The sequence below is a fragment of the Salmo salar genome, chromosome ssa18 (genome assembly GCF_905237065.1).
Source record: "Salmo salar chromosome ssa18, Ssal_v3.1, whole genome shotgun sequence".
In the NCBI taxonomy this organism is placed as follows: Eukaryota; Metazoa; Chordata; class Actinopteri; order Salmoniformes; family Salmonidae; genus Salmo; species Salmo salar.
In genome coordinates this window covers 74,286,356-74,358,444 of record NC_059459.1, presented here as the reverse complement: position 1 = coordinate 74,358,444, position 72,089 = coordinate 74,286,356, and the positions used below count along the sequence as shown (strand labels likewise).

The 72,089-nt window shown below is 42.7% G+C and overlaps 2 protein-coding genes across 4 annotated transcripts; both read right to left on the bottom strand.

Annotated features, from left to right (window-relative positions):
- Positions 1-4,501: 4,501 nt before the first annotated feature.
- LOC106577884 (cilia- and flagella-associated protein 251) lies at positions 4,502-13,732 on the bottom strand. 3 transcript variants are annotated; one of them, XM_014156313.2, is made up of 8 exons: positions 13,235-13,732; positions 12,605-12,692; positions 10,604-10,923; positions 9,686-9,825; positions 6,861-6,954; positions 6,567-6,722; positions 5,335-5,452; positions 4,502-5,122 (listed from the first exon to the last, which is right to left on the bottom strand). In XM_014156313.2, the coding sequence occupies exons 3-8, from the start codon at positions 10,868-10,870 to the stop codon at positions 5,022-5,024; spliced, it is 876 nt and encodes a 291-aa protein (XP_014011788.1). In that variant the 5' UTR covers positions 10,871-10,923; positions 12,605-12,692; positions 13,235-13,732; the 3' UTR covers positions 4,502-5,021. The 3 variants fall into 3 exon arrangements, with proteins under 3 accessions (XP_014011788.1, XP_014011789.1, XP_014011787.1); XM_014156314.2 differs by lacking the exon at positions 12,605-12,692 and having other exon boundaries at positions 10,604-10,901; XM_014156312.2 differs by lacking the exon at positions 12,605-12,692 and having other exon boundaries at positions 13,235-13,730.
- An 11,522-nt stretch (positions 13,733-25,254) lies between these two features.
- On the bottom strand, positions 25,255-52,639 carry LOC106577883 (acetylcholinesterase). The gene is made up of 11 exons (XM_014156310.2): positions 52,290-52,639; positions 40,093-40,510; positions 39,636-39,740; positions 39,153-39,366; positions 38,786-39,049; positions 37,878-38,060; positions 36,648-36,746; positions 36,054-36,249; positions 31,279-31,471; positions 30,761-30,939; positions 25,255-26,966 (listed from the first exon to the last, which is right to left on the bottom strand). Exons 2-11 carry the CDS (start codon positions 40,416-40,418, stop codon positions 26,845-26,847), a joined length of 1,881 nt encoding a protein of 626 aa, XP_014011785.1. The 5' UTR covers positions 40,419-40,510; positions 52,290-52,639; the 3' UTR covers positions 25,255-26,844.
- Between the last annotated feature and the right edge of the window lie 19,450 nt (positions 52,640-72,089).

Here is a 72,089-nt window from a genome sequence, read left to right as displayed (position 1 = left end):
TTTTTTCTTTAGTGTTTTGAGTTTAAATAAATATTCATCATGAGCAATCAACATGCTGCGCTTTGGTCCCCTCTCTACGACAGCCTGCAGTGACACTCCCCAGTCCGGAGCCTCCGGCGACGCTCCCCGGTCCGGAGCCTCCGGCGACGCTCCTCAGTCCGGAGCCTCCGGCGACGCTCCCCAGTCCGGAACCTCCTGAGACGCTCCCCAGCCCGGAACCTCCTGAGACGGCCTGCAGCCCGGAGCCTCCAGCGGCGGCCTGCAGCCCGGAGCCTCCAGCGACGATCTACAGTCCGGTTCCTTCGACGACGATCCACGGTCCGGTGGTACTAAAGCAGAGGGATCAGCGGGTGGAGCGGGGGTTACGCCCCGAACTGGAGCCGCCTCCTCTGCTGGAGGATAAGGTTATGTGGACTGCACTAGAGCCGCCATAGACAGGAGTTACCCACCCTACCCTCCCTTTTTTGTTTTTTTAGTGGCATTCGGAGTCTGCACCTTTGGGGGGGGATACTGTCACGTCCTGACCATAGTAAGATGTTATTTTCTATGGTAGAGTAGGTCAGGGCGTGACAGGGGGTGTTTTGTGTTTTTCTGTGTTTTGTATATCTATGTTTAGTTTCTAGTTTTTCTATTTCTATGTTGTTTTTTTGGGGATGATCTCCAATTAGAGGCAGCTGGTCCTTGTTGTCTCTAATTGGAGATCATACTTAAGTAGTTTTTTTTTTCCACCTGTGTTTGTGGGTAGTTGTCTTGTTTAGTTTATGTACCTGACAGAACTGTGCGCTTTCGTTTTCTCGTTATTTTTTTCTTTAGTGTTTTGAGTTTAAATAAATATTCACCATGAGCAATCAACATGCTGCGCTTTGGTCCCCTCTCTACGACAACCGTTACAGTGTGTGTGTCACGTCGGGACGCTGGTTGCCATAGAAAAGCATGGCACAGAGAGTGTGGCAAAAAATGTAACTGTAATAAATGTTTAAATGTAACTGTAATAAATGTTTAAATGTATACATGTAACTGTAATGAATGTATACATGTAACTGTAATAAATGTATACATGTAACCGCAATACATGTTTAAATGTAACTGCAATACATGTTTAAATGTAACTGCAATACATGTTTAAATGTAACCGCAATAAATGTTTAAATGTAACTGTAATAAATGTAACTGTAATAAATGTTTAAATGTAACTGTAATAAATGTATAAATGTAACTGCAATACATGTTTAAATGTAACTGCAACTGTCACGTCCTGACCATAGTAAGATGTTATTTTCTATGGTAGAGTAGGTCAGGGCGTGACAGGGGTTGTTTTGTGTTTTTCTATCTTTTGTATTTCTATGTTTAAGTTCTAGGTTTCTATTTCTATGTATTTTGGGGGGGGATGATCTCCAATTGGAGGCAGCTGGTCCTCGTTGTCTCTAATCGGAGATCATACTTAAGTATTTTTTTTTCCCCCACCTGTGTTTGTGGGCAGTTATTTTCTGTTTAGTCTCTGTACCTGACAGAACTGTGTGCTGTCGTTTTCCTCTTTGTTATTTTGCTTCAGTATTTTGAGTTATAATAAATTATCATCATGAGCACTAAACACGCTGCTCTTTGGTCCCCTCTCTACGACAGCAATACATGTTTAAATGTAACTGTAACAAATGTTTAAATGTATACATGTAACTTTAAATGTAACTGTAATAAATGTTTAAATGTATACATGTAACTTTAAATGTAACTGTAATAAATGTTTAAATGTAACTGTAATAAATGTTTAAATGTAACTTTAATAAATGTAACTTTAATAAATGTATAAATGTAACTGTAATAAATGTAACTGTAATAAATGTACATGTTTAAATGTAACTGAAAAATGTTTAAATGTAACTGTAATAAATGTATAAATGTAACTGTAATACATTTATACATGTAACTGTAATAAATGTTTAAATGTAATAAATGTTTAAATGTAACTGTAAAATGTATAAATGTAACTGTAATAAATGTTTAAATGTAACAAATGTTTAAATGTAACTGTAATAAATGTACACATGTAACCGTAAACAAAACATAAATTCCAAAATCTCTTTAATTGGTTAACGTAGTGGGCGACTTAAGGATTTACCTGTTAATGCGATATTCTCTTCTGTGCAAAGCTCCCTCTATCAGTGTTTTCCATGTCAGAAAAACAGAGAAAATGAAACCCCCAATTTGATATGTTCAAGAAACCAAGGAGGGAACAAGTGAATATATATATATGGACAAAATGACCAATGAAGAAACTCCTTGAAAAGTCTCTCTCTTTCTACTTTTCTCTTTTTTGATATGAGTCGCCTTCAGTTGTTCAGTCTCTACCTCCCTTTTTCGGTCTACCTGTTTTTGGCTCCTCTACCTCATCCCTTTCTTTGTGTCTCTGGCTCTGTGACACAGTCCCTCCCTCCCCCCTCTCTCTCATCCTGTCCCTCTATCACTCTCTCCCTCCCTCCCTCCCTCCCTCCCTCCCTCCCCCCTCTCTCTCATCCTGTCCCTCCCTCCCTCCCTCCCTCCCCCTTCCTCCTATTTTGCTGATCTAGACATTTGGTTAAGGCAAACTGTGACCAGGGCAATGTATACAATTTACATCCGTGCTAAATACATTACGCAAATAACTACTTACTTAATTAATCTATAGATACAGCTACATGCAAAATAGCACTAGCACACCTACATATGTATCATTGACAAACTGTTTATTCAATACAAAATGATTGTAGAATAGAATGTCAAAAGGAAGTGACATCAAACTCACTCCTGTGATGACGTGTAAATGCATGTAAACCAGCACACAATCCCAACGCTCCCTGTGTGTGTGTGTGTATATGTGTTTGTATGTGTGTGTGTGTGCATATCTTTGCATGTGTGTGTATATCTATGAATGCATGTGTATATCTATCTATGTGTGTGTATGTGTGTTTGTGTATATCTATCTGTGTGTGTGTGTGTTTGTGTATATCTGTGTGTGTTTGTGTGTATATCTAATGTGTGTGTGTGTGTGTATATATCTATGTGAGTGTGTGTGTGTATATCTATGTGTGTGTGTGTGTGTGTGTATATCTATGTGAGTGTGTGTGTATATCTATGTGAGTGTGTGTGTGTGTTTATCTGTGTGTTACTCCCTCACAGAACTGTATTATGACAACAGTCCCAAACAGGAACCTTGCTCAGGGACCTTGTCGGTCGGCTGATCGGTAGACGTTGTGTTCATTATAACCACCATGTACACAGGCTGATATAATACTCCTTTCAATAGCCCCAAGTCATTGAGTTGAGCTGTGCTCACGCTACTTTGTTCTCCTGTTTGGTTTTAGTAATGTCCCTTTCTGTGACTGACTCCTTTGACGATCATCATACATTAAAACATTCAGGAGACAGAACTGAAGACAATGACATGTTTACCGACAACATTCATCTAAACAAACAATTAAAGGTGTCCAAACAACAAGAATAAAAACAATCGGTAACACTTTGTTTGACCTCTACGTCATAACACTCATTATTATTATTTTATTTAACCAGGCAGGTCAGTTAATAACAAACTGTTATTTACAATGACGGCCTAGGAACAGTGGGTTAACTGCCTTGTTCAGCAGCAGAATGAGAGGTTTTTACCTTGTCAGCTCGGGGATTTGGCCTAGCAACACTAACCACTAGTCTACCTGCCACCCCTACACTCTAACCACTAGACTACCTGTCACCCCTACACTCTAACCACTAGAGTACCTGTCACCCCTACACTCTAACCACTAGTCTACCTGCCGCCCCTACACTCTAACCACTAGTCTACCTGTCGCCCCTACACTCTAACCACTAGTCTACCTGTCACCCCTACACTCTAACCACTAGTCTACCTGTCACCCCTACACTCTAACCACTAGGGTACCTGTCACCCCTACACTCTAACCACTAGGGTACCTGTCACCCCTACACTCTAACCACTAGGGTACCTGTCACCCCTACACTCTAACCACTAGTCTACCTGCCGCCCCTACACTCTAACCACTAGTCTACCTGTCACCCCTACACTCTAACCACTAGGCTACCTGTCACCCCTACACTCTAACCACTAGGGTACCTGTCACCCCTACACTCTAACCACTAGTCTACCTGCCGCCCCTACACTCTAACCACTAGTCTACCTGCCACCCCTACACTCTAACCACTAGTCTACCTGTCGCCCCTACACTCTAACCACCAGTCTACCTGTCGCCCCTACACTCTAACCACTAGGCTACCTGCCGCCCCTACACTCTAACCACTAGGATACCTGCCACCCCTACACTCTAACCACTAGTCTACCTGCCGCCCCTACACTCTAACCACTAGGCTACCTGCCACCCCGGTAGCCTAGTGGTTAGATGATTATGATGCAATCAGAATCATTTTTATTTGATGTAATGTGACGCATAGTTCAAATAATGTGCTAGCAAACAACCATTACATTTCAACACTTGGATGACAATGACATAAGAGCTTGATCACTCCATTGGAAGCAATGGTAGTTTATTAATCCCTTATAATTTTCCAGTTATTTCCCCCTAAAACACTAAAACATTAACAGTCCAGACAGACACATTTGATTTCCCACAACAACAAAAAAACACAGAGGGCAAACAAAACTGGTTGACGTGATGTCATAATGAATGTAAAACTGGGTGTAATGACGTCATTTCAACCAGTTTTGCTCAATGGGTATAAAAAGAAAAACAAAACGCTGTGCAATTCAATTCAAAAGTCTTTAGGAGTGATGCAGTCTCTTCACAGTGATTTGACTCATCCTTTCGTTTGAAGAAGCGGTGTCTAATCCGTCATCGATTCATTGTGACATCACAGACACCAGGATTCTATTTTATGTGATGACGACTCACCATAGAATTAGAATGATTACAAGGATTCTATGGTGATGGGCCTCCTCATAGAGATAGAACCCTGGGGAGGAATTTCTAGTACAAAATCCACGGCACAAACTGTCCCCCGTCTTGCCTGGGACTGGGTCAGAGTGATGTCATATCCTGTACCTCCAGCAGCATGGCGTCCTGTTTCGTCCTCAGCTGGTCTCGAGCCTGGAGGTGAACCACCAGCTCAGTGCTCAGGTCTGATGACACACACACACACACACACACACACAAAACGTAAGGTCTAAGGCAGTGTTTTACAGATCATTTGACAAAGGTGAAATGAAGGTAAAATAATTAGGCTGGTATAACTTCTTCATGAAAAAGGTGAAATATACTGCATCTATCAAATATAATGCAGCCTATATCTAAAATCAAACTATATCCAGTGTATTAGCTGAGTGACCCTCACCTTGTATTGCCTTATTGAGAGTGTTTATGTGAGTGTTGAGATCTTTGAGACTGAAGGCCTGCAGGTCACTACGGTCTCGTTTTCTATTCTTCAACAGTGGATCACCACACGCTAGGCTCTGAGACACAGGGGACATGGTGAAGGGCAGAATAACTGGTTAGGCTCTGAGACACAGGGGACATGGTGAAGGGCAGAATAACTGGTTAGGCTCTGAGACACAGGGGACATGGTGAAGGGCAGAATAACTGGTTAGGCTCTGAGACACAGGGGACATGGTGAAGGGCAGAATAACTGGTTAGGCTCTGAGACACAGGGGACATGATGAAGGGCAGAATAACTGGTTAGGCTCTGAGACACAGGGGACATGGTGAAGGGCAGAATAACTGGTTAGGCTCTGAGACACAGGGGACATGGTGAAGGGCAGAATAACTGGTTAGGCTCTGAGACACAGGGGACATGATGAAGGGCAGAATAACTGGTTAGGCTCTGAGACACAGGGGACATGGTGAAGGGCAGAATAACTGGTTAGGCTCTGAGAGAAAGGGGACATGGTGAAGGGCAGAATAACTGGTTAGGCTCTGAGACACAGGGGACATGGTGAAGGGCAGAATAACTGGTTAGGCTCTGAGACACAGGGGACATGGTGAAGGGCAGAATAACTGGTTAGGCTCTGAGACACAGGGAACAGAGTGAAGGGCAGAAAAACTGGTTAAGCTCTGAGACAAAGGGGACATGGTGAAGGGCAGAATAACTGGTTAGGCTCTGAGACACAGGGGACATGATGAAGGGCAGAATAACTGGTTAGGCTCTGAGACACAGGGGACATGGTGAAGGGCAGAATAACTGGTTAGGCTCTGAGACACAGGGGACATGGTGAAGGGCAGAATAACTGGTTAGGCTCTGAGACACAGGGGACATGGTGAAGGGCAGAATAACTGGTTAGGCTCTGAGACACAGGGGACATGGTGAAGGGCAGAATAAGTGGTTAGGCTCTGAGACACAGGGGACGTGGTGAAGGGCAGAATAAATGGTTAGGCTCTGAGACACAGTGAAGGGCAGAATATAAGATAACTGAGGATAAAACCGAAGAACCAAACACTGTGGGCCTTGAGGACAGTATGATGATCAGCCCTTTGTCCCTCCTTCCTAACCCCTCGGGTAGATGTCAAGGGTTGTATCAGAAGGCAAGGGAAAGCAAGCGCCATATTGCTTAAACCTATACTCTCTCTCACCTCCTGTTTCTGCTCTGTTCTCAGCTTGTTTTTGAGTGCACTCAGCGCAGCCTTGAAGCCTGATGATTTGCTTTTGGCTGCAGCCGGGGACTGGGGCTGCTGGGACACCTGCACGTTGGAACCGTTGGAACCATTCTTTACCGCCATTTTGGGATTCTGGAGTGGCCAAAACAAAATGGTGACAGGGCTTTAAGATCGAGATCTGGAATAAAATAAAACTTTATTTTCTTTCTGATTGATATGAGTTGTAGCACTCTACCTACGACTGACCTTACCTTTTGAGTGTGTACTTACCTTTGTGCAAATCGTTACTGCAGAATCCTCCTCCTCTTCTTCGCTCCCGCTGTCATTGATGAAGCACAGCTGGAGGTTCATCTGATTTGAAAGACTGAGGAGGACGAACCATTTTTTTGGTGTTAGAATCATAAACAAATCCCACTTGTGTGATGAAACGGAGGGAGAAGTCTAGATGTAGTTTTAGTTTATTCATCGGTCTAGATGTCGTTTTAGTTTATTCATCGGTCTAGATGTCGTTTTAGTTTATTCATCGGTCTAGATGTCGTTTTAGTTTATTCATCGGTCTAGATGTCGTTTTAGTTTATTCATCGGTCTAGATGTCGTTTTAGTTTATTCATCGGTCTAGATGTCGTTTTAGTTTAGTAATCGGTCTAGATGTCGTTTTAGTTTAGTAATCTGTCTAGATGTCGTTTTAGTTTAGTAATCTGTCTAGATGTCGTTTTAGTTTAGTAATCTGTCTAGATGTCGTTTTAGTTTATTCATCGGTCTAGATGTTGTTTTAGTTTATTCATCGGTCTAGATGTCGTTTTAGTTTATTCATCGGTCTAGATGTCGTTTTAGTTTAGTAATCTGTCTAGATGTCGTTTTAGTTTATTCATCGGTCTAGATGTCGTTTTAGTTTATTCATCGGTCTAGATGTAGTTTGTCACGAATCCCCCTGGTACTGCTGCTCATTCTGTTCACCAGTTCTGGAGGTCTACGTCACCGGCTTTCTAGGCTTCACTGAACGGGATTCATTATCATCAACCCCGGACTGTCTTGTCTGATTACACACACATGGTTCCATTATCATCAACCCCAGACTGTCTTGTCTGATTACACACACCTGGTTCCATTATCATCAACCCCAGACTGTCTTGTCTGATAACATACACCTGGTTCCATTATCATCAACCCCAGACTGTCTTGTCTGATAACATACACCTGGTTCCATTATCATCAACCCCAGACTGTCTTGTCTGATAACGTACACCTGGTTCCATTATCATCAACCCCAGACTGTCTTGTCTGATAACGTACACCTGGTTCCATTATCATCAACCCCAGACTGTCTTGTCTGATAACATACACCTGGTTCCATTATCATCAACCCCAGACTGTCTTGTCTGATAACATACACCTGGTTCCATTATCATCAACCCCGGACTGTCTTGTCTGATAACGTACACCTGGTTCCATTATCATCAACCCCAGACTGTCTTGTCTGATAACATACACCTGGTTCCATTATCATCAACCCCGGACTGTCTTGTCTGATAACATACACCTGGTTCCATTATCATCAACCCCGGACTGTCTTGTCTGATAACGTACACCTTTGTCGGTTATTGTTCCCATGTCCATTGGTGGTGTGAGTACCTATGCGGTGGTGCAGCTGTTATGCTGCGTGCTATATATATATATAGTGTATACAGGTATCGTCCTGTGTCGTTCAACAAGGTTTATCCTCACTCTTTTGTTTGGGTACAGCCCAGTATTTTTGTATACGTGTTTGTTTTGGGTGTATTAAAAACCCTTATTGTGTATTCCTGCGCCTGTCGCCAAAATCCTTTATACCAGCGTGACATAGTTAATTCATCAGTCTAGATGTCGTTTTAGTTTATTCATCGGTCTAGATGTCGTTTTAGTTAATTCATCAGTCTAGATGTCGTTTTAGTTTATTCATCGGTCTAGATGTCGTTTTAGTTAATTCATCAGTCTAGATGTCGTTTAGTTTATTCATCGGTCTAGATGTCATTTTAGTTTATTCATCGGTCTAGATGTCGTTTTAGTTTATTCATCGGTCTAGATGTCGTTTTAGTTTATTCATCGGTCTAGATGTCGTTTTAGTTTATTCATCAGTCTAGATGTCGTTTTAGTTTATTCATCAGTCTAGATGTCGTTTTAGTTTATTCATCGGTCTAGATGTCGTTTTAGTTTAATCATCGGTCTAGATGTCGTTTTAGTTTATTCATCGGTCTAGATGTCGTTTTAGTTTATTCATCGGTCTAGATGTCGTTTTAGTTTATTCATCGGTCTAGATGTCGTTTTAGTTTATTCATCGGTCTAGATGTCGTTTTAGTTTATTCATCAGTCTAGATGTCGTTTTAGTTTATTCATCGGTCTAGATGTCGTTTTAGTTTATTCATCTGTCTAGATGTCGTTTTAGTTTATTCATCGGTCTAGATGTCGTTTTAGTTTATTCATCGGTCTAGATGTCGTTTTAGTTTATTCATCGGTCTAGATGTCGTTTTAGTTTAATCATCGGTCTAGATGTCGTTTTAGTTTAGTAATCGGTCTAGATGTCGTTTTAGTTTATTCATCGGTCTAGATGTCGTTTTAGTTTATTCATCGGTCTAGATGTCGTTTTAGTTTATTCATCGGTCTAGATGTCGTTTTAGTTTATTCATCTGTCTAGATGTCGTTTTAGTTTATTCATCGGTCTAGATGTCGTTTTAGTTTATTCATCGGTCTAGATGTCGTTTTAGTTTAGTAATCGGTCTAGATGTCGTTTTAGTTTATTCATCGGTCTAGATGTCGTTTTAGTTTATTCATCGGTCTAGATGTCGTTTTAGTTTAGTAATCGGTCTAGATGTCGTTTTAGTTTATTCATCGGTCTAGATGTCGTTTTAGTTTAGTAATCGGTCTAGATGTCGTTTTAGTTTATTCATCGGTCTAGATGTCGTTTTAGTTTATTCATTCAACCATTAAAAGAACTGTTCAAAGACATCATGTTTATCAATGCCAGGGTTGCTGCATTACTATCTGCCTGGCTACTGTACTTTTACTATAACATTTACCAACATAACATTCTGTTTCGTAGACAGCGCCATGCTTCGTACCGAGCGGTCAGGGCTGTCACGCGGCTATTGCAGTCCTCCGCCTCTCCTCCGTCCTCCCAGCTCTCTTTACTCTTCCCTCCATCTCTCTCTCCTGGCCGGCTCATGGACAGCATCTTCCCTCGTTCCAGGACACTGGAAGACTGGAGATGAATCAGATTTAGGAAGCGCAAGATATGGAGGGTATCCCTTGTATGTAAAACCTAACTTTAGTTACTAACTATTGTGTATGTAGTGTCTTTCAACAAGAGATGTAGTTTTTAAAATGTATTTAACTAGCCAAGTTAGTTAAGAACAAATTCTTATTTTCAATGAGAGCCTAGAAACAGTGGGTTAACTGCCTTGTTCAGGGGCAGAACGACAGATTTTTACCTTGTCAGCTCAGGGATTTGAATTTGCAACCTTTCAGTTACTAGTCCAACGCTCTAACCACTAGGCTACGCTGCCGCCCCAGTGTAGGGTTAAAATGCTGTTTCAGCACCTTTTTTATTTTGAGTGAGTGTTGAGCCACCTATTTTCTATTTCAGAAACACACTTTAAAAGTACTTTAGCCACTGTGACCAGCGTTTACCCATGTTATTTTATGTTGAACTACATCACTGCTTTCAATGCAAAACTAGCCACTGAACAAAGCACTTGACTTAAAGAAATTCCATTCATGGAAACATTTGTTTGTTTGTAACACAGCTTCACTGATACATATAGCACACTTCCCTCCAACAAACAGATCACAGGCCTAAACTGCATCACCTGTCCCCATCCATAAGTAACTGACAGTATTCAAACCCTGACCCTTGCCTTCTCCCACCTCATCCCCCTCTGCTCTCTATGTCCCCATCTCCTCTGCCTGTCCAAAAACACCTGCCCCCATCCATAAATAACAGACAGCATTCAACTGTAACCCCTGACACAAACACACACCTTTGTCTTCTCTCTCTTTTCCTCTTCCTGTTTCTCTAGCTCGGCGATGCGCAGGCTCAGTGCCTCCCAGTGCATTATGGGTAGGCCCATGTCATCCTCTCCGTACGAGCCCTCCTGCCACACCAACGCTGCTCCCTCTGCATCTTCATCCTCCTCCTCTTCATCATCTTCCTCTTCAGCCTCGTCGCTCTCTTTCTCCTCTTCCTCCGTCTCGTCGCTCTCTTTCTCCTCTCCCCGCTCCCTCTCTCTCTCCTTCACTCCCTCCATCTCGTGTCAGTAGGAGAGAGATTTCACACTGCTATGGGGAGAAGGGGGCGGTTCTGTTGGTATAACAGAAAGACTAAATAGTTGTTTATTAATACTTTATAAACAGGTTATAAACAAATATATGAACCTACTGTTTTAACAACTATATTACACTGCTTGGTGTTAGGCCTGCTACTTCAAAATGATGATATGCAAGGAAACAATTTGACTTTGAAGAAGCTATAAACATTATTCAAAGGAACATATTTTAGGATGACTTGAAGTTAGTGACAACAGAGGAGAGACTAAATACGTTTGTTTATAAAATATTTGATTGAACCTTTAACTAGGCAAGTCAGTTAATAACAAATTCTTATTACAATGACGGCCTACCCCGGCCAAATCCTAACCCGGACGATCGATGCTGGGCCAATTGTGCGCCGCCCTATGGGACTCCCAATCTGGGCTGGTTGTGATACAGCCTGGAATCGAACCAGGGTATGTAGTGACGCCTTGAGCACTGAGATGCAGTGCCTTAGACCGCTGCACCACTCGGGAGCCCATGGAAAATTGACATGGAACATACTGAATCCTTGGAAAACTAATATCAAGAGTTCCAATGTAATAATGATACTATGTTAACAGTGTCTATTATGTGGCAACAGCAGTGGTGTAAAGTACTTAAGTAAAAATACTTTAAAGTACTAAACACTAGCCTCAACGTCAATAGTGAAGAGGCGACTTCGGGATGCTAGCCTTCTAGGCAGAGTTGCAAAGAATAAGCCATATCTCAGACTGGCCAATAAAAAGAAAAGATTAAGATGGGCAAAAGAACACAGACACTGGACAGAGGAACTCTGCCTAGAAGGCCAGCATCCCGGAGTCGCGTCTGTTTCTCAAACTAGACACTCTAATGTACTTGTCCTCTTGCTCAGTTGCGCACCAGGGCCTCCCACTTCTCTTTCTATTCTGGTTAGAGCCAGTTTGCACTGTTCTGTGAAGGGAGTAGTACACAGCGTTGTACGAGATCTTCAGTTTCTTGGCAATTTCTTGCATGGAATAGCCTTCATTTCTCAGAACAAGAATAGACTGACAAGTTTCAGAAGAAAGTTCTTTGTTTCTGGCCATTTTGAGCCTGTAATCAAAACCACAAATTCTGATGCTCCAGATACTCAACTAGTCTAAAGAAGGTCAGTTTTATTGCATCTTTAATCAGCACAACAGTTTTCTGTTGTGCTAACATCATTGCCAAAGGGTTTTCTAATGATCAATTAGCCTTTTAAAATGATAAACTTGGGTTAGCTAACACAACGTGCCATTGGAACACAGGAGTGATGGTTGCTGATAATGGGCCTCTGTACGCCTATATAGATATAACTTTAAAAATCTGCCGTTTCCAGCTACAATAGTCATTTACAACATTAACAATGTCTACCATGTCTTTATGATCAATTTGATGTTATTTTAATGGACCAAAAATTAGCTTCTCTTTCAAAAACAAGGACATTTCTAAGTGACCCCAAACTTTTGAACGGTAGTGTATATATATATATATCACAGTGCATTCGGAAATTATTCAGACCCCTCGACTTTTTCCACATTTTGTTATGTTACAGCCTTATTCTAAAAATGTATTGAATTGTTCCCCACCTTATCAATCTACACACAATACCCCATAATGATGAAGCAAAAATAGGTTTTTATACATTTTAGCAAATTTATATAAAAAAACCCGGAAATATCACATTTACTCACTACTTTGTTGAAACATCTTTGGCAGCGATTACAGCCTCGGGTCTTCTTGGGTATGATGCTACAAGCCCACCCATGGCTATGCCCCTGCCTAGTCATGTCAAATCCGTAGATTAGGACCTAATGAATTCATTTCAATTGACTGATTTCCTTATATGAATTGTAAAGTCGTTAATTGTTGCATGTTGCGTTTATTTTTTTCAGTGTATACATGTATATGTATACAACGGACCCCGACATTGCTCGTCCTAATATTTCTTGATGCCATTCTTTTACTTTTAGATGTGTATTGTTAGATATTACTGCACTGTTGGAGCTAGGAACACAAGCATTTCGCTACACCCTGCAATGACATCTGCTAAATATGTGTATGTGACCAATAACATTTGATTTGAAGTGTGTACAGTGCAAGACTGCATAATCATATAATAAAATAAAATAAATAAAGTTATATAAAGGATAAAGTGTTTTCAGGACTGAAATACTAGAAAGGCGTGAGTGTTTAGGTCTTAGGGTAGCCTAAAGAAAACGAGAAGTGACACATGACACGTATCGATAGAAGTAGGACATAAGTATATTGTTTAGTTAGCTATTGGGTTACACAATCGATCATTGGCTATCAGAATCACTTACCAAATTCCCCCAGGAGTAGAAACGTCTTGCGCTGTCAAACCGGGGGAGACGATGATTGTGCCCACATAACTTTCTATCTCTTCTCTTGAGCAAAAAATCTTGCTAGTTTCCCTTTATTCTCCTTCCTTCTCTCCCTCCTTACTTTCCACCCTTATTTTTATTCCCCGGTTCCTTAATTCTGGATTTCTTTCTCACTTTAACCGGAGTAGGGCGTTGAACTGCAAGACTATCCAACGTGGCTATGATTGAAATGAACGTTTGTTACAAGTGGCGCAGTTACGTTAGAAACTTCCTAAAAGTTATAACGGTTTTTAGTAGCCGAGAAAATACACTGATTTGTGTGCCAAAACAATAATAACAAAAGCATAAACCTTCAGGAATTTCACGGCTTTTCGGTAAGGACACACAGGGAGCAAGAAAGATGAGGGGTGGAGAGAAATTACCGGCTGAAGAAGTAACGAAAAATGCTAGGTGTCCAATTTCACCGTTTTTAGTGGACTACTGACATTCAAATGATTGAAGAAAGTACATTTGATTGGGTGACTTTAAATTCTGATTGACAGGGAGATGACAGCAAGGAGAACACAGACAATTGTTAGTAAACTTTGTTTAGTAACTTCGTAGGCTATTCCCTTTGTACCATTAGTATTTGGGCAAGAAGTCACACGCCAGCAAATCCTTACAAATTGATAATATATGCACACTAATAATTCGATGTTGAAATGGTTATGGCCTATTCCAGGTTATTCAATAGGGTGTAAACACCTTACTCTGTTTATCTTAGTCGATGTAAGGTCAAAATACATCGATTTAATATATTATGAAAGTGAATAATTTTGCGATTCTAATGCAGTTTATTTTTTATGTAGAACTATTGTGATTGTCGCCACAATTTGAATTCTTCCACATAGGGCTGATTTATTTACATGTAATCTATTATCTATATTAATGATTTGGCTTAAATCCCTCTAAAACCAAGGGATTAGTTAAATGTCATTATGTCATCGTAGTGGAGATGATTTACGATGACTGGTGTGTGTGTGCGTGTGTGTGCGTGTTGTGACAAGACAGGAACACACATAGTGACGCCCAGTTTTAGGCCTTAAGAGTGGTTCCTCACGTAATCCTTTATTTCTGTGCTTACACTGCCTTCTTGTGGCCAGACCAAGACACTACAACCTCCTTTACGAAACATTCAAAATTGATAGATTGTAATTTATTAGAAACTGGAAGAGGTTAAATGTGTTAAAGATGTATTTTGTCTTGTACATGTACTTAGGATATACTGCAGTCAGAGGGGAAATGCATACTTATACAAGTGGCCTACAGTACAGTGCAGTCAGGCTCCCGAGTGGCGTAGTGGTCTAAGGCACTGCATCTCAGTGCAAGATGCGTCACTACAGTTCCTGGTTTGAATCCAGGCTGAATATCATCCAACCATGATTGGGAGTTCCATAGGGCGGTGCACAATTGACCCAGCGTCGCCGGGGTAGGCTGGTGTTGTAAGTAAGAATTTGTTCTTAACTGGCTTGCCTAGTTAAATAAAGTTTGAATAAAAAAAATAGCGCAGTTGTATGAAGCTTATGATTTTGGTAGACTCAGCAATACTTTTTATTTACATTTATTTAACCAGGCAAGTCAGTTAAGAACAAACTCTTATGTACAATGACAGCCTACCCCGGCCAAACCCTAACCCGGACCACGCTGGGCCAATTGTGCGTCACCCTATGGGACTCCCAATGGGACTCCCGGTTGTGATACAGCCTGTAGTGTCGACAGTCGGTCTGTAGTGACGCTTCTAGCACTGAGATGCAGTGCCTTAGACCGCTGCACCACTCGGGAGCCACAATTTGACATCATCTGCAGGCTGCCACGATTTGCTTTTTGCAAAAATTGACCTTCCACAGTAAAGATATACAGTATACTGGGTTGTATAGACTGTAGGCAATATGATTTCGGTTTTCAGTCTGTTGTGACATTTTCCTCACAAATTATCCGATGTAAATAGATGAAAGATTGAGAGAGAGAGAGGCTAAAATCAAATACAATTTTATTAGTCACATACACAAACTCAGCAAAAAAAGAAATTTCCTCTCACTGTCAACTGCGTTTATTTTCAGCTAACTTAACATGTAAATATTTGTATGAACATAACAAGATTCAACAACTGAGACATAAACTGAACAAGTTCCACAGACATGTGACTAACAGAAATTGAATAATGTGTCCCTGAACAAAGGGGGGGGGGGCAAAATCAAAAGTAACAGTCAGTATCTGGTGTGGCCACCAGCTGCATTAAGTACTGCAGTGCATCTCCTTCTCATGGATTGCACCAGATTTGCCAGTTCGTCCTGTGAGATGTTACCCCACTCTTCCACCATGGCACCTGCAAGTTCCCGGACATTCTGGGGGGAATGGCCCTAGCCTGCAATGACAACAAGCTCAGTCCGATGATGCTGTGACACACCGCCCCAGATCATGACGGACCCTCCACCTCCAAATTGATCCCGCTCCAGAGTACAGGTCTCGGTGTAACGCTCATTCCTTCGACGATAAATGCGAATCCAACCATCACCCCTGGTGAGACAAAACCGAGACTCGTCAGTGAAGAGCACTTTTTGCCAGTCCTGTCTGGTCCAGCGATGGTGGGTTTGTGCTCAACGTTGTTGCCGGTGATGTCTGGTGAGGCCCTGCCTTACAACAGGCCTACAAGCCCTCAGTCCAGCCTATCTCAGCCTATTGCGGACAGTCTGAGCAGGGGCGAAAATCTGATATCAATTTTGGGGCGGACAATTACATGAAATTTTCTCAAGAGCAATTCCTGAGGGGGACACCAAAAGTAGTGCTGTAACACATAGCCTACATTGTAATATGGTAAATGTATATTGAGGAACCAAAGAAATAAGGTGTTTGCCGTACTCCTAACTACCGGTACCCAAAACTACACAACTAATCACAACAGCAATACCATTGCCTTTAACAAATCTTAGTTCAGTCACCAGTTTAAGTTGAGAGTGGGGGTATCCATGGCATTTTCCAATTATGTTCCTATTTTACAAGTCAAAAAAATTGAGAACCTTTCATAATGTTGCCACACAAAGACTAAACAAACTTACCTGAGACTCCCTGTCTCTGCCAGTCTGTCCCTGCATATCTGTCCCCAACTCTGTGTCTGTGTGCCATCTGTTGCCTGCTCTGCCTAATGACATCATTGTGAAACATTTCCATTAGAATTTCATTTCTTTCTTATGAACATTTTATCAACTAGTCTTTGAGATATTAGGCTACTAGGGTTCTTACTATGCGTTTTGGTGTATTGAAAAATACTCTGATGTCCGTCTTTTATTTTTCTGCCATTTTTCTACCTGGCTGGCTGGCTGGCTACACACACCGTGTAGTGTGTAGGTTATTTACAGTAGGAGATGGGCTTCTATCATCTTCAATCATTCTATTTGGCTTCGATCTAAAAGGTAGCTAGCAAATGTGAAACGGATTAAAATGACAAGAGTTGACAGCTGTATGAGTTCACTATTTACACAACATATGCTGCAACCTTTTGTAATTTTAATAGTTTGTTTCATATTGGCTGGCTTCCAACAATAGCTGAATTTGCAAAGCTAGCGAGCACCAATTCAGTTTCAGTGGTGTTTGCTATAATCTTTGCTACCCGGGTTAAATAAAGGTGAAATAAAGTAAATAAATAAAAGTTCCCTTGCGACAATTTAGCTTTTGCAACGAGACCATTAAATATATTTAAGACAATGGTAGAAGAGTGTAGTTCTGTTCAGTTTGGATTTCAGTTTATCGGTAACCTTATCACAGGGACTTTGAAGCACTAACTTACATCATCTGCATGCTGATCTTGGAATAAATTGACGATAGCAAAGATTCCATCTTTGACGACGCCACATAAATGGAATAGGTACAAGCTAGCTTAATAGTTAATATTTGCGCGCTAGCTCTGCATATTCAGCTAGTGTGTGTGCGCGATTGACTGGATTAACCTCACGTCAGTTACGTTCATTGAGTGCCTTTCAGACAGTAAATACGACCTCTCTGTTACCTAGCAAGCTAAGGAACTGGCAGTGGATCAAACCATTGTGAGGCAAATATTTTGAAACTTAAAAACACGCTATTAAGTGTCTATAATCAGCACAATTGCTTTCATTCTGTATTATTAATATTATTTAAATTACATAGTTATGTTTCAGTGATATATTGGGGGGGACAAATCATATTTTTCCCAGGATGGGGGGGGTCGTGCCCCCCCCGGGATTTCCACCCCTGAGTCTGAGCACTGATGGAGGGATTGTGCATTCCTGGTGTGACTCGGGCAGTTGTTGTTGCCATCCTGTACCTGTCCCGCAGGTGTGATGTTCGGATGTACCGATTCTGTGCAGGTGTTGTTACACGCGGTCTGCCACTGCGAGGATGATCAGCTGTCCGTCCTGTCTCCCTGTAGGGCTGTCTTAGGTGTCTCACAGTGCGGACATTGCTATTTATTGCTCTGGCCACATCTGTAGTCCTCATGCCTCCTTGCAGCATGCCTCCTTGCAGCATACCTAAGGCACGTTCACGCAGATGATCAGGGACCCTGGGCATCTTTCTTTTGGTGTTTTTCGGAGTCAGTAGAAAGGCCTCTTTAGTGTCCTACGTTTTCATAACTGTGACCTTAATTGCCTACCGTCTGTAAGCTGTTAGTGTCTTAACGACCGTTCAACCGGTGCATGTACATTAATTGTTTATGGTTCATTGAACAAGCATGGGAAACAGTATTTAAACCCTTTACAATGAAGATCTGTGAAGTTATTTGGATTTTTACGAATTATCTTTGAAAGACAGGGTCCTGAAAAAGGGACGTTTCTTTTTTTGCTGAGTTTATTTAGCAGATGTTATTGCGGGTGTAGCCAAATGTTTGTGTTCCTAGCTCCAACAGTGCAGTAATATCTAACAATACACACACATCTAAAAGTAAAAGAATGCAATTAAGAAACATATAAATATTAGGACGAGCAATGTTGGAGTCAGAGTGAATATATACAGTACCAGTCAAAAGTTTGGACACACCTACCCATTTCCAGGGTTTTTCTTTATTTTTTACTATTTTCTACATTGTAGAATAATAGTGAAGACATCAAAACTTTGAAAAAACACATATGGAATCATGTAGTAACCAAAAAAGTGTTAAACAAATCAAAATAAATTTCATAGCCACCCTTGATGACAGCTTTGCACACTTTTGGCATTCTCTCAACCAGCTTCATGAGGTAGTCACTTGGAATGCATTTCAATTAACAGGTGTGCATTGTTAAAAGTTAATTTGTGGAATTAATTTCCTACTTAATGCGTTTGAGTCAAACATTAGTGTTGTGACAAGGTAGGGGTGGTATACAGAAGATAGCCCTATTTGGTAAAAGACCAAGTCCATAAAATATCAAGAACAGATCATTTAAACAAAGAGAAACAACAGTCTATCATTACTTTGAGACGAAGGTCAGTCAATCCGGAAAATTTCAAGAACTTTTAAAATTTCTTCAAGTGCAGTCGCAAAAACCATCAAGCGCTATTATGAAACTGGCTCTTATGAGGACCGCCACAGGAAAGGAAGACTCAGAGTTACCTCTGCTGCAGAGGACAAGTTCATTAGAGTTAACTGCACCACAGAAATTGCCGCCCAATTAAATGTTTCACAGAGTTCAAGTAACAGACATCAACATCAACTGTTCAGAGGAGACTGCGTGAATCAGGCCTTCATGGTCTAATTGCTGCAAAGAAACCACTACTAAAGGTCACCAATAATAATAAGAGACTTGCTTGGGCCAAGAAGCAGGAGCAATGGACATTAGACCGGTGGAAATCTGTCCTTTGGTGTGATGAGTCCAAATTTGAGATTTTGGTTCCAACCACTGTCTCTCTTTAAGGAATACATGGGATAGGATTAAGTAATCCTTCTAATCCCCCCCCACCCTCCTCCCAAAAAGTATATAGTTGTACTATTGTAAAGTGGTTGTTCCACTGGATATCATAAGGTGAATGCACCAATTCGTAAGTCGCTCTGGATAAGAGCGTCTGCTAAATGACATAAATGTAAGTGTAAAATGTTTGTGAGTCGCAGAGTAGGTGAACGTATGATCTCCATAGGTGTGTTTCTCACCGTGAAGCATGGAGGAGGAGGTATGATGGTGTGAAGGTGCTTTGCTGATGAAACTATCAGTGATCTTATCGGCTGTTAACGAGCCATGCTAGTTTGGTTGTCTTTTCGCATTGGACGTAACTTGTTTGGTGACTTGTTTTGTGTATAATGTTACTGCTACCGTCGCTTATGACCGAAAAGAGCTTCTGGACATCAGAACTCACCTCAAGTTGGACGAGGAGTTATTTTTCAATGAGTCGGATGCGAGGGATATACTACTGACGCCCGACCAGGCCCAGATCCCCGTGATTCGCTGGAAAAGGAAACGTAGGTTTCGCAGAAACAGATCGGATGCCTTGTGAGGATCAGGCGATGAGTGGCTAATCTGTCCTTGCCTTCCGTTCTGCTAGCTAACGTTCAATCGCTGGAAAATAAATGGGACGAACAGAAAGCATGTATATCCACGTATATCCTACCAACAGGAGATTAAAAACTATAATATCTTGTGTTTCACCGAGTCGAACGATGACGAAGAACAGCTGACGAAGAACAGCAAAGGTAATCCAATTTTTCTAATAGTAATTCTGAGTTTAGTGAGCCCCAAACTTGGTCGGTGTCAAAATAGCTAGCCGTGATGGCAGAGCTATGTACTCAGAATATTGCAAAATATTCGCCGAAAAGCAATTTTAAAATCTGACACCGCGATTGCATAAAGGAGTTCTGTATCTATAATTCTTAAAATAATTGTTATGTATTTTGTCAACGTTTATCATGAGTAATTTAGTAAATTCACCGGAAGTTTTCGGTGGGTATGCTAGTTCTGAACATCACATGCTAATGTAAAAAGCTGGTTTTTGATATAAATATGAACTTGATTGAACAAAACATGCATGTATTGTATAACATAATGTCCTAGGAGTGTCATCTGATGAAGATCATCAAAGGTTAGTGCTGCATTTAGCTGTGGTTTGGGTTTATGTGACATATATGCTTGCTTGGAAAATGGCTGTGTGATTATTTGTGTCTATGTACTCTCCTAACATAATCTAATGTTTTGCTTTCGCTGTAAAGCCTTTTTGAAATCGGACAATGTGGTTAGATTAACGAGAGTCTTATCTTTAAAATGGTGTAAAATAGTTGATTGTTTGAGAAAATTGAATTTTGGTATTTTAGTTGGTTTTGTATTTCACGCCGTGCGATGCCATTGGCTGTTGGCAAGAGGTTCCGCAGGCGGAACGGTGTTCCGCTAGCGGAACGTCTGTCCTCAACAGGTTAAGGGCTTGTAAGTAAGTATTTCACTGTAAGGTCTACACCTGTTGTATTTGGCGCATGTGACAAATATATATATATTTTTGTTGATTTATTTAGAATTCAAGGCAGACTTAACCAGCATGGCTACCACAGCAGTCTGCTACGATACGACATCCCATCTGGTTTTGGCTTAGTAGGAATATTATTTGTTTTTCAACAGGACAATGACCCAACACACCTCCAGGCTGTGTATGGACTATTTGACTAAGGAGAGTGATGGAGTGCTGCATCAGATGACCTGGCCTCCACAGCTACCCCAACTCAAACCAATTGAGATGGTTTGGGATGAGTTGGACCGCACAGTGAAGGAAAAGCAGTCAACAAGTGCTTAGCATATGTGGGAACTCCTTCAAGACTGTGGAAAAGCATTCCAGATGAAAAGGGTGGCTACTTTGAAGAATCTCAAATATAAAATATATTTTGATTTAACACTTTTTTGGTTACTACATGATTCCATATGTGTTATTTAATAGTTTAGATGTCTTCACTATTATTCTACAATGTAGAAAATAGTTAAAAAAAAGAAAACATCTTGAATGAGTAGGTGTGTCCAAACTTTTGACTGGTACTGTATATACAGTGCATTCGGAAAGAATTCAGACCCCTTGACTTTTTCCCACGTTGTTACATTACAGCCTTATTCTAAAGTGGATTCAATATTTTTTTCCCTTATCAATCTACACACAATACCCCATAATAAAAAGGCGAAAAAACAAAAACACCATATTTACATAAGTATTCAGACCCTTTGTTATGAGACTCGAAATTGAACTCTTGTGCATCCTGTTTCCATTGATCATCCTTGAGATGTTTCTACAACTTGGAGTCTACCTGTGGTACATTCAATTGATTGGACATGATTTGTACAAGCACACAGCTGTCTATATAAGTTCCCACAGGTGACAGTGCATGTCAGGCCTTCAGACCCTTATGGCAGAGTGGCCAGACGGAAGCCACTCCTCAGCAAAAGGCACATAAAAGTACCCTTGGAGTTTGCCAAAAGGCACTTAAAGACTCTCAGACCATGAGAAACAAGATTCTCTGGTGAAACCAAGATTGAACTCTTTGGCCTGACTGCCAAGCGCCATGTCTGGAGGAAACCTGGCACCATGTCTTTCTCTCGGAGGACCTGAGCCCTAGGACCATGCCTCAGGACTACCTGGTATGATGACTCCTTGCTGTCCCCAGTCCACCTGGCCGTGCTGCTGCTCCAGTTTCAACTGTTCTGCCTGCGGCTATGGAACCCTGACCTGTTCACCGGACGTGCTTGTTGCACCCTCGACAACTACTATGATTACTATTATTTGACCATGCTGGTCATTTATGAACATTTTAACATCTTGACCATGTTCTGTTATAATATCCACCCTGCACAGCCAGAAGAGGACTGGCCACCCCTCATAGCCTGGTTCCTCTCTAGGTTTCTTCCTAGGTTTTTGGCCTTTCTAGGGAGTTTTTCCTAGGGAGTTTTTCCTAGCCACCGTGCTTCTTTCACATGCTTTGCTTGCTGTTTGGGGTTTTAGGCTGGGTTTCTGTACAGCACTTTGAGATATCAGCTGATGTACGAAGGGCTATATAAAAATAAATTTGATCTCTACAGTGAAGCATGGTGGTGGCAGCATCATGCTGTGGGGATGTTATTGGGCAGCAGGGACTGGGAGACTAGTCAGGATCGAGCGAAAGATGAACGGAGCATAGTACAGAGAGATCCTTGATGAAAACCTGCTCCAGGGTGCTCAGTACCTCAGACAGGGGCGAATGGTAACCTTCCAACAGGACAACAACCCTAAGCACACAGCCTGTAACTTAACAAAATGTGGTAAAAGTCGAGGGATCTGAATACATATGTCAGCTCAATCGTAAATTACCTTTACACATATATATATCTATTTTCACACAACTGGTGACCGAAGTCTGCGTGCCACCGAAGTCGGCCCGCCACAAGGAGTCGCTAGAGCGTGATGGGACAAGGACATCCCGGCCTCAAGCACTGCGATACAGTTCCTTAGACCCCTGCGGGAGGCCCCTTACCTTTACCTTTCTATCGCGCAATCTGTAATGCTTCAGTGATACAAACCTGAGAGAGAGAGATGGAGAAAAAGAGATGTAATATACTATAACATAATGATATGATTCTGTATGACAGGTAAGAGAGGAGAGAGAGACCGAGAGAGTAAGGAAAGAGAGAGGCGAGAGCGAGAAAGAGAGATAGTATGACTGGTAAGCAGCAAGGTGTTTTTATTTTGTTGCAATTTGACAAACAACAAGCTAGCATTCATGAATACATACTTCTACAAAAGCCATTCTAATGTATTATTTAAAGTACTAGCGACCATAACAAATGAGGATGCAGGAGTAGTAGTACTAGTATACTGTATATAATATATACAGTAAATACTGTATAAACATAATAATAATTTGGTCGATGCTTATAATTGTCCTAATTGGAAATGTGTTTTTTGCATATCCCAACTCCCCCTGAGACACCCTCGGAGAGTGGGGTCATGGCCGGGGTCATAATCTATATACTAGTATACTGTAGTAATACTCTAGTAGTACTAGTATACAGTGTATACCATTATACTATACTCTATGTACTAGTATACTGTAGTAATACTGTTGGATTGAAAAAAATGTATATAACAAAAGAGAAATAAATAAATAAGAGAAAAATAAATAGAACATAAGATAAAAAAATAAATACAACAATTCAAATCAAAAGTTGTCACACATACGCACTCTCTCTCTCCCACACACACGCGCACACACACACACACACACACACACACACACACACACACACACACACACACACACACACACACACACACACACACACACACACACACACACACACAGATTTATCCAGGTATAGCGTCCCTTTCATTGTTAATAATATCCATCCATCATCATCATCATCATCATCATCATCATCATCATCACACAATAAATGTCAATGCATTTAAATATCAAATATATTTGCATCATATGTGTTATATTATTGCTAACGTAAACTGTAATCGCAAAGCTATAATATTTGATAATAGTAGTCGTAATAATCGTAATAATAATAAAAATACAAATCAGTACATCAGGGAATATATCGCTACAGAAAATAACAGTCATACATTTGGAATAGAATACAGAGAAAGGGGGTGGGTGCTCGGGACATGCATCAGTGGATATTATTGGAGGAGAAAGGTTAAGCCGGCCCTCTTTAATGGACAAGAGGTGCTTGAGCAGCTGTCACTCACTCATCGGAACACAGCCATTCATACACACCACAGGAGGCTGCTGAGGGCAGAACGGCTCATAATAATGTCAGGAACGAAGCAAATGGAATGGCATCAAATACCTGGAAACCATGTGTTTGATACCATTCCACCTATGCCGCTCCAGTCATGACCACGAGCCCGTCCTCCCCAATTAAGGTAACACCAACCTCCTGTGATACACACATGCATTATTTTCAGTCAAACAAAGTGGCCATGTCCCAAATAGCATCCCATTCTCTACATAGTGCACTACTTTTGACCAGGGCCCACTACCTTTGACCAGGGCCCTATTGGAATAGGGTGCCATTTGGGACTCATCCAGTATCTAAATAATTACAGACAGTCTTTCACTTTTTAAAATTCTTTTCAATATACATTATATATTTTTTTATTTTTAAAGCTAGACTACTCTACTCCAGTCATTAAATAGGAGTTCTACATGGCAGGTAAATAAACCAATCACAATGCTTCACAGGAAGACCCACTGACCAATCACAAGGCTGATCATGATTTCTTCCACTGTGTCAACGGATGCGAATTCAAATCAATATGACATCACACACATATGACATCATTAATAGACGACCTCACACAAATATACACACACCATCACACAGATGGGACACAGACAGACATACGAATAGACAGACAGACAGCTGTAGAGTTATACAGACAGAGGTGGACAGAGGTTCAGACTGACAGTAAACATACACAGTCAGTCAGGCTCATGGACTTATCACAAAGCCCTCAAGAGAGCAGCCAAACTCACAACAGTCCATTATACTGACACAGTAGTTGGTGTAAACCTGAAGCATGCAAGTGTAACACTAAAATAACATACTGAAAAAAAGGAATCAAAACCCACACAGAGGTATTATGTATATGTCCCATTAAAGATCAATAACTGGTATAGACAGGAGGAGCACAGAACCCTGTTTTATTATTTTTTCTATCCCTCTCTTCCCTTTCTATCTCTTTGTTCCTCCATCTCTTGCTCTCTCCTTCCCCTCGCCCTGATCTCTCTCTCATCTCACCCCTATTCCTCTCTCTACTCCCCCCCTCTCCCTCTCCACCCTCTCCCTCCGTCAAACCCAGCCACCGCAGTATACAGCACAGCCAGGCCTGTCAGTCTCATAGCCAGTGAAGGGCAGACGCAGCGTCCTGCTGTTTCACACACGCTCTAAGTGAATTACACACACACACACACACACACACACACACTGAGTGAATTACTCACACACACTGAGTGAATTACTCACACACACTGAGTGAATTACACACACACACACACACACACACACACACACACACACACACACACACACACACTGAGTGAATTACTCACACACACTGAGTGAATTACTAACACACACACACCGAGTGAATTACTTCAGCCTCCATTACATTAGACTAACGAGAACGCTCATCCTCTGGGGACACGGAGAGATGGATGGATGGATGGGAGAGAGAGAGAGAGAGATGGATGGGAGAGAGAGAGAGATGGATGGATGGGAGAGAGATGGATGGGAGAGAGAGAGATGGATGGGAGAGAGAGAGATGGCGAGATGAAAGAGAGAGATGGAGAGATAAGCGACAGTGAGGTGGAAAGAGTGGGGAGTGGAAAGGGGAGAGAGATGTATAGGAATAGAGAGAAACATGATGGGAAGGAGCGAGATAGGAATAGAACAGAGAGAAGGAGGGATGGATGGAGTGAACCACATCAACCATTGGTACAGAGACAACATCAGTAGTACACACACACACACACACACACACACACACACACACACACACACACACACACACACACACACACACACACACACACACACACACACACACACAAAATATAATAATACACACTAAAACAAACAGTAGGTGTGCTGGCATACAGGAGGAGTTAGCTTAGCTACATATAGGTGATTGACAGAGGTATGTGAATATATGCAGACAAGTGCATACACAGTTCATAAACACACTATGGATTAAAAACCAATACTAAAGCAGAGATCAGCGATCAACAAGATGGACATGTAACATAACACATGATTACATACAGTGTAACACACACACACACACACACACACACACACACTAACAGTTTCAGTGCAGTTCTTTTCTAACCCAGAATACAGGGATTTACATGGCTCCAGATTCCTAGACTAACATAACAGTTGATCAGTGGTTTTAGGTTTTACATTTGGACCCACACAGATTCAATCCCAAATCACACTCTATTCCCTATGTAGTACTCTTCCTAGTGCACTACCCTGACCAGAGCTAAGTGGTGCACTATTTGAGACAGCAGAAGACACTACACAGAGACACAATGAACAGCACTATCCAACCAGAGGGAAGGATATATGAGATCAAGACAAGTGAACAGATACATAGACAACACTAGCTGTTTTAAATAAAGATCATTTCAAATGAGCAGATCGTGAAATTTGTATCAACTGGAAAATAATAAAGTTAAGTAAAAAGAAAAGAAAAGAGTGAGGTGGGTTGGACACAGAGGTTCAGTCGTACCACACACACACACACACACACACACACACACACACACACACACACACACACACACACACACACACACACACACACACACACACACACACACACACACACACACACACACACACACACACACACTAATGACACACCTATTCAAACTCTTCATCAATGACCACCTCCTTCCATAACTCCTGTCTGATGAATAGTCTTATGGACCTGCAATAACCTCCGCAATGGAAACCAGAAAAAACACATTGAGTTAAATATAATAGCCTCAACATACCAAGCCTCAACATATCACATGAAGACATGTAGGATAATATGGAAGGACATGGTCGGCATCTCTCTCTCTCTCTCTCTCTCTCCCTCTCCTCTCCTCAGAGGTCAGTGCAGCGCTCTTGCTTGCTGTAATGGTCGAATTGGCTCTTCCAATGCATCATGTAGGAGGACCAGCGATGGAACTCCACCTTCCACTGACGCTCTGCCTCGTCTATGTTATCTGGGGAGGAAGAGAAAGCGAGGGAGGAGAAAGGGGAGAGAGAGAGAGCGAGAGAGATATTACTACAAGTGAAAGAGAGTGACCACTCTCGCCCACAGATGGAATCACACACTATCATTCACAGAGTCCTAGTCGGAGAGGAACCCAGGGTGGGAGACCCTGTTTTTCTGGCCAGAGGTCATAGGTTAGGGTCAGAGGATTACCAGACATGTTTCACACAGATCTCTAACATTAACACATACTGACGAAGGAGGAGGGAATACTGACGAAGGCAGAGGGAATACTGACGAAGGCAGAGGGAATACTGACGAAGGCGGAGGGAATACTGACGAAGGAGGAGGGAATACTGACGAAGGAGGAGGGAATACTGACGAAGGCGGAGGGAATACTGACGAAGGAGGAGGGAATACTGACGAAGGCGGAGGGAATACTGACGAAGGAGGAGAGAATACTGACGAACGAAGGAAGGGGAGATTAAATATAAGAGTATAAAACAATTCTAATTAAATGATATCATACTCTACCTTAACCACAATGTATTTAAAAATGCATTGGTTTGTTATGAAAAATAACGCTATTAAATATTTGCATTTAAAGTATAACTTTTTTAATGTATATAAACAAAGTGCATATAAATGTAACAATTCAAAACGAATACAATCTGAACAAAAATAATATAATATTGCACCATATCAAAGAAAAATAAATAACAATGTGCAAAACTGCAGCATCCCACTTAAAACATTAAACTGGTCCCTCTTTTCTCTCTCTTTATTACCATGTTATAACCAGCAGCACACAGCAATGCTGACCATATTTAGCTTTTCTGAGAGATTTGCATTCAGAAATGCAAACTGCCTCACTTTCGAGGGGCTGATGTGGTTTCTTCTCTCAGTAATTATTTGTCCCGTTTTCGAGAAGACCCTCTCAGAGGGAACGGATGTGGCCACTATGCAGAGTCTCCCTGCCATGACTTTAGTAAGCCGTGGGTAGACAGAGGCCTTGTTCTTCCACCAGCTCAGATGATCTGCAGATCCACCAGCTCAGAGGATCTGTCTCCTCCAAATAGGATCGGAGCTCCATTATGGCATCTGCTGAGGGATTCCTTCGTGCTGCATCCCCAGTTGCTCTCTCGTCAAACAGCATCCAAACAGCAGATGTTTGTGGCACTACTGCTGGTTCTTCTGCTCCATCTGATCCCTCTTCTTCCTGTTGCCCTGGTGCCTGAGCCAGCTGACTGCTGGGGCTGTCCCTCCATCTGATCCCTCTTCTTCCTGTTGCCCTGGTGCCTGAGCCAGCTGACTGCTGGGGCTGTCCCTCCATCTGATCCCTCTTCTTCCTGTTGCCCTGGTGCCTGAGCCAGCTGACTGCTGGGGCTGTCCCTCCATCTGATCCCTCTTCTTCCTGTTGCCCTGGTGCCTGAGCCAGCTGACTGCTGGGGCTGTCCCTCCATCTGATCCCTCTTCTTCCTGTTGTCCTGGTGCCTGAGTCAGCTGACTGCTGGGGCTGTCCCTCCCTGCTGCTGAGGTTATTCTCTGAAGAGCCTCATCAATCGCTCTGGCATCACTGAAGGCTAACTTCTTAAACCTGGGGTCAAGTGCAGCGGTTTCTGATAGCACATGATTATATTCCATTCTGTGGAACTTTCTGTCCATTGATGAACATAGGGTGTCCATCAACTCTGTCACATGTCCTGTGGTTACATTTGCTTCTCTCTGGCGGCTGGCTGTGATTCGCTGCAGACCCTTACACAGGAGTATCATTTTTGAGGCTGTCACATAGCTGAAAAGAGAGAACAGTAACTTATTAGTTCAGGTTCATGTTTTGTCTACTGATACTACATTCTCATCTACTGCTCGTATACATATATAATACTGGATTAAATAATGATGTAGTAATAACTGTTTACTGTACCTCTCCACTGATCTCCACAGTGACCTACTCAAAGGGTTCCAGGACTCTGCAGACCTCCTCCACCACCTCCCATTTCTCTTGGGTCAGAGCATCAACAGGTGCATTGACAATGGCCAGGGTAGAGATGATGGCATCCTTTGACTCAAGAAACTGCTTCAACATATAAAATGGCAAACTGCAGTAGCTTTTTGGACTCTTTCCCGCACTGAAGCCTGTGTGCTCTCATACAGTTGTGGAATAAGTGATTTTGAAAGGGTTTTCCTGCTTGGAATTGTGTACATTGGATTTAGACTATTGCTATCATTTCTAAAACCTCTGTCCTCCACGATCGAAAATGGCTGGAAATTGGTGGCAATCATTTTAGCCAATGCAATATCAATTTGGCCTTGTTTTGCTACAGACATAGACTTTGGCATGAACTGGTCCATAGAAGACTGCGTTGCTGTGGGTTGCGGAGCAGGTCTACTTGACTGAGTGGATACATCTCCACGTGTGGAGGTGCAGGCTCCACCATTATCACTAGCAGGTCTACTGGACTGAGTGGATACATCTCCACGTGTGGAGGTGCTGGCTCCACCACTATCACTAGCAGGCCCGCTAGTTTCTCCAAGCTCCGCTACAGCTAGCTTCACAGTTGGGTGCTCAGTTCACATATGCCGGTGTAGGTTGTGCGTAGAACCGCCTTCATATAAGATTTTGTTTTGCAAATTCTATACTGTGTTCTAACATTGTCTACATTATTAAAATGCATCCAAATGCTACTGCGCTTCCGACTCATTTTCCAGCTGTTGTTTTCACAGCTGTCCTTCCTCTCTCTCGTCGGCTGCTAAGTGTGTGACTGACTGTGTGAGTTGGTTCGGCCCTCCCTCACGCATCTTTGGTTCATTGGTTGACACTGCGTCTGGCTCTTAGAGCCGACTCGTTCGCGAACGACCCATCTCCATTCTCTTCCTCCTGCTAACCTGTCTCAACTGGCACCCTATTGAGTTTATAGTGAACAGGCTGCCCCATGGGCCCGGGTAAAAGTAGTGCACTTTATAGAGATTCGGGTTCAATTTGGAATGCAGTCAGTGTTTAATATGAGTCGGATCCTGTTCTCCGTTCTGAACTGTTATGTTCCTGAACCTATTTGGCCAGATCCTGTACCTCCCGTGGCATAAAAAAATCATTCACTTTTTTCAATGTCAAAATTATAATAAAAGCGATCGATGAAAGTTCATTTGAGTTAATTCTCCTGCCCCCTCAAAAAAACGTTATGTGAAAAAGTAAAAAAAGACCACATTTTTCCCATGTGTTCAACTTCTGTAAGTGCCTCTACTCTACTGCTCTATGCTACTACGCAAATGCGATGATATACATGCAATGCTTTATTATAAAAGGTGATTTATTTTTCTCATGCGTTCTGGTACCTCAGAACTCCTCAGGTCACCCCCTCTCACACTCACTTTTTGTGCCCCACCTCCCGATTTACAAATGAACCACTGGATGCAACATCTGGTTCCCAAGAATGTGTGTATGGCATTTAGATTCCGGAACTAACCTAACATCTATGACATCATTGTCCTATACTTCTTCATCCAATCTGACTCTGGGTACTGACCATGAACAAAGTTCCACTGCAAAACCAAACAATCTACACCATCTCACCCCCTCCCCCCTCACTCGCCCCTTCTCGTTCACTCTCTCTCCTCCCGCCCCCCTCTCTCTCTCCTGTCTCAGTTCTTTTTATAGTTCTGTCAGTCAGTTGAGTATTTTTCTCTGTAAAAGACAGTTAGCTGCACAGAGCTCCCTCAGAATATCTCTGTATAAATCAGCTGAATATATACTTGCAGCCCAATAATTAATTAAATAATGAATATGCGTGTGTGTAACCCCCTTACCGGTGATATTGAGGAGGCGTGGCAGAAAGCGGTTCCAGAATGCACACAGCTGGTTCCGCAGGCCCTTGTGGATCTTCAGAGATTCTGTGTTCAGCCCCACGTGTTTTTGCTCACTGTTGGTGAACTGCGGCCACCTCTGCCTGCTATCCACACTGCCGTCAAAATTGATGTTGGGGTTACTGGAGAGAGAGGTGGAAGGAAGGAGTCAGAGAGAGAGGAAGAAAGATATGTCCCCCTCTTTCTCTCTCTCTCTCCCCCCTCCACCTCTCTTTCTCTCTCCCCCCTCTTTCTCGCTCTCTCCCCCTCTCTCTTTCGCTCTCTCCCCCCTCTCTTTCTCTCTCTCTGATTCGCTCTCTCTCTCTCTCTCTCTCTCTCTCCCCCCCTTTCTCTCCCCTCCACCTCTCTTTCTCTCTCCCCTCTCTTTCTCGCTCTCTCCCCCTCTCTCTTTCGCTCTCTCCCCCTCTCTTTCTCTCTCTCTGATTCGCCCGCTCCCCCCCCCCTCTCTCTCTCTCTATTACCCGGTGCGTGCGAAGTTAGCCCAGTATCTCATCATGCGTCGGCTCAGTTTCTCCTCGTCGGCTGTGTAGTTGAGTCTCTTGTCCAGTGGCATGCCGAACACAAACTCTATCTCGTAACCATGGATAACGCCCATCCACCCAGGCCACGCCAGGTTAGACGCACGGTGGTCAAACAGGTACAGGTACACTCCACCTATAGAGTTTGGGGTAGAGCATAGAATAAAATAGGACACCAGAATGAATCCCTGACCAAGATGGCTGCCTAAAGCTATGCAGGTCTATGACATCAACCACTCTGGTGTATTATACTTTATATCTGTAACAGGCAAAGGTACACTCCACCTGGGATCAATGGAGGTATAGGAGAGGCAATGGTAGAGCATGGTGGTTGTAACACCAGAGTAGTGGGTTTGATTCCCGGTACCACTCATACGTCAAATGTATGCACGCATGGCTGTAAGTCGCTTTGGATAAAAGCGTCTGCTAAATGGCATATATTATATTATAACACAGGACTTTGAGTTAGACTTTTTGTTTGAACAACATCAATTACATTATGAGTGAAATAGTTTTCCTTCCAAAAAAAATGGCAATTAAGTATGTTAAAAACCAGCTTTCTGTGTTGGAATGGTGTGGACGTACAGATACACATGGCGAGGCGTGGCTTAACGTGACCACGCCCCCGAGGAGGGTACAGACACAGGTTACTCCCTTTACTCCCATGTTAAATTTCTTAGGTCACTCCCTTCACTCCCATGTTAAATTTCTTAGGTTACTCCCTTCACTCCCATGTTAAATTTCTTAGGTTACTCCCTTCACTCCCATGTTAAATTTCTTAGGTTACTCCCTTCACTCCCATGTTAAATTTCTTAGGTTACTCCCTTCACTCCCATGTTAAATTTCTTAGGTTACTCCCTTCACTCCCATGTTAAATTTCTTAGGTTACTCCCTTCACTCCCATGTTAAATTTCTTAGGTTACTCCCTTCACTCCCATGTTAAATTTCTTAGGTTACTCCCTTCACTCCCATGTTAAATTTCCTACTTTACTTATAACCCAACAATGGTTAAATTCTTTTTTTTGATCATTCTATGAACATTTTGTACATGATTGGTTGGTCATTTTTAACCTCTTGACGCACCTTAAGGCCAGGGGGCGCTATTGAGAATTTAGAAAAAAATACGTGCCCATATTAAACTGCCTCCTACACAAACTCAGAACCTAGGATATGCATATTATTATTCGATTTGGATAGAAAACACTCTAAAGTTTCTAAAACTGTTGGAATGGTGTCTGTAAGTATAACAGAACTCATATGGCAGTCAAAACCCTGAGAGAAATCCTAACAGGAAGTGGAAATCTGATGTGTGGAATCACTTTCAAGCCTTTGCCTATGAAACACACAGGGACTTATTAATCATTTAGCACTTCCTACGGCTTCCACTAGATGTCAACAGTCTTTACAAAGTGGTTTGAGTCTTCTCCGGTAAAAACTGACCGAACGAGAGGCCTGGAAAGTTTGTCATAGGGGGAAGTCCATTTCTACTATGATGCGCGTGCCCGTGGGTACTCTCTCGTTCCGAAACGTTTTGTAAGACAATGCAATCGTCCGCCTTGAATATTATTGAAGTTCTGATTGAAAAAGGCCCTAAAGATTTATGCTATACAACGTTTGACATGTTTGAACGAACGTAAATGAAAAAAAAGCACTTTCGTGACGACAAGTCCCGTGCGCTTCGTACATTTTGAGTAGCCTTCGGAACGCGCTAACAAGAAGGAGCTATTGGGACATAAATTTACTTTTTCGAACAAAACTATATTTCTTGTGGACCTGGGATTCCTGGAAGTGCCTTCTGATGAAGATAATCAAAGGTAAGTGAATATTTACAATAGTATATTTGATTTTAGATGACTCCAAGATGGCGCTAACCTGTATCGCCTAGCCTATTTTTCTGAGCATATCACCTCGTTTATTGCAAAGTGTGATTTCCCAGTAAAGTTATTTTTAAATCTGGCAATGCGGTTGCATTCACGAGATGTTAATCTATAATTCTTTGAATGACAATATTATATTTTACCAATGTTTTCGAATAGTAATTTTGTAAATTGTAGCACTGATTCACCGGAAGCATTTGAGGGAAAATATTTTCTGAACATCACGCGCCAATGTAAAATGCTGTTTTTATATATAAATATGAACTTTATCGAACAAAAGAATGCATGTATTGTGTAACATGATGTCTTAGGAGTGTCATCTGATGAAGATTGTCAAAGGTTAGTGCTTCATTTAGCTGTGTTTTGGTTATTTGTGATGCATGTGGTTGGTCAGAAAATGGCGGTGTGGCTATTGTGTCGATGTACTCTCCTAACATAATGTAAGGTTTTGCTTTCGCTGTAAAGCCTTTTTGAAATCGGACAACGTGGTTCGATTCAGGAGAAGTGTATCTATAAAACGGTGTAAGATAGTCCTATGTTTGAGAAGTAGAAATGATTAGATTTGTGGTTTTGAATACGGCGCTCTTATTTCTAACAAAAATGATCCCGCTAACGGGATTGTAGCGATACTTCCATGTCGTCTTTTAAATCAACAAACTACATCATGCCTAAAAACACTGATTCTAACCGTGAAAATGTTAGCGTGAACAGATGTACATTCCATGCGACAGTCTGTCACGATTATCAGCCAAAGAGCCAATTCCAATGGACTTTCTTAACCCTGCTTTCATAGCTAAGGCTAGCTGACTAACCCTGCTTTCATAGCTAAGGCTAGCTGACTAACCCTGCTTTCATAGCTAAGGCTAGCTGACTATCCCTGCTTTCATAGCTAAGGCTAGCTGACTAACCCTGCTTTCATAGCTAAGGCTAGCTGACTAACCCTGCTTTCATAGCTAAGGCTAGCTGACTATCCCTGCTTTCATAGCTAAGGCTAGCTGACTAACCCTGCTTTCATAGCTAAGGCTAGCTGACTAACCCTGCTTTCATAGCTAAGATGCTGCGTACCATTTTGTTTGAACAATAGTAGGAGAAATGACCGCCAAATTAAGTTTCATCAACTGCCCAAGGACCAGGTTAGACGAACCTCATGGTTTCAGGCTATACGACGCAATGATGATGGAAAGCTGTGGGCTCCGGTTACTCGATACATTTGTGTGTTTTGAAGCACTTCATTCACCGTAAGTCGCTAGCTAATACTTGTTTGTATCTAACTAGCTATGTGTATTGCCTGTGTAACCCTGGAGATTCCACCACGTAGGTGTAGATATCACCATAGTCTACTTTGGGCCATTTGGTAAGGTTGTCTCCCCAGCTGGTCTCCAGCAAGTTGAAAGGACATATAGTCAAGCCAACAAGAATCAACTTTTCTAGATACCTAGACCTAGACTGCAGGCAAAGACAGCAAGCAGTTACGCGGTATGTCTAAGACTAGCAAATTAGATCCAGATTCATTTCTCTCACTAGCCTGCCAGCTAATGTCAGTTAACCGGCAAAAAAAGATAGCGGTAAACAAACAGTGATGTAAGTATAATACGACAGCTTTACTGTCAGTGTTAGCAGGTCAGTATAATACGACAGCTTTACTGTCAGTGTTAGCAGGTCAGTATAATGTGACAGCTTTACTGTCAGTGTTAGCAGGTCAGTATAATACGACAGCTTTACTGTCAGTGTTAGCAGGTCAGTATAATACGACAGCTTTACTGTCAGTGTTAGCAGGTCAGTATAATACGACAGCTTTACTGTCAGTGTTAGCAGGTCAGTATAATACGACAGCTTTACTGTCAGTGTTAGCAGGTCAGTATAATGTGACAGCTTTACTGTCAGTGTTAGCAGGTCAGTATAATACGACAGCTTTACTGTCAGTGTTAGCAGGTCAGTATAATGCGACAGCTTTACTGTCAGTGTTAGCAGGTCAGTATAATGTGACAGCTTTACTGTCAGTGTTAGCAGGTCAGTATAATGCGACAGCTTTACTGTCAGTGTTAGCAGGTCAGTATAATACGACAGCTTTACTGTCAGTGTTAGCTGGCCGGGTAACACAGAGTGGCAGCATACGTATCATGCAAATAATTTGTTGTGACAGCCAAGTACGTGAATAACAACGTGTGACGCTGCTGAAAGCGTTTATTGAAATGACATAAGTGTCAGTAGTTTGTTTAGGATGACGCCAAAACTAGTCTGATTACATGGGATTACTCTACTCGGGGGCGTGGTCACCTTAAATCAAACCGGTATCAATAATATTCTACACCGGTATCAATAATATTCTACACCGGTATCAATAACATTCTACACCGGTATCAATAACATTCTACACCGGTATCAATAACATTCTACACCGGTATCAATAACATGTATCAATAACATTCTACACCGTATCAACGTATCAATAACATCCACCGGTATCAATAACATTCTACACCGGTATCAATAACATTCTACACCGGTATCAATAACATTCTACACCGGTATCAATAACATTCTACACCGGTATCAATAACATTCTACACCGGTATCAATAACATTCTACACCGGTATCAATAACATTCTACACCGGTATCAATAATATTCTACACCGGTATCAAAAATATTAATGCGAGTAGTGGGGGTTCAGAAAACAAAAAAAAATCGGACATTTTTGCTTTGCACAAATAGGAGTATAGGATGAGCCAACAACATTATTTGAACTTTTAAAAGTAAGATTTTCACTGAACAGTTACTTTAAAAGCCAACGAGACATTAAATAACATATTTGAAAAAACATTTATGAACAATTCTTACCTTGTGAGTTCCCGTCCTTGGTCATGGCTCCAGCGTTGCCCGCCTGTTGTCCATTGTTGGCACCCAGGTTGGAGTGGAGCTGGGAGTAGGTCCTGGCAAAGTGCTGCAGAGGGCAGATGACATTATGGTCTCCGACCACGTCATCCAGGGAGTCTCGGTTCTTCACCCCATTGTTCTCATCGAACCAGTCAGTGTACTGTAACACAATACAACTTTATTAGACTGGTATTCAAACCAGGGACGTTCATACAACACAACTTTATTAGACTGGTATTCAAACCAGGGACCTTCATACAAAGCAACTTTATTAGACTGGTATTCAAACCAGGGACGTTCATACAATACAACTTTATTAGACTGGTATTCAAACCAGGGACCTTCATACAAAGCAACTTTATTAGACTGGTATTCAAACCAGGGACCTTCATACAAAGCAACTTTATTAGACTATTTGATTCACTAATCACACACATCCAGCAAACCTCAAGGTGCCAGATCAATTACCGCTTTTTTTCAGAGCCCGGCTTAACCCGGGTTTCAAACCAGCAACCTTTTGGCTACAGGTCCACCTCCTTATCCTGCTGGTCCACCTACCTGCAGCACCACAGCCTCCTGGCCGATTTCGTTGGCATGCGGGACACTCAGCTTCACGCTCTCCAGGAAGTCCTCACGGGAGATCAATGACTCGTTGTCCTATGGAGGGCCAATGAAAGATTAGGGTGGAATTGTATTAGTGTCATTGGAGCGCGCACACAGACACACACACAGACACACACAGACACACACACACACACACACACACACACACACACACACACACACACACACACACACACACACACACACACACACACACACACACACACAAGGGCTGTGACGATATCAGCATCAAAATATTTGTTCCGTGGCAAAAATGAAAACACAAAGCAGATCAAACTCTTTGGTCCTTTAAAAACCTTCTGTATATAACATATTGTATGTATGTGTATTGTTCTGTATGTAACATATTGTATGTATGTGTATTGTTCTGTATGTAACATATTGTATGTATGTGTATTGTTCTGTATATAACATATTGTATGTATGTGTATTGTTCTGTATGTAACATATTGTATGTGTATTGTTCTGTATGTAACATATTGTATGTGTATTGTTCTGTATGTAACATATTGTATGTATATTGTTCTGTATGTAACATATTGTATGTGTATTGTTCTGTATGTAACATATTGTATGTATGTGTATTGTTCTGTATGTAACATATTGTATGTATGTGTATTGTTCTGTATATAACATATTGTATGTATGTGTATTGTTCTGTATGTAACATATTGTATGTGTATTGTTCTGTATGTAACATATTGTATGTGTATTGTTCTGTATGTAACATATTGTATGTATATTGTTCTGTATGTAACATATTGTATGTATATTGTTCTGTATGTAACATATTGTATGTATGTGTATTGTTCTGTATGTAACATATTGTATGTATGTGTATTGTTCTGTATGTAACATATTGTATGTGTATTGTTCTGTATGTAACATATTGTATGTATGTGTATTGTTCTGTATGTAACATATAGCTTGGACAATAAATACATGTGAAACTGGATGACAACATAATGATGGTTGTTTCCAACATTAGGGCTGTTTTCCTAAAGAAGTGAAATTCGCTTCGTGTTTTGTTTCCTTGTAACATTACTAATGAATATCGAGATACTGGTATCGTCATGGCCCTAACACACACACACACACACACACACACACACACACACACACACACACACACACACACACACACACACACACACACACACACACCTTGCTGAAGCCGGGGGCTCCGTAGAGGAGGAAGAAGGAGCCCTCGTCCCGGTTGACTCCCAGAAGAATTTGGGTGTCTTTGATGTTGCCTGATGAGAGCATGGCCTCTGGGTTGTCAGGAAGGACCACGCCATCGATGACCGGCACGAAGGAGAAACGGAAGATGGCCGACCACGGCATGACCTGGGGGAAAAAGGTAAATAATATCAAATAAACCATAGGGACCCTATTCACTAGAACTGTACTACTTATTCATGATCAAATATAAATGTCAACACAAAACCTTGACTGTTTATTTCTCTATTTAGCCTAATTTAGAACACATTCCTTACATATGTAAAAATGTAAAATATAAATGTAAAATTAAGTTTAAATGCACAATTCAACATTTTAAAGTAAAATAGACATATATACTCATAAAGGTAAACATAAATGCAAAGCTTTGCGTAAAACGGAAATATAAAAGGTAAACATGTAACGCCCTGGCCATAGAGAGGGGTTTTTGTTCTTTATTTTGGTTAGGCCAGGGTGTTACATTGGGTGGGCGTTCTATGTTCCTTTTTCTATGTTTGTGTGTTTCTTTGTTTTGGGCCGTATGTGGTTCCCAATCAGGCACAGCTGAAGTTCGTTGTTGCTGATTGGGAGTCACACATAAGGAGCATGTTTTTCCTTTGGGTTTTGTGGGTAATTGTTTCTGTTCAGTGTGTTTCCTGTCAGTACTGTTTGGCTGTCGGTTTTCTTGTTTTTTGTATTGTGTTCTTACGTAATTAAATATTCATGATGAACACTAACTCCGCTGCACCTTGGTCTACTCTCTCTTCAGACAGCCGTTACAAAACATGAATTTCCGTAGATGTAAAACTTTCCGTAAGATGTAAAAATGTATGTAAAACGTCAATGTAAATGACCTGCCACTCCTGGTCGATGAGGTCCTGGGGGGGCTTGTTACGGAGACAGTCCACCAGCTCTGTGTCGTTACCCCAAGAGGGACAGCCCACCAGCTTCCCCAACATGGCAGCTCTCCGCTGGGCTTCAGCGGGTGTAACAGTGGCCCAGGGACAGTTAGGGACTCCACTCTGGAGGATGGCTCGGGTGAAGGTGGGGCGGCTGTCTGGAGATAGGAGGTGTATTCCCACAGAGACTGCTCCTGCACTCTCCCCAAAGATGGTCACCTACGAGTAGTAGTAGTTCATAATATTAATATTGAATTTGTAGAGAGCATCTCCCAAGCACGCAGGCAAGAACGCACACACACAAACTCTTTGTTATCATTACCTGCTTGGGGTTTCCCCCGAAGATATGTATGTTATCCTGGATCCACTGGAGGGCCATACGTTGGTCTAGGAGCCCCACATTCCCCGGGGCCTCCGAAGAGCCATGAAGGGCCAGGAAACCAAAGGCCCCGACACGGTAGTTCATGGACACCACCACCACCTTCTCAGAGTGGGCCAGGTAACGTCCGTCATACACATCCAGGGACGAGGAGCCACTGTAGAACAATACAAAACAATGTAACATTATTGTCCATATGTTACATGGAACTTTGTCTCTGGATAGAGAGCACGTTGTCTTTTGTTCATTTATCAATCAGATATCACACACACCAAGCACCCCTGGATGGAGAGCATGTTGTGCCTTGCACAAGGGCACAATTGGAGTTAAGTGATTGTTGTTAGGATGTGAACCCAGCAGCCCTCTAGTTGCCAAATCAAACCCTCCAGTTACAGGGCCATCTGCTTAGCCCACTGGGCTACTTACCTGTAGAAGCCTCCACCGTAGATCCACACCATCACGGTGAGGTTGTGAGGTCTGGGGGAGGTTGGGACCCAGACGTTGAGGTATAGGCAGTCCTCACTCATCTCCCTGTTGGAATCAGATCAAATCAAACTGTATTTAGTGAACATTGTGGCCTTGCTAGCTACCATCACAACAGGTATAATTTAAAATCCATTTAAAATCACAAAACACACTTTACCGTAAAATAATGAAAGGAAGTAAAAGAGAATAAATAACATGATAACCAAATGTCCGAAATGGCCCCGTTTCCTACATAGGACTCTGGTCAAAAGTAGTGCACTAAGAGCCCTAGTCAAAAGTAGTGCACTAAATAGGGAATATAGTGCATTTAGGGACGCAACAAGAAGATGTCTTAAACAATCAACAAGTTAGGGTTACACATCTGAGAACCCTGGAAAATGGCCAAGTAAATGTAAACCTGTTCGGGTTCCACATCTCAGATCCTTGGAACCCGGGGAAAGAGGTGTCAATGAACTGATAGCAGGCGTTGGGGTAGGAGCTAGCGTCGAACACTCCCGACCACGGCTTCTTGGGCTCCGCCTTACGGAAGCGCTTCTTGCCCAGCGGGGGCTCGGCGAATGGGATGCCGAGGAAAGCGGTCACGTGACTCCTGTCGGGTGTCGGTAGGCGGATGCCGCGTAAGCTTCCTGCCCGCGTTGTCACGGTGAGTTCTGGAGAGTCGCTCTGGGAACAAGAGAGTGAGGCGAGGAGCGAGAGGAGGAGGAATACGGTGGAGGTCTTCATGATGTTGTTGTTTTCTGTGTTGTTTACTTCCTGGTTCTGGTTTCAGGTAGTCAGAGGTTTGTGGTCTCTGTTGTGTCTGGAGTCCCTCGGATCTAGAGAAAGAGAGAGAAAGAGAAAAAGAGGAAGAAAGAAAGAAAGATAAATATAGATATATGGAAAAAGGGAGAGAGGGAGGCTTGGAAAAAGACAGGGGCTTGATAGGGATTTACTAAAGTGACTGCGTGAGTTCGGCTTTAAAAAGACAAGGGAAAGGAAATAACTTAAAGCAATATTGAATATTGCAGGAAAACATGACACTATAGCAGTCAAATTAATCAGACCAACTCAGCTGATACGGCCGCAAGGATCTCTAAAACACACACACACGTGAAGTTGTAGGTTGTTGTTTAGGTTTTGCAATGTGTGGTTGCCATAGCGACATGATTAGTTTGGGAGGCACATCAGGAATAGGGGTGCATGACTTCCACTGCAGCTCTGTGTGTGTGTGTGTGTGTGTGTGTGTGTGTGTGTGTGTGTGTGTGTGTGTGTGTGTGTCTGTTCTCCCTCCGTCTTCGCTGTGTGTAGCTCTATTCTCGTGGTATCACCTCTCTCCCGATCCCACCGAGGCCAACTGCTGCTGTATGCGTATATGGCATCGTCACATATATTTCTCTGTTTATCTTTATCTGTGCACACACAGTCGTTTTTTACTTTAAGTGACGCGCGCCCCGATCTGTCACTCTGGGTTACATGGCAGACCTAGCTATACAGACCTAGCTATACAGACCTAGCTATACGTCTCCAGGACACTGACAGTTTGATGAGTATGGGCTAATGTTTCACCCACCAGACTCCAGCTTTGCTCACACACACACACACACACACACACACACACACACACACACACACACACACACACACACAAGTTATTGGAGGCACACATTGCAGTATACTGAACACAGTATGGTTGGGCGATGTCAACCTTTGTCCTATGGTGATTATGTACCCATAAAACATAGTGATATACGATGCTATTGCCCCCATTGGCCAAGCCCCCAAAAATACTACTAATAAATAATAAAAACAGTTGGGCTACAGTGCGGAATCGAACACAACTGGACGAATCCTGATGGAACAGTGACTGTCTGATGAGGACTGTCTTAACGTAGTGAGCCAGGTTATAGGACTACATCATGATGGAACAGTGACTGTCTGATGAGGACTGTCTTAACGTAGTGAGCCAGGTTATAGGACTACATCATGATGGAACAGTGACTGTCTGATGAGGGCTGTCTTAACGTAGTGAGCCAGGTTATAGGACTACATCATGATGGAACAGTGACTGTCTGATGAGGACTGTCTTAACGTAGTGAGCCAGGTTATAGGACTACATCATGATCTGATGAGGACTGTCTTAACGTAGTGAGCCAGGTTATAGGACTACATCATGATGGAACAGTGACTGTCTGATGAGGACTGTCTTAACGTAGTGAGCCAGGTTATAGGACTACATCCTGATGGAACAGTGACTGTCTGATGAGGACTGTCTTAACGTAGTGAGCCAGGTTATAGGACTACATCATGATGGAACAGTGACTGTCTGATGAGGACTGTCTTAACGTAGTGAGCCAGGTTATAGGACTACATCATGATGGAACAGTGACTGTCTGATGAGGACTGTCTTAACGTAGTGAGCCAGGTTATAGGACTACATCATGATGGAACAGTGACTGTCTGATGAGGACTGTCTTAACGTAGTGAGCCAGGTTATAGGACTACATCCTGATGGAACAGTGACTGTCTGATGAGGACTGTCTTAACGTAGTGAGCCAGGTTATAGGACTACATCCTGATGGAACAGTGACTGTCTGATGAGGACTGTCTTAACGTAGTGAGCCAGGTTATAGGACTACATCATGATGGAACAGTGACTGTCTGATGAGGACTGTCTTAACGTAGTGAGCCAGGTTATAGGACTACATCATGATGGAACAGTGACTGTCTGATGAGGACTGTCTTAACGTAGTGAGCCAGGTTATAGGACTACATCCTGATGGAACAGTGACTGTCTGATGAGGACTGTCTTAACGTAGTGAGCCAGGTTATAGGACTACATCATGATGGAACAGTGACTGTCTGATGAGGACTGTCTTAACGTAGTGAGCCAGGTTATAGGACTACATCCTGATGGAACAGTGACTGATGAGGGCTGTCTTAACGTAGTGAGCCAGGTTATAGGACTACATCATGATGGAACAGTGACTGTCTGATGAGGACTGTCTTAACGTAGTGAGCCAGGTTATAGGACTACATCCTGATGGAACAGTGACTGATGAGGGCTGTCTTAACGTAGTGAGCCAGGTTATAGGACTACATCATGATGGAACAGTGACTGTCTGATGAGGACTGTCTTAACGTAGTGAGCCAGGTTATAGGACTACATCTTGATGGAGCAGTGACATTCGATGAGGACTGTCTTAACGTAGTGAGCCAGGTTATAGGACTACATCATGATGGAACAGTGACTGTCTGATGAGGACTGTCTTAACGTAGTGAGCCAGGTTATAGGACTACATCATGATGGAACAGTGACTGTCTGATGAGGGCTGTCTTAACGTAGTGAGCCAGGTTATAGGACTACATCATGATGGAACAGTGACTGTCTGATGAGAACTGTCTTAACGTAGTGAGCCAGGTTATAGGACTACATCATGATGGAACAGTGACTGTCTGATGAGGACTGTCTTAACGTAGCGAGCCAGGTTATAGGACTACATCCTGATGGAACAGTGACTGTCTGATGAGGACTGTCTTAACGTAGTGACCAAGGTTATAGGACTACATCATGATCTGATGAGGACTGTCTTAACGTAGTGAGCCAGGTTATAGGACTACATCATGATGGAACAGTGACTGTCTGATGAGGACTGTCTTAACGTAGTGAGCCAGGTTATAGGACTACATCATGATGGAACAGTGACTGTCTGATGAGGACTGTCTTAACGTAGTGAGCCAGGTTATAGGACTACATCATGGGCTGGATAGAAGCAGCCTTCCGTCTTCACAACTGGATAATAATTGCTTAATTTGCCTAATAAAATAAATAATATTGTTTTCCAACTGGACAATTTTTCCTGCTTTGGTGGAATTCTCCGCTCTGTCTGGCCTACATTCCTCTCTTGCGTTGTGCAGACTATGTAACATATTGTTTGAAATAGACTATAGCTAATTCCTCAGAATGTAATGTGTACTGTCCCGCTGAGTGCTGCCCCGCTGAGTGCTGCCCCGCTGTGTGCTGCCCCGCTGTGTGCTGCCCCGCTGTGTGCTGCCCCGCTGAGTGCTGCCCCGCTGAGTGCTGCCCCGCTGTGTGCTGCCCCGGTGAGTGCTGCCCCGCTGAGTGCTGCCCCGCTGAGTGCTGCCCCGCTGTGTGCTGCCCCGCTGAGTGCTGCCCCGCTGAGTGCTGCCCCGCTGTGTGCTGCCCCGCTGTGTGCTGCCCCGCTGTGTGCTGCGAGACTTCGTTTTTTACTGTGCAGCGCCAGTCAAGTTCTAAACCATCGTCTGACACATCACGATGTAAATCCCCATAGACGATGGCTGTCAATCATCGTCGATAGACAACGCTATTGTAATAGCGCCCAACCTTAATACACAGAGCCTATTGGCTATCCAATATAGGCCTTTTCGTTGAAGAAAAAACATGTAACGGGATCACGATGAATCAGAGTAGAATAGAATGCAAGCAAGCTTACTTATCACAACAAATACAGCACAGAAAAAAATTTATAAAAAAAAAAAAAAAAAAAAAAATGTATGAAATTGTATGAAATGTATGCATTCACTACTTACTGTAAGTCGCTCTGGATAAGAGCGTCTGCTAAATGACTAAAATGTAAATGTAAATGTAAATACTAGCCTACTAGACATGGGCACGCAGGGTCCACTGTGCGCGCTATTAGGAAGAAAATACAATTTGGTCCTGCGACCCTATTTTACAGGGTCAGACATAGAAGTACGGCGCCCCTGGAGTAAATTAGGGTTAAGTGCCTTGTTCAAGGGCACATCGACAGATGAATCACCTTGTCGGCTCGGGTATTCGAACCAGTGACCTTTCGGTTCCTGGCCCAACACGCTTACCAAATCATTCAAATAAAATGAATTTTTATTCGTCACATGCTTCGTGAACAACCGGACTAACAGTGAAATGCTTACTTACTGGCCCTTCCCCAACAACGCAGAGAGAATAGCGAAATAATTGAAGTAAATCACGTTATAAAAGTTAAAATATTTACACAATGAGTAATGATAGCCAAGTTATCTACAAGGGGTACCAGTACCGAGTGGATGTGCAGGTGTACGAGGTACAGTGGCTTGCGAAAGTATTCACCTCCATTGGCATTTTTCCTATTTTGTTGCATTACAGCCTGGAATTAAAATAGTTATTTGGGGGGTTTGTATCATTTCATTTACACAACATGCCTACCACTTTGAAGATGAAAAATATTTATTGTTAAATAAACAAACAAACACGAAAACATGAAAACTTGAGCGTGCATAACTATTCACCCCCCCAATGTTAATACTTTGTAGAGCCACCTTTTGCAGCAATTACAGCTGCAAGTCTCTTGGGGTATGTCTCTATAAGCTTGGCACATCTAGCCACTGGGATTTCTGTCCATTCTTCAAGGCAAAACTGCTCCAGCTCCTTCAAGTTGGATGGGTTCCGCTGGTGTACAACAATCTTTAAGTCATACCACAGATTCTCAATTGGATTGAGGTCTGGGCTTTGACTAGGCCATTACAAGACATTTAAATGTTTCCTCTTAAACCACTCGAGTGTTGCTTTAGCAGTATGCTTAGGGTCATTGTCCTGCTGGAAGGTAAACCTCCATCCCAGTCTCAAATCTCTGGAAGACTGAAACAGGTTTCCCTCAAGAATTTCCCTGTATTTAGCGCCATCCATCATTCTTTCAATTCTGACCAGATTCCCAGTCCCTGCTGATGAAAAACATCCCCACAGCATGATGCTGCCACCACCATGCTTCACTGAGGGGATGGTGCTCGGGGTGATGAGAGGTGTTGGGTTTGCGCCAGACATAGCGTTTTTCTTGATGGCCAAAAAGTTACATTTTAGTCTCATCTGACCAAAGTACCTTCTTCCATATGTTTGGGGAGTCTCCCACATGCCTTTTGGTGAACACCAAACATGTTTACTTATTTATTTCTTTAAGCAATGGCTTTTTTTCTGGCCACTCCTCCGTGAAGCTCAGCTCTGTTGAGTGTACGGGTTAAAGTGGTCCTATGGACAGATACTCCAATCTCCACTGTGGAGCTTTGCAGCTCCTTCAGGGTTATCGTTGGTCTCTTTGTTGCCTCTCTGATTAATGCCCACCTTGCCTGGTCCGTGAGTTCTGGTGGGCGGCCCTCTCTTGGCAGGTTTGTTGTGGTGCCATATTCTTTCCATTTTTTAATAAAGTATTTAATGGTGCTCTGTGGGATGTTCAAAGTTTCAGATATTTTTTTATAACCCAACCCTGATCTATACTTCTCCACAACTTTGTCCCTGACCTGTTTGGAGAGCTCCTTGGTCTTCATGGTGCCACTTGCTTGGTGGTGGCCCTTGCTTAGTGGTGTTGCAGACTCTGGGGCCTTTCAGAACAGGTGTATATATACACTGAGATCATGTGACAGATCATGTGACACATAAATGAAGTCCACTTGTGTGCAATCTAACTAATTATGTGACTTCTGAAGGTAATTGGTTGCACCAGATCTTATTTAGGGGATTCATAGCAAAGGGGGTGAACAATAAGCACACACCGCTTTTCCGTTTGACATTTTTATATATATTTTTTAAACAAGTTTTTTTTTCATTTCACTTCACCATTTGACTATTTTGTGTATGTCCATTACATGCAATTCAAATAAAAATCAATTTAAATTACAGGTTGTAATGCAACAAAATAGGAAAACGCCAAGGAGGGTGAATAATTTTGCAAGGCACTGTAGTTGAGGTAGACACAGTTGAAGTCGGAAGTTTACATAGACCTTAGCCAAATACATTTAAACTCAGTTTTTCACAATTCCTGACATTGAATCCTGTCTTAGGTCAGTTAGGATCACCACTTTATTTTAAGAATGTGAAATGTCAGAATAATAGTAGAGAATGATTTATTTCAGCTTTTATTTCTTTCATCACATTCCCAGTGGGTCAGAAGTTTACATACACTCAATTAGTATTTTATAGCATTACCTTTAAATTGTTTAACTTGGGTCAAATGTTTCGAGTAGCCTTCCACAAGCTTCCCGCAAGACGTTGGGTGAATTTTGGCCCATTCCTCCTGACAGAGCTGGTGTAACTGAGTCAGGTTTGTAGGCCTCCTTGCTCGCACACGCTTTTTCCGTTCTGCCCACACATTTTCTATAGGATTAAGGCCAGGGCTTGTGATGGCCACTCCAATACCTTGACTTTGTTGTCCTTAAGCCATTTTGCCACAACTTTGGAAGTATGCTTGAGTTCATTGTCCATTTGGAAGACCCATTTGCGACCAAGCTTTAACTTCCTGACTGATGTCTTGAGATGTTGCTTCAATATATCCACATCATTTTCCTGCCTCATGATGCCATCTATTTTGTGAAGTGCACCAGTCCCTCCTGTAGCAAAGCACCCCCACAACATGATGCTGCCACCCACATGCTTCACGGTTGGGATGGTGTTCTTCGGCTAGCAACCCTCCCCCCTTTTCCTCCAAACATAACGATGGTCATTATGGCCAAACAGTTCTATTTTTGTTTCGTCAGACCAGAGGACATTTCTCCAAAAAGTATGATCTTTGTCCCCATGTGCAGTTGCAAATAATCTGGCTTTTTTTATTGCGGTTTTGGAGCAGTGGCTTCTTCCTTGCTGAGCAGCCTTTCAGGTTATGTCGATATAGGACTTGTTTTACTGTGGATATAGATACTTTTGTACCTGTTTCTTCCAGCATCTTCACAAGGTCCTTTGCTGTTATTCTGGGATTGATTTGCACTTTACGCACCAAAGTACGTTCATCTCTAGACAGAACGAGTCTCCTTCCTGAGTGGTATGATGGCTGCTTGGTCCCATGGTGTTTATACTTGCGTACTATTGTTTGTACAGATGAACGTGGTACCTTCAGGAATTTGGAAATTTCTCCCAAGGATGAACCAGACTTGTGGAGGTCTACAATTGTTTTTCTGAGGTCTTGGCTGATTTATTTTGATTTTCCCATGATGTCAAGCAAAGATGCACCGAGTTTGAAGGTAGGCCTTGAAATACATCCACAGGTACATCTCCAATTGACTCAAATTATGTCAATTAGCCTATCAGAAGCTTCTAAAGCCATGACATACTTTTCTGGAAATTTCCAAGCTGTTTAAAGGCATAGTCAACTTAGTGTGTGTAAACTTCTGACCCACTGGAATTGTGATACAGTGAATTATAAGTGAAATAATCTGTCAGGAAACAATTGTTGGAAAGATTACTTCTGTCATGCACAAAGTAGATGTCCTAACCGACTTGCCAAAACTATAGTTTAACAAGAAATTTGTGGAGTGGTTGAAAAACGAGTTTTAATGACTCCAACCTAAGTGTATGTAAACTTCCGACTTCAACTCTATGTACATAGTACTAGTACTACTAATAAAGTGACAGAATAAATACTAGCAGCAGTGTATGTGATGAGTAAAAAAAGGTGCGGTAGCAGAGAGAACAGTCTATTACTTGGTGGCTGGAGTCTGACAATTTTTAGGGCCTTCCTCTGACACCGCCTGATATACAGGTCCTGGATGGCAGGGACCTCGGCCCCTGTGATGTACTGGGCCATAAGCACTACCCTCTGTAGCGCCTTGCATTCAGTTGCCAAGCTGTCGCCATACCAGGCGGTGATGCAGCCAGTCAAGATTCTCTCAATGTTGCATCTGTATAACTTTGAGGATCTGAGACCCCATGCCAAATCTTTTCAGCCTCCTGAGGGGGAAGAGCCGTTGTCGTGCAATCTTCGCGACTGTGTTGGTGTGTGTGGACCATGATAGATCCTTAGTGATTTTGGACACCGCTCCACTACAGCCCAGTTGATGTGAATGGGGGCGTGTTTGGATATCAACATGTCAACTTTCCCACAGTGAAGTTTATGAAATGCTGGCCTTGTAAAGTGCAGGGATTACATTTGGAGACTCAAGCTTTAGTATAAGCTTCTGTAGCCATGCACACATGGCAGTATAGTAGCAAACCTACCGAGTTGATTTATGATTTCTAGAATGTCTTCATTATATTCCCAGGCTTTTCACTGTATTTTTTTTACAATTTGTATTGTGTTAAATATTAGCCACTATTGGCAACCACCGTCAAATATACCCACATAAATAAAAACTGTCACTTTAGTGTTGGTTTCCTTACATTTATAACTGTCACTTTAGTGTTAGTTTCCTTACATTTATAACTGTCACTTTAGTGTTAGTTTCCTTACATTTATAACTGTCACTTTAGTGTTAGTTTCCTTACATTTATAACTGTCACTTTAGTGTTGGTTTCCTTACATTTATAACTGTCACTTTAGTGTTACTTTCCTTACATTTATAACTGTCACTTTAGTGTTGGTTTCCTTACATTTATAACTGTCACTTTAGTGTTACTTTCCTTACATTTATAACTGTCACTTTAGTGTTGGTTTCCTTACATTTATAACTGTCACTTTAGTGTTGGTTTCCTTACATTTATAACTGTCACTTTAGTGTTAGTTTCCTTACATTTATAACTGTCACTTTAGTGTTGGTTTCCTTACATTTATAACTGTCACTTTAGTGTTAGTTTCCTTACATTTATAACTGTCACTTTAGTGTTAGTTTCCTCACATTTATAACTGTCTCTTTAGTGTTAGTTTCCTTACATTTATAACTGTCACTTTAGTGTTGGTTTCCTCACATTTATAACTGTCACTTTACTGTTAGTTTCCTTACATTTATAACTGTCACTTTAGTGTTAGTTTCCTTACATTTATAACTGTCACTTTAGTGTTGGTTTCCTTACATTTATAACTGTCACTTTAGTGTTGGTTTCCTTACATTTATAACTGTCACTTTACTGTTAGTTTCCTTACATTTATAACTGTCACTTTAGTGTTAGTTTCCTTACATTTATAACTGTCACTTTAGTGTTGGTTTCCTTACATTTATAACTGTCACTTTAGTGTTGGTTTCCTTACATTTATAACTGTCACTTTAGTGTTAGTTTCCTTACATTTATAACTGTCACTTTAGTGTTAGTTTCCTTACATTTATAACTGTCACTTTAGTGTTAGTTTCCTTACATTTATAACTGTCACTTTAGTGTTGGTTTCCTTACATTTATAACTGTCACTTTAGTGTTAGTTTCCTTACATTTATAACTGTCACTTTAGTGTTAGTTTCCTTACATTTATAACTGTCACTTTAGTGTTGGTTTCCTTACATTTATAACTGTCTCTTTAGTGTTAGTTTCCTTACATTTATAACTGTCACTTCAGTGTTAGTTTCCTTACATTTATAACTGTCACTTCAGTGTTAGTTTCCTTACATTTTGCATCATTCCATTACTAGATAATTAATTTGACTTTCATTTCTCTCATGTTCCTGTGGTCGTTCCTGTGGTTGTTCCTGTGGTTGTTCCTGTGGTCGTTCCTGTGGTCGTTCCTGTGGTCGTTCCTGTGGTTGTTCCTGTGGTCGTTCCTGTGGTTGTTCCTGTGGTTGTTCCTGTGGTTGTTCCTGTGGTCGTTCCTGTGGTTGTTCCTGTGGTCGTTCCTGTGGTCGTTCCTGTGGTTGTTCCTGTGGTCGTTCCTGTGGTCGTTCCTGTGGTCGTTCCTGTGGTCGTTCCTGTGGTCGTTCCTGTGGTCGTTCCTGTGGTCGTTCCTGTGGTCGTTCCTGTGGTCGTTCCTGTGGTCGTTCCTGTGGTTGTTCCTGAGGATCTCTAGCAATAGTGGATCATATTAGGCTAATGTATTACAAGTTGTGCAATAATTGGGGACATGTAGCATATTTGAATCATTATGGAACGCAGGAGCGTTGTCATCCCAGTTCCATGCAGCTCCTTAGGGTAGATTTATAGGACTACTCTTCAACCCCTATTGTACACTCTTCTCACCTTCCAATATTTACTGGATTGAACAGTTGAATGGGAACTTTCAGGATGAAGCAAAACACTATTTTTGATTCGCCAATATATTGTGTGCATAAAGGCTCTCCAACCCTGTTGTTTTTATTATTCAGAAATACTTTCCTAACCCTAAATAATATACAAGATCAGAGTATTTTTAAATCTACCAATTACCACTGAAAAGGAGACAAATATGCTGTATTTACATGGCTTTTTTCATTGTCCCTAATATTCTTGATCGTTCTCTTCATATGTTCTTGTGTCTGTCGAGAACATTCAAATTAAAAAGGTAGACCAAATTTAAAGGGATGGCTTTAGATAAATGTGTTGAAAACCCTATTGGCTGAAAACTCCACGAGAAGAATCTGTTGGCCAGCAAGGTTTTTCAGCTGATGAATAAAATGTATTCGGCGCGTGCAAGAGAACCACACCTGCAAAACCTGTTATGCACCTGCATAAGATAATAATACCAACTACTGAGAAGTGCGTAGGAAAGGCGTCCAGGTGGTAGTCGAGGTAAACAAGACTTTGTTTTAGTCAAAAGACTTTACGTGTGCCTCTCTCTCTCTCTCTGTGTGCCCACGCGCCACTCACCACTCACAAGACGCCACCCTCCTGCTTTTAATGAAATTATAGAGCACATATCTATCCATCAATCTAGGCCTATCTATCAATCTCTCTCTATGGAGTAGCCTATATCTTGTAACATGTAGATTAGACATATAGCCTATAGTCTGAAGATATGGTGTTATAGCAGCAAACCAAGCCATCTTGTTTTGACAGTAGCACCATAGACAGACATTATGCAACATCAAGGAGCATCACACACACTCTCTCTCTCTCTCTCTCTCTCTCTCTCTCTCTCTCTCCAGGTAGAGTCCTGGTTACCCAGCTACATTACCTTGCTGCTGTGTGTGTGTGTGTTATGTCACTGCCAGCTGAGGTAAACATACATCAGACATTCCTGACATTACCAGTAAATGTCTGTCTGTCCTGATCTTTCCAACATGGCACAGGATCACAGCCATCGGGCTAGACTATGAAATTGGTTGCCATGGTAAGACTAATGACGCTATTAAACAGAAAGACATGGAAGGAGACAGTCATGAGCTAATGGACAATAAAAGATAATAGGCCTAATAATAATAGGCCTAATAATAATAGTAATAACAGGCCTACAATAAACACTGATTTGGCCTACATAATCCGTGTTGCTCAACGCACAGATTTGACACAATTTCATTTGCAACATAATAATAAGCCTAGCTATATAATCCTGTATGTTCCGTTTCGCATCCAGTGTTCATGTAACAAACACGACGCCCACTGTCTATAAAATCTATTACAAACATAACAGACGAGACATCGGCAAAGTATGAACCAAACAGGTGTGTGCCAGGAGACGAACGCCAACAAACACACGTGTCTCAGTGGTCTCACCGTGGAAGGCGCGTCACACACGCAACAACGACTGCACAGTAGCTATACCCCACCACACTCACGCACAGTCACCCCCTCTCTCCCTCCCACCTCTCTCTCTTTCCCACCATATCCAATTGCATGATCATGTTGCCGGGGTGAATGAATATCCCACATTCGAATATTCCAATTCTATTTCACTCACCGACGAGAATGACAGAGGCGCGAGGTTAGATCGTGTCATTTCCAGCAAAACGTCTATAAAATGACAGACACGCACGGAGCTCGAGCCGAACCGAGCTGGGCTCAGGCTGTGCGTTTTACCTTACCTGGCTAGTTAGTAGCCTAGTGGGTCCAACCCGGCTAAAGACGCTGCTTCGCAGAATCCCCTGGGAGACAAGCGACCCTCCTCACCCTGTCAACCTATTTAGACGACGTTAAACCCAGTGTCCTCGGCACAGTTAGGGGGTGAGGGAGGGTTTCTAGTCGGGGAGCAAAGATGCGCGGTTTAATTACGGTCTTCGCTGCTTTTCTGTCAGACCTAGGTGTTTGTTTAATGTGCCCGTCTCTCTCTCTGTGTGTATTGAGTGGGGGTAGTGACCCTTACTATGCTGTTAGGACGACGGGGGGAGACTGCCGCTGATAAAGCGCTCCACGACTGAGGAAAAAAAGTAGTAGTAGGCTGATCAGAGGAAGCCTCGCGAGAAGTCCCACTGCTCCTCTCAATTCAAGGGGCTTTATTGGCATGGGAAACGTGTGTTTACATTGCCAAAGCAAGTGAGGTAGATAATAAACAAAAGTGAAATAAACATTTTTTTTTTTACAATGAACATTACACTCACAAAAGTTCCAAAAGAATAGAGACATTTCAAATGTTATATTATGGCTATAAACAGTGCTGTAACGATGTGCAAATAATGAAAGTACAAAAGGGAAAAGAAATAAACATAAATATGGGTTATATTTACAATGGTTTGTTCTTCACTGGTTGCCCTTTTCTTGTGGCAACAGATCACACATTTTGATGCCACACACACACACACACACACACACACACACACACACACACACACACACACACACACACACACACACACACACACACACACACACACACACACTACCTCAAAATAACTTACATGATGAAGATCAATGTACTTGGCTATACATGGAGAAGTTATAAAAGCCTTTTAAATGTAGTATAAAAACTAAGAACATTTTATAAATGAGTTCCCAGGTCTAAACCAAAAATGTCTTCTTCAGTTTAAGTGTCAGAGAGACAGATAGTAATTATAAAAGTAAGTATAAACCTATTATACTGTCTTGAATGATCTGAATGAAGCCTTGACATACCGGTGTGATAAATGTTAGATAACGGGAATAACGTGAGGTGTAGCGTGATGTGCTTTCTGGCACAAAATGGCTGCCGCTCGTTACATCACCAAAGTGAAGGGAAAATCTAGAGACACCACTGGTCAGCAAACCCATGTTGGATTTAGAGTGGTAAGGGTTTGGGGTTAGGGAGTTAGGGTTATGGATATGCCATTCATATCCATTTAATCAATCACACCCTGGTGCTTTGGTAGTGGAGGAGTTGGATCGATCAGCCGCACCTCTTAAATCACTTTGAGTAACTTGGTGGAATACACACTGTACTGCATATCCCATCCATTATTAAAATCAAATCATATTTTATTGGTCACTTACACATATTTAGCAGATTTTATTGTAGTGCTGTGCTACATTGTATGCTACATTGTGAGACTTTGGCTCTTTTGGGTTCAGAGAGCAGGCTAGCTTGATACACAACAGCATCTCAAAACATTATTAAGTTCAACATTCAAACCAATTATAATACAGATAGATTTTCGTTGAGTCATACATTCTCACTAAAGACTATGTCCAAAATGGCACCCTTTTTCCACTGCACTGCTTTCGACCAGTGCCCATAATGCTCTGGTCAAAACTGGTGAACTATATAGGGAAGCAGCATTTCACAATTTACTGGCAGAGACATGACTTGCCTTTATTTCCTGTTGTCTGTGTTAGGTAATACAGTAACTCTACACAAAGGTTTTACATTCAATTATTACTGGATTAGTTTAATGATTACTGGAAACACAAACCTACCAGGGTCTACAAAGAGACATAATAGGTGTGTGTTTGTGTGTTTGCGGGGCGGTTGCCACAGAATTCAAAGGTGATGTCACCAACATAGACCACTGTCCCATCCTTCCCGATTCAATCATTCATATTTGTGTATTCATAAGTACAATATTAGAAGATACAATAGCCCAGATAACCTGCATCAATGCTATCATTGACATGACACAACATTGCCTGACTGTCACTGACTCCTCCATTTTCAGAGCATAAAACCCAATAATCACATAAATGAGGTGATGATGATGTGTGCATTGGTAACAGTGTTTGTTATTTTATGGTTCAAGATTGCGCTGAGTATCTTCCCATCTTGTCCCAAGTCTTTTGGTTCCATCCATTAAGTATTATGCAAAATTATGACACTTACACGCCTTATGACAATGGCTACTTGAACCCAGGTAGGTCAGAACACACACACACACACACACACACACACACACACACACACACACACACACACACACACACACACACACACACACACACACACACACACACACACACACACACACACACACACATTAATGGGTCCAAGGGTTAGACAGACTCATATTGGACACAACACCCCAAGGCTAAACCCTGCTATTCAGACCTGGGGGAGCCACAGGTGTGTGTAACGTTCAGTACACCAGTCTGACAGAGAGGTACATCCACCAGTGAGTGGATCAGGACTAAGGATCGTAGAGAGAGAGATACCTGGACCTAGACGATCATCATCATGGCCATAACCAGCATTATCCGCTCCTGGATCTCTGGGCTAATAATCTGCCTGTTTATCGCTGCTGGTGAGAACACTTCCTCTGCTGATCGGCACTTTACAATAGGAAACCATTTATTGCAGTTTAGAAGTGTTTATAACTGCTTCAACATATATCATCTGTTCGATATAACAATTTATCACAGTTTATAACATGTTCAATATTAAAGTTATAAAGTGTTAAATATTACACTCTGTAACCGGTTTGATAATACAATTTAAGAAAGTCTAAATACTGTTTCTAAAATACAGTTTATAATCTGTTCAATATTACAGTTTATACAAGTCTATAACCTGATCAATAATAACAGGAAACATTTTCAAAATGTTTGTTATTGAAAACTGATAACGCTCCTCCTGGATCTCTTTGCCAGCTATCTGCCTGTGTATTCACTCTGCTGATCAATAACACGGGGGTTTATGGGATTTTATAGCATGTTCAATATTCCCATTTATATATTATACTTTTTGTATAATGAGTTAGATATTAGTGTTTAACCTGTTCAGTATTACAGTTTATAGAGTAAGTCTTTAACCTGAACAATATTCGTTTCTGAAAGTTTGCAACCTGTTCAATATTAGTTTATGAAAGTTTGCAACCTGTTCAATATTAGTTTATGAAAGTCTATAACAGGGGCACTCAACTACCCGTCACACACATTTTCTAGGTAGCAACAATCCGGATGAATATCGTCATTATCGGCATAGTAACAAACCCCCAACTTGCGACCCATGCGACCCCAAACTGTTCAAATCAAATCAAATTTCATTTGTCACATGCGCCGAATACAACGGGTGTAGACTTCACCGTGAAATGCTGGCTTATGAGCCCTTCAACTATGCAGAGGTAATAATTATTAATATAAAGACAAATAGTAACTGACACAAGAGGAGTAAAAGATCCCTCTTATTGGCAGAAAAAAACGTTTTGCAGATAATTTCCTGCGATTCTACACATTTTGCCATTGGGCAGAGAGAATATTTAACAGTTTTAAAGCTAATTTCTTGCAATTCAACACATTTTGCCATTGGGCAGAGAGAACATTTAACAGTTTAAAGCTAATTTCCTGCGATTCTACACATTTTACCATGTCTTATGATACCTGCATGAGTCAACAAAATCAATGTGGGCCCCCTGGGGGTTGAGGCCCCAATGGGCACGTAATAACTACAAGACCTAGACAGCTGGTATTTAACATGGGCTAGTTGATAAGCTGGAAATTTCTGACAGGTTATAAAAAGGACTCTGTGATCTGTCAGTGAATGACATAACGAGGAAAACTGTACTACCACATTTTCGAAATTGAACCTTGTGCGTTCTGTTATTACAACTCTCAACTGCATTAAATTGAAAGCCTGACTGTGTTCTTAAATTTAAAAATATATAAGTCGAGGTCCGTATTGACCCCGTTCTGGATCCGGATCCAGACCGCGGTCCGCCTTTGAGTATGGCTGGTCTATAAGTTGTCCAATATTAGTTTTTGAAGGTATTCCACTCTGTAAAGCGGGTTATTGAAAAACTGATGATATGAGAGGGCTGCTTAGGTGTTGAAAAATATAAACCCAGTAGTATTAAAGGTTCTTTACACCCTCAAACCGGTGTGCCTGGCACCTACTACCATACCCCGTTCAAAGGCATCTCAATTTGTTGTCTTGCCCATTGTCACGTTCGTCGTTGTAATGATGGTCGGACCAAGGCGCAGCGTGAGTAGCGTTCCACATCTTTATTATAACGTGAAACTTAGCAAAATACAAAACAAACAATGAATAAATGAACCGTGATGACAATGCAACTACACAAAACAATATCCCATAACCCACAGGTGGAAAAACATGCTACTTAAATATGATCCCCAATTAGAGACAACGATTACCAGCTGCCTCTAATTGGGAATCACACACAATCACCAACATAGAAAAACAAACCTAGAACCCCACATAGTAATAATAAACTAGACTAACCCCCCCAGTCACGCCTGACCTACTCTACCATAGAAAATAAGGACTCTCTATGGTCAGGACGTGACATCCATTCACCCTCTGAACGGCACACATACACAATCCATGTATCAATTGTCTCAAGGCTTAAACATCTTTCTTTAACCTGTCTCCTCCTCTTCATCTACACTGATTGAAGTAGACTTAACAAGTGACATCAATAAAGGATCATAGCTTTCACCTAGATTCACCTGGTCAGGTCAGTCTGTGTCATGGAAAGAGCAGGTGTTCTTAATGTTTTGTGTACTCAGTGTATAAAGTATGTCAACATTATTAAAATGACCAGTGTTCAATGACTATTTATTTATTATATTTATTGAACCTTTATTTTATCAGGGAGTCATACTGAGACCAAGGTCTTTTTAAAGATGAATAAAAAAATATATAAAAAAACGCAGCAGAAAGAAAAACACGGTCATAAAAAACAAACACATTCATCAGTATTAATGTCCTCAATCAGCTCTCTGAAATTCCCTAAAGGCTCCAAAACATCAAATTTAAGAATATTTTGAAGATTGTTCCACAAATATGGTTCAATAAAACTAATAGCTTATTTACCTAACTCAGTAGAGACCTAAGGAATTTCCAGAGTTAGACTTCCCTGAGACCAGGTGTGGTAACTCTTATGTCTAAAGTTTAGTAATAATGTTAAGTAGAGTAAAAGGGCTTTATAAATTAAAACATAGCAATGTATCAACCTAAGTGACGTCAAACCACAAACCAAACCTACCACAAACCAACTTTCTGGTAGAGAATCCAGTGAGGAGTACTAAAATTGTTGCCGTAATAAAGCGCAGTGCGCTATGATAAACTGCATCTGACGGCTTTAATGAAGTGGCAGCTGCGTTCATATAGATGACGTGACCATAGTCTAGGACTGATGGGAACATCGACTGAATAATCTGCTTCCTACTATTTAACGAGAGGCAGGAACTATTTCTATAGAAGAAGCCAATTTTCAGCCTCCTGAGTGGCGCAGTGGTCTAAGGGAGACCCCTGGGGGGGCGCACAATTGATTGGCCCAGCGTCGTCCGGGTTAGGGGAGGGTTTGTCTGGCAGGGATGTCCTTGTCCCATCGCGCACAAGCAACTCCTGTGGCGGGCCGGGCCCATGCACACTGACACGGTCGCCAGGTGTACGGTGTTTCCTCTGACACATTGGTACGGCTGGCTTCCGGGTTAAGTGGGCATTGTGTCAAGAAGCAGTGCGGCTTGGTTGGGTTGTGTTTCGGAGGACGCATGGCTCTCGACCTTCGCCTCTCCAGAGTCCGTATGGGAGACAAAACTGTAACTACCAATTGTATATCACAAAATTGGGAAGAAAAAGGGGTAATAAATAAATAAAAAGTAAATATATTTAAAAGAATCGCATTTCCATTCTCAGCTTCTTAACTAACTCATCAATATGCTTTTTAAAAGACAGCTTTTCATCTACCCAGATGCCCAGATATTTATAAGCAGGGTCACGATCAATATGCACACCATCCAAAGTACACATAGTGCATTCGGAAAGTATTCAGACCCATTGACTTTTTCCACATTTTGTTACGTTACAGCCTTAATCTGAAATTAATAAAATCTTTTTGTTCCTAATAAATGTAGATACAATACCCTATAATGACAAAGCAAAAACAGGTTTTTAGAAAATGTTGCTAATTTATTAAACAGAAAAAATAGAAAAACCTTATTTACATAAGTATTCAGCCCATTACACCTTCCCTGTGGCTCAGTTGGTAGAGCATGGTGTTTGCAATGCCAGCATGGTGTGTGCAACACCAGGGTTGTGGGTTCGATTCCCACAGGGGGCCAGTACAAAAAAATATATAAAAAAATGCATGAAATTAAAAAATGAAATGTATGTATTCACTACTGTAAGTCACTCTGGATAAGAGTGTCTGCTAAATGACATAAATGTAAATTTGCTATGAGACTCAAAATGCAGCAGTTTCCATTGATCATCCTTGAGATGTTTCTACAACTTGACTGGAGTCCACCTGTGTTAAATTCAATTGATTGGACATGATTTGGAAAAGCACACACCTGTCGACAGTGCATCGGGAAAGTACTCAGACCGCTTCACCTTTTCCACATTTTGTTACATCACAGCCTTATTCTAAAATGGATTCAATTGTTTCCCCCCCTCATCAAATCAACACACAATACCCCATAATGACACATATAAAACAGGTTTCAGAAAATTTTGCAAAAAAATGAAAAACGGAAATATCACATTTACATAAGTATTCAGAACCTTTACTCAGGACTTTGTTGAAGCACTTTTGGCAGCGATTACAGCCTTGAGTCTTCTTTGTTATGACGCTGCAAGCTTGGCACCCCTGTATTTTGGGAGTTTCTCCCATTCTTCTCTGCGGATCCTTTCAAGCTCTATCAGGTTGGATAAGGAGTGTCACTGCACAGCTATTTTCAGGTATCTCCAGACATGTTTGATCGGGTTCAAGTCCGTGCTCTGGCTGGGCCACTCAAGGACATTCAGAGACTTGTCCCGAAGCCACTCCTGTGTTGTTTTGGCTGTGTGCTTAGGACTCGATGTCCTGTTGGAAGGTGAACCTTCACCCCGGTCTGAGGTCCTGAGATGTCTGCAGCAGGTTTTCATCAAAGATCTCTCTCTACTTTGCTCTGTTCATCTTTCCCTTGATCCTGACTAGTTTCCCAGTCCCTGCCGCTGAAAAACATCCCCACAGCATGATGCTGTCACCACCATGCTTCACCGTAGGGATGGTGCCAGGTTTCCTCCAGACGTGACGCTTGGTATTCAGGTCAAAGAATTCAATCTTGGTTTCAACAGGCCAGAGAATCTTGTTTCTCATGGTCTGAGAGTCCTTTAGGTGCCTTTTGGCAAACTCCAAGCTGGTTGTCATGTGCCTTTTACTGAGGAGTGGCTTGCATCTGGCAACTCTACCATAAAGGCCTGATTGGTAGAGTGCTGCAGAGATGGTTGTCCTCCTGGAAGGTTCTCCCATCTCCACAGAGGAACTCTGGAGCTCTGTCAGAGTGACCATCAGGTTCTTAGTCACCTCTCTGACCAAGGCCCTTCTCCTCCGATTGCTCAGTTTGGACAGGCGGCCAGCTCTAGGAAGAGTCTTGGTGGTTTCAAACTTCTTCCATTTAAGAATGACGGAGGCCACTGTGTTCTTGGGGACCTTCAATACTGCAGAAATGTTTTGGTACCCTTTCCCAGATCTGTGCCCTGACACAATCCTGTCTCGGGGCTCTACAAACAATTCCTTCGACCTCATGGCTTGGTTTTTGCTCTGATATGCACTGTCAACTGTGGGACCTTATATAGACAGGTGTGTGTCTTTCCAAATCATGTCCAATCAATTGAATTTACCACAATCAAATTGTAGAAACATCTCATGTATGATCAATGGAAACATTTTTAATTTTGCCAAAAAAATCTTAAAACCTGTTTTCACTTCGTCATTATGGGGTATTGTGTGTAGATTGATGAGGAAAAATATGAAGTTAATACATTTTAGAATAAGGCTGTAATGTGGAAAAAGTCAAGGGATCTGAATACTTTCCGAATGCAGTGTATGTAAGGTCCCACAGTTGACAGTCTTCTGACAGGTCACTCTTACACAATGCTCGCCCCTCAACCAAATTCTCATTCATAATAATGGCCTGAAAAAACAGAGATACACAGAAATCCTAATTAATTGCTTAATAGTTGGAATTCTATATACAAGTCCATGGATACAGTACCATACAATTCTAGGGCAGCCGATATGTAACTTGTATTTCACTTCCTCATGATCACAGCAGGTTGAATTGCCATTGTTCCAGACAGCTTGACAATGTAGCTGCAATAAATCAGTTTTTAACCGTGATCGATGATTGTGATAATATGTTACTCTAAAATACTACAGAATATCAGAACTACCTGGACTGTTGACGCATCAATTCAACACATAGGTGTATTATACTTTGCTTGAAAAATGTACACTACCGTTCAAAAGTTTGGGGTCACTTAGAAATGTCCTTGTTTTTTCAAGAAAATCACATTTTTGGTCCATTAAAATAACATCAAATTGGTCAGAAATACAGTGTAGACCTTGTTAATGTTGTAAATGACTATTGTAGCTGGAAACGGCAGATTTTAATGGAATATCTACATAGGCGTACAGAGGCCCATATTATCAACCATCACTCCTGTGTTCCAATTGCATGATGTGTTAGCTAATCCAAGCTTATCATTTTAAAAGGCTAATTGATCATTAGAAAACCCTTTGGCAATGATGTTAGCACAGCTGAAAACTGTTGTGCTGATTAAAGATGCAATAAAACTGGCCTTCTTTAGACTAGTTGAGTATCTGGAGCATCAGAATTTGTGGGTTGAATTACAGGCTCAAAATGGCCAGAAACAAAGAACTTTCTTCTGAAACTCGTCAGTCTATTCTTGTTCTGAGAAATGAAGGCTATTCCATGCGAGAAATTGCCAAGAAACTGAAGATCTCATACAACGCTGTGTACTACTCCCATCACAGAACAGTGCAAACTGTCTTTAACCTCTTTCTATTCTGGGTAGAGCCAGTTTGCACTGTTCTGTGAAGGGAGTAGTCAAATCAAATCAAATTTTATTGATCACTTACACAGGGTTAGCAGATGTTAATGCAAGTGTAGCGAAATGCTTGTGCTTCTAGTTCTGACTGTGCAGTAATATCTAACAAGTAATCTAACAATTTCACAACAACTACCTTATACACACAAGTGTAAATGAATGATTAAGAATATGTACTGTGGCAGACCAGGGGGTTTGGTCAAGACGTTTACACAGATCAGACACAGACAGAGTATGATTAGCCTGGTTTCAAGGGTGTTTATTAAATAATAAATCAAAAGAAAAGGATAGGTCTCCCCGATGAGACCCTCTCCGGGATATCGTCTTCTGGACTCCGGGTCTTGCTGTATCCTGTCGGGGCACACAAACTCAACTCCCTCGTCTTAGCTCGGGCACCGTCTCCAACTACACGGAAGCCACCTCACTTCCCCCAGTACTCCCCTGTGTGCTGCCCTTCTGGCAGCTTTATGGGGCTTGAACAGCTGGTGAGCAATCAGTCCTTGATTACTCACCAATTCCCCAATCAGCCCCAATTAGTCCTTGGTGGAGAGCCCGTCGAGACCTGGCACGTCCAGCAGATGGCGCCATGGCCTCGTGATGTATACGCCGTCTGTCACCAGGCCTCGACGAGTCTCCCCCTGGTGGCTGCCCTGCTGTACGCCACAGTACATATAAATATATGGATGAGCGATGGCCGAACGGCATAGGCAAGATGCAGTAGATGGTATAGAGTACAGTATATACATATGAGATGAGTAATGTAGGGAATGTAAACATTATATAAAGTGGCATTGTTTAGGTGACTAGTGATACATTTATTATACATTTACATTTACATTTACGTCATTTAGCAGACGCTCTTATCCAGAGCGACTTACAAATTGGTGCATTCACCTTATGATATCCAGTGGAACAACCACTTTACAATAGTACATCTACAAAAACATTTTTTTTGGGAGGGGGGGGGGGGGGGGGGTGGTGGTTAGAAGGATTACTTTATCCTATCCCAGGTATTCCTTAAAGAGGTGGGGTTTCAGGTGTCTCCGGAAGGTGGTGATTGACTAAGCTGTCCTGGCGTCGTGAGGGAGCTTGTTCCACCATTGGGGTGCCAGAGCAGCGAACAGTTTTGACTGGGTTGAGCGGGAACTGTGCTTCCGCAGAGGTAGGGAGGCGAGCAGGCCAGAGGTGGATGAACGCAGTGGCCTTCTTTGGGTGTAGGGACGGATCAGAGCCTGAAGGTACGGAGGTGCCGTTCCCCTCACAGCTCCGTAGGCAAGCACCATGGTCTTGTAGCAGATGCGAGCTTCAACTGGAAGCCAGTGGAGTGTGCGGAGGAGCGGGGTGACTTGAGAGAACTTGGGAAGGTTGAACACCAGACGGACTGCGGCGTTCTGGATGAGTTGTAGGGGTTTAACGGCACAGGCAGGGAGCCCCGCCAACAGCAAGTTGCAGTAATCCAGACGGGAGATGACAAGTGCCTGGATTAGGACCTGCGCCGCTTCCTGTGTAAGGCAGGGTCGTACTCTGCGAATGTTGTAGAGCATGAACCTACAGGATTGGGTCACCGCCTTGATGTTAGTAGAGAACGACAGGGTGTTGTCCAGGGTCACGCCAAGGTTCTTAGCACTCTGGGAGGAGGACACAATGGAGTTGTCAACCGTGATGGCGAGATCATGGAATGGGCAGTCCTTCCCCAGGAGGAAGAGCAGCTCCGTCTTGTCGAGGTTCAGCTTGAGGTGGTGATCCGTCATCCACACTGATATGTCTGCCAGACATGCAGAGATGCGATTCGCCACCTGGTTATCAGAAGGGGGAAAGGAGAAGATTAATTGTGTGTCGTCAGCGTAGCAATGATAGGAGAGACCATGTGAGGATATGACAGAGCCAAGTGACGTGGTGTATAGCGAGAATAGGAGAGGGCCTAGAACTGAGCCCTGGGGGACACCAGTGGTGAGATCACGTGGTGCGGAGACGGATTCTCACCACGCCACCTGGTAGGAACGACCTGTCAGGTAGGACGCAATCCAAGAGTGAGCCACGCCGGAGATGCCCAACTCGGAGAGGGTGGAGAGGAGGATCTGATGGTTCACAGTATCAAAGACAGCAGATAAGTCTAGAAGGATGAGAGCAGAGGAGAGAGAGTTAGCTTTAGCAGTGTGGAGAGCCTCCGTGACACAGAGAAAAGCAGTCTCAGTTGAATGATTATATGCAATTTTTAATTATTAAAGTGGCTAGAAATTTGAGTCAGTATGTTGGCAGCAGCCACTCAATGTTAGTGATGGCTGTTTAATAACAGTCTGATGGCCTTGAGATAGAAGCTGTTTTTCAGTCTCTCGGTCCCAGCTTTGATGCACCTGTACTGACCTCGCCTTCTGGATGATAGCGGGGAGAACAGGCAGTGGCTTGGGTGGTTGTTGTCCTTGATGATCTTTTTGGCCTTCCTGTGACATCGGGTGGTGTAGGTATCCTGGAGGGCAGGTAGTTTGCCCCCGGTGATGCGTTGTGCAGACCTCACTACCCTCTGATACAGCCCGACAGGATGCTCTCGATTGTGCATCTGTAAAAGTTTGTGAGTGTTTTTTGTGACAAGCCAAATTTCTTCAGCCTTCTGAGGTTGAAGAGGCGCTTTTGCTCCTTCTTCACCACGCTGTCTGTGTGGGTGGGCCATTTCAGTTTGTCCGTGATGTGTACGCCGAGGAACTTAAAACTTTCCACCTTCTCCCCTACTGTCCCATCGATGTGGATAGGGGGGTGCTCCCTCTGCTGTTTCCTGAAGTCCACGATCATCTCCTTTTGTCACGACTTCCGCCGAAGTTGATGCCGCTCCTTGTTCGGGTGGCGTTCGGCAGTCGACATCACCGGCTTTCTAGCCTCCACCGATCTACAGTTCTTTTTCCATTTGTTTTGTCTGTATTGTACACACCTGGTTCCCATTACTTTTGAATTATTTCACTATTTAACCCTCTGGAGCCTTCATGGTTTTGTGCGTGTTTATTGTTGTCAGTTGTCTCGTTTATGTGATTCTGGATTTTTGTTCTCCTTGTTGGAGGATTAATTTTGAGTAAAGTTACTATTACTCATCTCTGTGTCCTGCACCTGACTCCGCCTTACCCACATCACCTAGACTCTGACAGAAATACGCACCATGAAATGAAGTCAGCAGGTGCACACAGCCCTCCACTACCTATGGAGGAGCACGTCCAGCAGCACGCGACTATGTTGCAAAGTCTCGGCACAGCCATGGATCGCATGCTGCAAACCATGGAGCGATGGGAGAGAGGGGGTTTTCCAGCAACCCCATCATCATCACCCCAGCTCCCACAACAACCCACACCGCTATCCACCCCTCCTTCACCTGGATCCAGTGGGATTCGGCTCGCGCTCCCGAGGGTATATACGATGGAACGGCTGCCGGATGCCAGGGGTTCCTACTCCAGCTGGGGCTCTACCTGGCAACCGTTCACTCAGCTCCTTCGGGACGCGAGAGTGTGAACGCCCTCATCTCCTGTCTGACTGTTAGAGCACTCGAATGGGCCAACGCAGTCTGGGGAAGGGAAGGACCGACGTTGGACAATTATGAGGATTTTACCCGCCGCTTCCGGGCGGTTTTCGATCATCCACCTGAAGGGAGAGCGAGAAGCGGGGGAACGCTTCTATCATCTCAGACAGGGGATGAGGAGCGCACAAGACTTCACTCTGGACTTTCCAACTCTGGCCGCCGGCGCGGGATGGAATGAGCGGGCCCTGATCGACCACTACAGGTGTAGTCTACGCGAGGACGTTCAAAGGGAGCTAGCCTGCAGGGACACCACCCTTACCTTTGACCAGCTGGTAGACCTATCCATCAGGCTGGATAACCTGTTGGCCTCCCGCGGACGTCCGGATCGGGGTCCGTCAGTTCCATCCCCCAGCACCTCAGATCCGACACCAATGGAGCTAGGAGGTGCTGCTATGAGGGGGACCGGAGGGGGGGCCATTCCCTGCACCACCTGTGGCCGCAGAGGACATACTGCTAATCGGTGCTGGGGAGGTTCTCCAGGGAGTCGAGGCAGCAGGCAGGGCACTGGTGGATCATCCCAGGTGAGTAGACACCCGACTTACCCAGAGCTTCCTGTTTCGCACATGTGTGTATTAGGGATCCCTATTGTTCCTGTTGATGTGCCCTTCCCTGTACATGCCTTAGATAGTCGTCCTTTAGGGTCGGGACTGATTAGGGAGGTCACAGCTCCACTATGTATGATAACGCAGGGGGACCATAAGGAGATAATTAGTCTCTTTCTGATCAATTCACCTGCGTTTCCTGTGGTGTTGGGGTGTCCCTGGTTGGCCGATCATGACCCCACTATTTCGTGGAAACAGGGGGCTCTCAAGGGATGGTCACGTCAGTGCTCGGGGAGGTGTGTAGGTGTTTCCATAGGTGCAACTATGGTGGAGAGTCCAAACCAGGTCTCCACCATACACATCCCCCCTGAATATGCCGATTTGGCTCTCGCCGACTCAATTACCACCCCATCGACAGGGGGATTGTGCGATAAATCTCCTGGTAGACGCAGCACTTCCCAGGAGAACGTGTATCCTTTGTCACAGGAGGAGACGGAGGCTATGGAAACCTATGTCTCCGAATCTCTGGGACAGGGATACATTCGGCCTTCCACTTCACTTGCCTCCTCGAGTTTCTTTTTTGTGAAGAAGAAGGATGGAGGTTTACGCCCATGTATTGACTATCGAGGTATAAATCAGATCACAGTGAAGTACAGTTACCCACTGCCTCTCATAGCCAGTGTGACAGAGTCATTGCACGGGGTGCGCTTCTTCACAAAATTGGATCTCAGGAGTGCTTACAACTTGGTGCGTATCCGGGAGGGGGATGAGTGGAAGACGGCATTTAGTACCACCTCTGGGCACTATAAGTACCTTGTCATGCCGTACGGGTTGATGAATGCTCCATCGGTCTTTCAATCATTTGTAGATGAGATTTTGAAGGACCTGCACGGGCAGGGTGTAGTGGTGTATATAGATGACATTCTAATATACTCCGCTACACGTGCCGAGCATGTGTCCCTGGTGCGCAAGGTGCTTGGTCGACTGCTGGAGCATGACCTGAACGTCAAGGCTGAAAAATGTCTGTTCTTCCAACAGTCCGTCTCTTTCCTAGGCTACTGCCTGTCCACAACAGGGGTGGAGATGGAGAAGGACCGCATTTCAGCCATGCGTAATTGGCCAACTCCAACCACGGTAAAGGAGGTACAGCGGTTTTTAGGGTTTGCCAACTACTACCGGAGGTTTATCCAGGGCTTTGGTCAGGTAGCGGCTCCCATTACCTCTTTGCTAAAGGGGGGACTGGTGCGACTGCAGTGGTCAGCTGGGGCGGACAGGGCTTTTGGTCACCTAAAGGCTCTGTTTACCTCGGCTCCTGTGTTGGCTCATCCTGATCCCTCTTTGGCATTTATAGTAGAGGTAGACGCGTCCGAGGCTGGGATAGGAGCTGTGTTGTCTCACCGCTCGGGTACGCCACCAAAGCTCCGCCCCTGTGCCTTTTTTTTGAAGAAGCTCACCCTGGCAGAGTGAAACTATGTTGTGGGTGATCGGGAGCTGTTGGCTGTTGTCAAGGCTCTGAAGGCGTGGAGGCATTGGCTCCAATTTACATAGAGTCCAATTAAGTTCTTTCAGGGCCGTCGAGGTGTCTGCTTGGGGGGGATATATACGGCTGTGATTATAATCAAAGAGAATTCTCTTGGTAGATAATGCGGTAGGCATTTGATCATAAGGAATTCTAGGTCAGGTGAACAAAAGGACTTTAGTTCCTGTATGTTGTTATGATCACACCACGACTCGTTAATCATAAGGCATACACCCCCGCCCTTCTTCTTACTAGAGAGATATTTGCTTCTGTCGGCGCGATGCGTGAACAAATCGGGTGGCTGTACTGACTCTGATAATGTATCTTGAGTGAGCCATGTTTCCGTGAAACAAAGAATGTTGCAATCTCTGATGTCTCTCTGGAAGGAAACCCATGCTCGAATTTCGTCTACCTTGTTGTCAAGAGACTGGACATTGGCGAGTAGTAAACTCGGGAGAGGTAAGCAATGTGCCCGTCTACGGAGCCTGACCAGAAGACCGCTCCGTCTGCGCCTTCTGCGGCGCCGTTGTTTTGGGTCGCCTACTGGGATCCAATCCATTGTCCTGTGTGGTGATCCACACAGAGGATCCGCTTCAGGAAAGTCGTATTCCTGGTCGTAATGTTGGTAAGTTGACGTTGCTCTTATATCCAAAAACTCCTCCCGGCTGTATATAATAAGACTTAAGGTTTCCTAGTGCACAGCGTTGTACGAGATCTTCAGTTTCTTGGCAATTTCTCGCATGGAATAGCCTTCATTTCTCAGAACAAGAATAGACTGACGAGTTTCAGAAGAAAGTTATTTGTTTCTGGCCATTTTGAGCCTGTAATCGAACCCACAATGTCTGATGCTCCAGATACTCAACTAGTCTAAAGAAGGCCAGTTTTATTTTATCTTTAATCAGCACAACAGTTTTCAGCTATGCTAACATCATTCCAAAAGGGTTTTCTAATGATCAATTAGCCTTTTAAAATGATAAACTTGGATTAGCTAACACAACGTGCCATTGGAACACAGGAGTGATGGTTGCTGATAATGGGCCTCTGTACGCCTATGTAGATATTCCATAAAAAATCTGCCGTTTCCAGCTACAATAGTTATTAACAACATTAACAATGTTTACACTGTATTTCTGATCAATTTGATGTTATTTTAATGGACAAAAAAATGTGCTTTTCTTTCAAAAACAAGGACATTTCTAAGCAAACTTTTGAATGGTAGTGTACATCATTTCGATTCACTATTTCCCCCAGTGAAATCAAAAGAGTGGTTTGAAAGTTTGTGTCTTTGCTTCGAGAGAACATGTGACTGATTAAGATGTATGAAAATATGTCATATATGGAGTATATATTTCTATTGATATTAGACTGCAGATACACATATAGAATTATGTGTAAATAAAGCTTACTGTGACTTCTGTTGTTACTGCAGTTTCTGCAAGCAGTACCTCAATGGCATCTACAGAAATCTCTTCAACTACAGTAGAACTTTCAATTACAGAAATCCCTGTAACTGCTACAGAAAATCCAAGTACTACTGATGTTGTAACTACAGATGAACCAAGCACCACTGATTCTGTAACAACAGCCGAACCAAGTACGACTGATGCTGTAACTACAGCCGAACCAAGTACTACTGATTCTGTAACTACAGCCGAACAAAATACTACTGATGCTGTATCTACAGCCGAACCAAGTACTACTGATGCAGTAACAACAGCCAAACCAAGAACTACTGTTGATGTAACTATAGCCAATCATGGCACTGTTGATGTTGGTACTACTTCCAATCCAGGCACATCTGATGTTGTAACTACAGCCAACTCAGGCACACCCGATGTTGCAACTACAGTCAATTCAGGCACACCTGACGTTGTAACTACATCCAATCCAGGCACCGCCGATGTTGTAACTACAGCTAATCCAAGCCCTCCAGATGTTGGAACTACAGCCAATCCAGGCACTCCTGATCTTGTAACTACAGCCAATCCAGGCACCGCCGATGTTGGAACTACAGCCAATCCAGGCACTCCTGATGTTGTAATTACAGCCTATCCACGAACACCCGATGTTGTAACTACAGCCAATCCAGTTACACCTGATGTTGTAACATCAGTCAATTCAGGCACTCCCGATGTTGTAACTACAGCCACACCTGATGTTGTTACTACAGCCTATCCAGAAACACCCGATGTTGTATCTACAGCCAATCCAGGCACTCCTGATGTTGTAACTACAGGCAATGCAGGCACTACTGATGTTGTAACTCCAGCCAATCCAGGCACTCCCGATGTTGTAACTACAGACACACCTGATGTTGTAACTACAGCCTGTTCAGGAACTCCCGATGTTGTAACTACAGCCAATCCAGTTACACCTGATGTTGTAACTACAGCCAAACCAGGCACTCCTGATGTTGTAACTACAGTCACACCTGATGTTGTAACTACTGCAAATCCAGGAACTCCCGATGTTGCAACTACAGACACACCTGATATTGTACCTACAGCCAATCCAGTTACACCTGATGTTGTAACTATAGTCAATTCAGGCAAACATGATGTTGTAACTACAGCCACACCTGATGTTGTTACTACAGCCTATCCAGAAACACCCGACGTTGTATCTACAGCCAATACAGGCACTCCTGATGTTGTAACTACAGTCAATTCAGGTACAATTGATGTTGTAACTACAGCCTGTTTAGGCACACCCAATGTTGTAACTACAGCCAATCCAGGCACTCCTGTTGTTATAACTACCAAGAATCCAGGCACTCCTGATTTTGTAACTACAGCCAATAGAGGCACACCTGATGTTGTAACTACAGCCTGTTCAGGAACTCCCGATGTTGTAACTACAGTCAACTCAGGCACACCTGATGTTGTAATTTCTGCAAATCCAGGCACTCCCGATGTTGTAGCTACAGCCAATCCAGTTACACCTGATGTTGTTACTAAAGCGAATCCAGGGACTCCCGCTGTTGGAACTACAGCCAATCCAGAGAGTCCCGATGTTTTTACTACAGCCAATCCAGGCACACCTGATGTTTTAACTACAGCCAATCCAGTTACACCTTATGTTGTAACTACAGTCAATTTAGGCACACCTGTTGCTGTAACTACAGAAAATCCAGGCACTCCCGATGTTGTAACTGCAACAAATCCAGGCACTCCTGATGTTGTAACTACAGTCAATTCAGAAACACCTGATGTTGTAACTACAGTCAATCAAGGCACTTGTGATTGCGTGACTACAGCCTATCCAGGCACAAGCAATCTTGTAACTACAGCCAATCCAGAACTATCTGATGTTGTAACAACAGCCAATCCAAGGATTCCTGATGTTGTAACTACAGCCAATCCAGGCACTCCTAATGTTGTAACTTCAGCCAATGCAGGCACTGCTGATGTTGCTATGAAAGCCAATCCAGGCACTCCTGTTGTTGTAACTACCAAGAATCCAGGCACTCCTGATTTTGTAACTACAGCCAATAGAGGCACACCTGATGTTGTAACTACAGCCTGTTCAGGAACTCCCGATGTTGTAACTACAGTCAACTCAGGCACACCTGATGTTGTAATTTCTGCAAATCCAGGCACTCCCGATGTTGTAGCTACAGCCAATCCAGTTACACCTGATGTTGTTACTAAAGCGAATCCAGGGACTCCCGCTGTTGGAACTACAGCCAATCCAGAGAGTCCCGATGTTTTTACTACAGCCAATCCAGGCACACCTGATGTTTTAACTACAGCCAATCCAGTTACACCTTATGTTGTAACTACAGTCAATTTAGGCACACCTGTTGCTGTAACTACAGAAAATCCAGGCACTCCCGATGTTGTAACTGCAACAAATCCAGGCACTCCTGATGTTGTAACTACAGTCAATTCAGAAACACCTGATGTTGTAACTACAGTCAATCAAGGCACTTGCGATTGTGTGACTACAGCCTATCCAGGCACAAGCAATCTTGTAACTACAGCCAATCCAGAACTATCTGATGTTGTAACAACAGCCAATCCAAGCATTCCTGATGTTGTAACTACAGCCAATCCAGGCACTCCTAATGTTGTAACTTCAGCCAATGCAGGCACTGCTGATGTTGCTATTAAAGCCAATCCAGGCACTCCTGATGTTGTAACTACAAAAAATCCAAGCGCACCTGATGTTGGAACTACAGCCAATCCAGGCAGTCCCGATGTTTTGACTACAGCCAATCCAGTTACACCTTATGTTGTAACTACAGTCAATATAGGCACACCTGTTGCTGTAACTACAGCAAATCCAGGCACTCCCGATGTTGTAACTGCAACAAATCCAGGCACTACTGATGTTCTAACTACAGTCAATCAAGGCACTTGTGACTGTGTGACTACAGTCTATCCAGGCACAAGCAATGTTGTAACTACAGCCAATCCAGAACCATCTGATGTTGTAACTACAAAAAATCCAAGCACACCTGATGTTGTACCTACAGCCAATCCAGGGACTCCCAATGTTGTAACTACAGTCAATTCAGGCAAACCTGATGTTGTAACTAAAGCCAGTCCATGCACTCCTGATGCTGTAACAATAGCCAATCAAGGGACTCCCAATGTTGTAACTACAGCTAATCAAGGCACTTCTGATTTTGTAGCTGCAGCCTATTTAGGCACACCCAATGTTGTAACTACAGCCAATCCAGGCACTCCTGTTGTTGTAACTACAGTCAATTCAGGCACACCGGATGTTTTAACTACAGACTTTCCAGGCACTCCCGATGTTGTAACTACAGCCAATCCAGGCACACCTGATGTTGTAACTACAGCCAATCCAGGCACTCATGATGTTGAAACTACAGTCAATTCAGGCACACCCAATGTTGTAACATCAGTCAATCCAGGTACTCCCGATGTTGCAACTACAGACACACCTGATGTTGTAACTACCAAGAATCCAGGCACTCCTGATTTTGTAACCACAGCCAATCCAGGCACACCTGATGTTGTAACTACTGCCAATCCAGGCACG

What these genes read in the sequence shown, in the direction of transcription:
- LOC106577884 (XM_014156313.2), bottom strand. Translation starts at nt 10,870, where the DNA reads ATGGAGGGAGTGAAGGAGAGAGAGAGGGAGCGGGGAGAGGAGAAAGAG. An exon ending in AAAAGAGAGAGAAGACAAAG is followed by an intron (nt 9,826 to 10,603) that starts GTGTGTGTTTGT and finishes ATTCATCTCCAG; the next exon opens with TCTTCCAGTGTCCTGGAACG. An exon ending in CAGTAACGATTTGCACAAAG is followed by an intron (nt 6,723 to 6,860) that starts GTAAGTACACAC and finishes TGGCCACTCCAG; the next exon opens with AATCCCAAAATGGCGGTAAA.
- LOC106577883 (XM_014156310.2), bottom strand. Translation starts at nt 40,418, where the DNA reads ATGAAGACCTCCACCGTATTCCTCCTCCTCTCGCTCCTCGCCTCACTC. An exon ending in GAGATGTGGAACCCGAACAG is followed by an intron (nt 39,741 to 40,092) that starts GTTTACATTTAC and finishes TGATTCCAACAG; the next exon opens with GGAGATGAGTGAGGACTGCC. An exon ending in GCTAACTTCGCACGCACCGG is followed by an intron (nt 30,940 to 31,278) that starts GTAATAGAGAGA and finishes CTCTCTCTCCAG; the next exon opens with TAACCCCAACATCAATTTTG.